General features: G+C 45.9%; 1 protein-coding gene across 4 annotated transcripts; it reads left to right on the forward strand.

The window, feature by feature from the left end:
• The first annotated feature begins 216 nt into the window (after nt 1–216).
• On the forward strand, nt 217–52,136 carry PASK (PAS domain containing serine/threonine kinase). 4 transcript variants are annotated; one of them, XM_074964228.1, is made up of 19 exons: nt 217–258; nt 816–884; nt 3,502–3,701; nt 5,906–6,138; nt 7,737–7,907; nt 10,023–10,163; nt 10,739–10,873; nt 11,192–11,485; nt 12,018–12,189; nt 15,747–15,918; nt 19,578–20,875; nt 21,720–21,901; nt 24,587–24,754; nt 25,420–25,545; nt 26,889–27,023; nt 28,235–28,434; nt 34,099–34,232; nt 36,798–36,982; nt 37,912–38,394. In XM_074964228.1, exons 2-19 carry the CDS (start codon nt 850–852, stop codon nt 37,927–37,929), a joined length of 3,999 nt encoding a protein of 1,332 aa, XP_074820329.1. In that variant the 5' UTR covers nt 217–258; nt 816–849; the 3' UTR covers nt 37,930–38,394. The 4 variants fall into 4 exon arrangements, with proteins under 4 accessions (XP_074820329.1, XP_074820331.1, XP_074820330.1 ...); XM_074964229.1 differs by lacking the exons at nt 217–258; nt 816–884; nt 36,798–36,982; nt 37,912–38,394 and adding exons at nt 4,452–4,619; nt 49,007–49,153; nt 49,982–52,136 and having other exon boundaries at nt 3,566–3,701; XM_074964230.1 differs by lacking the exons at nt 217–258; nt 816–884; nt 5,906–6,138; nt 36,798–36,982; nt 37,912–38,394 and adding exons at nt 49,007–49,153; nt 49,982–52,136 and having other exon boundaries at nt 3,565–3,701.
• The last annotated feature ends 19,399 nt before the right edge of the window (nt 52,137–71,535 follow it).

Raw genomic sequence — 71,535 nt, forward strand, 5'->3', positions numbered from 1 at the left:
TTGCAGATGCTTAATTAATTTTGCCTCATGTGACATCCCGTCGGCCCGGTCCAAGGAGACCCTAGCAACCATTTATGCCGGTTTTTGCCATTTAGCGCCAGAGTGGGTACCGCCTCGGCAGCCGATTGGCTCCTCTGGCTGTCAATCTGTACCTCTCCGTTTCTTACCGTCTTGATTGGCCTTGGTGGGGGTGATGCTTTTCCCTCCTTCCCTTCGCGCTAATGTGCGCCACCGATTCCCAGTGACTGGCGCCTCGAGGTGGGGGTAGGGCAGGGAGCGGGCCGCGTTGGGTCCGAGGTGGTTGTGGGCCCCGAGGGACATTGGAGAGCAGGATAGTCCCCATGGTGGTGGGTCTGGGACCTTGTAGGGAGGAGATTGGCTATGGGGGGCAGGGCTGCTTGGGGGGAAGAGGGTGGGTCGGCCGGTGGCGGGGGAGCAGGGTGGGGAGTGAAAGATGTTCTCTGGGATGGGAGGTGTTGGGGGTCGGGGAGTGAAAGATGTTCCCTTGGATTGGGAGTGTTGCGGGGGTCAGGACAGGGTCTCTGCTGGTTTGGCCTCAGGTTTCCTTGCTGTGGGTGTTACTGGGGACAGGTTCCTGTGGCGCCTATTGTAGCCATAGTTTCTGAACTGGGGCGGAGTATGGTTTGCCTCCCGGTATGGCTATGCTGCGAGCTGGCTCGGGTTCGCAGTGCTCGGGTTAAGGGGGCGCTGTTTGTGCTCAGGCTACAGCCCGAGCCGCGGTCCCCTCCCACCTCGCTTTTCCGCGGCACCTCTTCCTGACTCCGTTGACAGTGTGTGTTCTTTTCTTTGCATAGACAAAACTCATGGCCCTGGAAAAGCAGTGAAAGGATGATTTGGGAGGTAATAGAGCAGAAGCTGAGCAGGTGAGATGGGGAGTTTGTTTTGTTGTGTGTGTTAAGGCTTAGTTAACTTCAGTGACTAATATTTTGGAGAAAGCATGCTTTTTGTTACAGCTTCAGCACCCTAACTCGTTCAGTTAAGGTGTGAGGGCTAATAATTTATGTCTGAAACATCAAACCAGTCCTCTAGGGTGGGAAATTGTGTGGGGGTTTTGTTTTTGAAGCAGAAAAAATCCTTCCAGCCTTTGCTTCTTAGTGATGTATAAACACGGGCATTTGGAGGGCAACTATAAAAATGCCACATTAGCAAATAGATAATGCATAATCAATATATTTTTAATAGGACTGTTAAGCGATTAATAAAAAATAATAGAATACCATTTATTTAAATATTTGTGGGTGTTTTCTACATTTTCGAATATATTGATTTCAGTTACAACCCAGAATACAAAGTGTACAGTGCTCACTTTATATTTTTTATTATAAATATTTTCACAGTAAAAAAACAAAAGAAATAGTATTTTTCAATTCACCTAGTACAAGTACTGTAGTGCAATCTCTTTATCATGAAAGTTGAACTTACAAATATAGAATTATGTTCAAAAAATAACTGCAGTCAAAAATAAAACAATGTAAAACTTTAGAGCCTACAGGTCCACTCAGTCCTACTTCAGCCAGTGGCTCAAACAAACAAGTTTGGTTACAATTTGCAGGAGATAACACTGCCTGCTTCTTGTTTACAATGTCACCTGAAAGTGAGAACAGGTATTCACATGACACTGTTCTAGCCAGGTTTCAGAGTAACAGCCGTGTTAGTCTGTATTCGTAAAAAGAAAAAAGAAAAGGAGTACTTGTGGCACCTTAGAGACTAACCAGTTTATTTGAGCATGAGCTTTCGTGAGCTACAGCTCTAGCCAGCGTCACAAGATATTTACGTGCCAGATGCACTAAAGATTCATATGTCCCTTCATGCTTCAGCCACCATTCTAGAGGACATGCGTCCATGCTGATGACGGGTTTTGCTCGATAACGATCCAAAGCAGAGTGGACTGACATATGTTAATTTTCATCATCTGAGTCAGATGCCACCAGTAGTTTGATTTTCTTTTTTTTTTGGTGGTTCAGGTTCTGTAGTGTCCGCATCGGAATGTTGCTCTTTCAAGACTTCTGAAAGCATGCTCCACACCCCATCCCAATCAGATTTTTGGAAGGAACTTCAGATTCTTAAATCTTGGGTTGAGTGCTGTAGCTATTTTTAGAAATCTCACACTTCTTTGCGTTTTGTCAAATCTGCATGGAAGTATTCTTAAAATGAACAACATGTGTTGGGTCATCATCCGAGACTGCTATAACATGAAATATATGGCAGAATGCGGGTAAAACAGAGCAGGAGACATACAGTTCTCTCCCAAGGAGTTCAGTCACAAATTTAACACACTATTTTTTTTAACAAGCATCATCAGCATGGAAGCATGTCCTCTGGAATGGTGGCCGACACATAAAGGGGCATACGAATGTTTAGCATATCTGGCACGTAAATACCTTGAAACGCTGGCTACAAAAGTGCCATGTGAAAGCCTATTCTTACTTTCAGGTGACATAAATAAGAAGCAGGCAGCAGTATTTCCTGTAAATGTAAACAAACTTGTTTGTCTTAGTGATTGGCTGAACAAGAAGTAGGACTGAATGGACTTGTAGGCTCTAAAGTTTTACATTGTTTTGTTTTTGAGTGCAGTTACGTAAGAAAAAAATCTATATTTGTAAGTTACACTTTCACAGTAAAGAGATTGCACTACAGTACTTGTATGAGGTGAGTTGAAAAATACTATTTATTTTGTTTATCATTTTTACCATGCAAATATTTTTGTAAACTTTGTATTCTGTGTTGTAATAGAAATCAATATATTTGAAAATGTAGAAAAATATCCAAAAATATTTAATACATTTCAATTGGTATTCTATTGTTTAACAGTGTGATTACTCGCGATTAATTTTTTTGAGTTAATCGCATGAGTTAACTGCAACTAATCCACAACCCTAACTTTTAACTATTTGTAACTGCCCCATTTAATTCTCTTTTACATATATACATATATATCTTTGTGTGTGTTAAGATCAAGCACACAGATTCCGTGGGGACATGTGTACCTCTTGTGTCTCCAGTTGTTAGTCCGATAGCTTCATCAATCTAACAGTGGTGTGGCTGGATTGTACTCTCTGTGGATAGTTACAAAACCTCTAAGACTTGTCTGAAGCCCTAACACTTTACTGTTTAAAGAAAGTGATATCAGTAGAGGAGAGACCGTTAATGTAGAATGTAGCATTTAATTTGTCTCTTCCATTGTGAATTTGGAAACTACTAAACAGCTAGTTCTATATCATAAAGATTGCTGAGAAATGAATCTTTCAGGGAAAGGTGGGTCTCCTTAAGGAGGACTAATACTGGAACAACAGTAAAAGTATTGTGTGAGCAGCGGAGAGCCCCACCAAAGGCTCATCTCTCCATTGAAAAGCTTGTCCTCATCTCACACCGTCTTTATTTTTCATGGTGCAAACTGGGGAACACTGATGGCTGTCTGTATGTCGTGGAGTGTTCTCTCAATCATTGATCTCCTTGGTCCCTTCTATATTTCCATTATAGACGGACTCCTAACTGGTGTTCCAGCGAGGGTCTGACTATGGCAACCAAGGATTGTGTCCCCTCTGAAGAGAGCACCTCATTAGGATTACCCCTTCCAGGACTGAGTGACTCTGATGAGCTGAGCAAATCCTACCCTTGGACCAACAAGAGTAGAAAAAGTGGGCTTTCCAGACTCTGCCGGAGTAAAGCTTCTTTGTCTGGTGATTATCATGTAGCACTCTGAATTTGTCAGTGTGAACTTATGAATCAAGATATCTGTTCTTTCCAATGCCTTAAGACAGGGTGGCCAACCTGTGGCTCCAGAGCCACATGTGGCTCTTCAGAAGTTAATATGCGGCTCCTTGTATAGGCACCAACTCCGGGGGTGGAGCTACAGGCACAAACTTTCCAATGTGCCAGGGAGTGCTCACTGCTCAACCCCTGGCTCTGCCACAGGCCCTACCCCCACTCCACCCCTTCCCACCCCTTCCCCTGAGCCTGCAGTGCCCTCGCTCTTCCCCTCCTGGCCAGAGCCTCCTGCATGCCATGAAACAGCTGATCGGAAGGTGTGGGGAACGAGGGGGAGGTACTGATCAGTAGGGCTGCTGGTGGGTGCGAGGCGCTGGGAGCGGGGTGAGGGAGCTGATGCGGGGGGGGGCCCTGCTGACATATTACTGTGGCTCTTTGGCAATGTACATTGGTAAATTCTGGCTCCTTCTCAGGCTGGCCACCCCTGCCTTAAGACTTTTCCCATAAATTAGAAATGACACAGTTAAAGAAAATGTGTTCAGGAAGTTGTACCAAAGGAGTGAGGAGGAGGAGGTGATTGAATCTAGAACAGAGATAGGGATGGGGGACGAATTTGACTACTTCTGAACCCAGAGCATATCCAGGGGTTGGATGAAGGTCTTACTACATGGTGACTATTACCAGCATAATGGTTTACATACCCTTATGTTGCCTTGTTTTAGACCAGAGGTTCTCAAACTGTGGTCCGAGCTCCATTCAGGTGGACTGTGGATAATTCCCTCTAAGGTGCATGCCTGGGCAGCTGCACACAAGAGAGAATGGCCACCCATCTAATTAGTGGAGGCTCCACTGATTAGGTCCCTGGACCCTGGAGAAGATGCACATGTAAGGTGAGGTGGTGGCCTTGGGGGGAATAGCGGGTAGTTGAGAGGGGGCAGTGGGGTAAGAAGAGGGGGTGGGGGGAATTTGGGACATGCAGAGCTGCAGTGGCCAGGGAAAGAAGTGACTTTCCCCAGCTCCAGGGCTGCGGCTGCTGGAGAGACCCCCACTTCTTCCCAGCCCCAGCTTGGGGGCTGCTGTGGTGGAGGGGGAGAGGGAGAGACCCTCTCCTTGCCAGCCCCAGCTGCCGCGGCAGGAGAGAGAGGGAGAGACCCCCATCCTTCCCAGCCCAGCTCGGTTGCTGCCACAGCGCGGGAGACCCCCGCTCCTTTCCAGCCCCAGCTTGGGGGCTTCCGCAACGGGGGGGCGGGAAGAGGGCACATCCATCGATTTAGAAAGGTAATACTATTGATATTAAAACGAGTTGTGTGCTTTTATTTGTAGAACAAAAAAATTTTTTGTTTTTTTTTTGTATATAACGCTTTTATCCAAAGTCCTTTACAGTAGTTAGCTAACGATACAAACAACATTTGGAAAGATCATTAAGTGGTCCACCGAGACCCTCAACAATTTTCAAGTGGTGCATGGGAAAAAAAAGTTTGAGAACCACTGTTTTAGACACTTTCCTCAGTACTGCCTACCCCTGCTTGTTCTTTTGGGAGTGAAATGACTTTATAGGTGACACTATGATATTTCCTGAAGTACCTCCCTTTCGATGTAGGACTTCTGAGAATTTCAGCAGAGTCACTTGGCAAGATGTGCCCTACAGATTTTTGTTAGTAGTCAAAAGTATAGGTGGGTGAACAGCGCTTCCTCACCAGTTCCAGTGCTGCTGTAGTTACAAGCAGGTAATTAGCTAGTTTCTCACTAAGCAAATATTTAATGGAACACTGTCTATGTAAAAATTATTAATAACAGCTTAGATTATTAAAACGGATAGAATTTTTAAAATCATCATTTGGTCTTTTCTCAGGTTGGCCAAAAGAAAATAAGACTAGTGAAACAGTGCATGAGAACCAGTAACATTGCATTTTTCCAGCCTTTGAGTCATAAGTACTGGAATACTTAAATCTGATCAAAACAACTGTTCGTATTAACATTAAAAATATTGAAAACATTTGTATTTAATATTAGGCTTTGAAAATCTTTTAGTCTAAAAATTTAAAGTTTTTTTTATATGTAAACTACTTGGCAGTTGCTTCAGTTGGTGATCTTTCCCTGAAAATTGTCTCCCCGCTAAATGTTCTTTTATATCAGACTTCTTTAACTACAGAGATGTTCATCTTTTTTCCTTTAGAGGATGAATGGACTTCCTATTGCTTATCTTCACTGGCTGCTCATAACATTTGTTCTGGCAATTTTGGTAACCCTTGGGCTCATTTGGAACTTGCCTCCTTATACTGTTCAGTCGGTAGCACCTCTTGTTCCTTCTTGAATGTCATGAGTGTAGAGGAATCCCTCCCGTCGCTCCCAGCTGCTGTGCGCAACCCAAATAAAGCCGTCTTCACTGTGGATGTCAGGACAACAGAGGTACAGGGAGTCCTCGACTTTACGACGTTCGCCTTACGACAAAAGGCACTTACGACGTTTCTGAATTGACACCCTGATTTGACATACGACAGTTGGTTTCAACGTTGTGACGCTCGGTCCCACAATGGAGTGGACTGCTGTTCCGAGTTATGAAGTTTTGACTTACGACGCAATTTTCAGGAACCAATTGTGTCTTAAGTCCAAGAACCGCCTGTACCAGCCTTTTACCATGGCTGTAGCAGGACCACCCACTAAAAATGAGCTTTGTATAGTTCTGTTATAAACCACATAGCTTTATGTAGATTCAGACTTGTGTAATTTTTACTTGTATATGTAATGGAACTCGAAGTCATTCACAAGTCTTAAAAGTATGTGAGATTTATGTATCCCAAGTATAGTTTATAATTGGCAAAATGCACACAAGACAAGATCAGACAGAACACTGATCTATTGAGCCCTTTTCAAGCAGAGAAGGGGAAAATAAAACTTTAGGACAAAGGTTAATACAAATTGAAATATACTTGGAGTTCTCTGCACTTAACGCTGTATTCATATAAGCTTATGGCCAGTGTATCTAGATGTCTGAAAGTTTAGGCTTTCCTCATGCAGGCATAGGTCCTACACTGAGTGTGTAAAATGCTCTTTGTGGTGCAAAATCGCTTTAAGAACTCTAGACATTGTGTGGTTAATATACCTTTTGAAGGTCTGGAGCAGGTCACTTTATTTAAAACAAAAAAGACTCGTCAGCTGGAACCAGCAGTTGCAGCTGCAGTAAGCTGGAAATTGAACTGAAGACTGAACTGTGGCTTGATGTAGCTGTAACGAAGGACCCTTTCACTGTGCTAACTGGATTATTTTACTGTAATCAATTTAAAGGAATTGTAGTTAAGTTAAAAGCAACGGTTGGCTAATTGGATTTGGGGTACTAGTCTGCAGGTTGCTGATCAGTTGTTTTTGCTGTTAGATATATCTAAAACTATAGTCCTATTTAGGATTTACTTGTAAATATAACATAATTTTATTCCACTAGATAGTTTTGTTTTCACAAGCCAAATGGCTGGACGGTGCTGAGTAGTATACAAGAAAGGGGAAAAGATAAAAGGAAAGCAGTGTCTCTGTTTCATTTACCAGATAAGTCACTATGGCTTTGTCTAAACTACATAAAAAGTTGGGCAGTGTAAACGGTCTTTGTCGACACTTTTGCCAACAAAATACTTTCACCCCCCTACAAGCGTTGTCAGCAGGAGCGCTCTCCTGCTGACAACGAGCCATTTACGCTGCCACTTGCTGCGGCAAAACTTTTGTCTTTTTTTGAGGGGGGGAGGGTTGTTTTTTTTAAGCACCTGTGAACGACAAAATTTTGTTGTTCAATTGGCAGTGTAGACAAAGCCCAAAGCAGCGGATTGTCATAAAATTGAAACAGACATAGGAATACGACTAAGTATGAAGTGAAATACATAGCAGGTTTCAGAATAAATGTAGGACCTATCATTTCCAACTTCCATTGAGAGAAGATGTGATGTAACGAAATATTAGACCAGTCATCTAGTAGGAGAACTAGAAATAAAATTCTTACTGCATTCTTTTTCCTCTCCTAGATTCTTGTTGCCAATGACACAGCCTGCAAGCTCCTTGGGTACAGTAGTCACGAGCTGATTGGCCAGAAGCTGTCTCAGTTGATATCAAAATCTTCTCAGGGTGTAGTGGAGATTCTAGGAGAGGAACATGTGGAAGCTGATGGATATGCAGCTGTGGTTTCTGGAACAGTGGTGTGTGAGATGTTCAAGCAAATAATCCCTTACAGAAATACACTTGTGTGATTATTTCAACTTAACTCTTCAGTGTTGTCCAGTACATGTCCCTGGGTAACTTTTTGTCACTGTTTGACAGTGGAGGCATTTCTTTTTTTAAAAGAAGCTTATAAACATGTTTTGCCTTTTTTAATTCTGGCTTATGAAGTCCATTTGGGAGGCACTCGTAAGAGTCATCCTTGTGTCAACTTGTATAGTCAGGATGACTGTTTCTCTGTCTAACGTCCACTATGAATTAATTTGAGCAAAAATGTTAATGGCTCAACTTGGAGCAGTTTAATATTAATGCAAGATTCCCAAGGACTGTCTCAATGTAATTTAAAAAAAAAAATTTAACTCTTAAATTGCATTCCATGAATTATAATAGTTATCAAAGCAGTCAAATGCGATGAAATATCTGAGGATATATATGGCAAAACACTTAACTGAAAATGAAAAAATGATATCTTGCCTTCAAGGGAATATAAGCCATAAAGTATGTGGAACTGTCTGAGAGAAATGTCTCAAAAAAAGCCTTTTTTTTGCTCCTGTTGTCCAGTTATTGCATGTGCAAATATTCTGGAGGGCAAATGAGCTCATAGCCTCTCAGCAGGTCTTCTCTTTTAAAAGAGATTTACAGCACCTCAGAACTACAGCTTTCTCAGTCCTAAAACAAGTTTGGGGAGAAAAGTGAAGGTTTGGTTGGCTGAGGCCCCAGAATAGAAATTAGCGTGTCTGACAGTTGTTCAACTCAAAATTTATGCTATTAAATGTATTTCAGAGACTTCTTATGGTGTAGTAAATGCATAAACCCTTTCTATCGCAATGCTAGTAAGGCCTGATAAGAACAGGGCAGGGGAAAAAGTGAGTAAACCTCATGTGAAAGAATCCTCTTATTTGAGAGGAATCTATTCCAACAAGAAATAAAACTGGCATTTTTGCAGTTGAAATTAATAAAGCTACCATTGAAGTTAAGTCTGCTGGTTTATTTCCACAGTGCTAACTCTTCTTGCAAGGATCCAGCTGCTGTTTTGGTTATTGTAATTTACTGAGATTCCCATAAGGAATGCATCTTTGAGTGTATGGTGTTAGAATAAAGAAAAGGAGTACTTGTGGCACCTTAGAGACTAACACATTCATTTGAGCATAAGCTTTCGTGAGCTACAGCTCACTTCATCGGATGCATTCAGTGGAAAACACTTTTTCCACTGAATGCATCCGATGAAGTGAGCTGTAGCTCACGAAAGCTTATGCTCAAATAAATTTGTTAGTCTCTAAGGTGCCACAAGTACTGCTTTTCTTTTTGCGAATACAGACTAACATGGCTGCTACTCTGAAACCTGGTATGGTGTTAGAGTATCACTTTTTAAAAGGCATACAAAAGTTGGGGAAACACCTTGATCATTTTTCTGAGGTTGAAGAGAATAACAGTGTGTGTGTGATCGGTGAACTATTTGCAAACCTTCAGCCCTTTATATTCTAACAGAGCAAAAGCACTGGATCTTATTGGGGACTCCATGTTGATTGTGCATGTCAGGTGTGAGGTTTAAAAACAAAGCTGTTATGCAAGCACAGAGAAGTTTTAATGTTACATGCTCTTTCAATGGCCGAGTAACTCAAACAACTTTATTTGTAACAGCATTTCAGCAAAGCCGCAATATTGGAGATACAAATGTATAAATATGCAGCTTGCATATTGATATTATGCATTCATTGAATGCAGGGCTTTGGAGCAGAGCCCAGAGCTAGAGCTCTGAGCAGCTCTGGAGCAGTGGAGCTGCAGGTTTTTGCCTGGAGCTGGAGCGAAGCAATCCTATAGTCCAGAACTGTTTGTCATACCCCTTATAATACAAATGGAGGTTCCTATTTAATTGAATGTTTTGGAGAATGCAAGAGGAGTTGGCACCATTAAGGAAGACTTTTTCACTTCGCCCTGTTCGAAAAATTAATAGAAAGATCCCTTATCTTGCATTTCTAACAGCAGGAGAGACACATCTCAGATTGAAATCTTATTCAGCTCTCATTGCCCTGAAGCTGTTGGTAGGTAAAGAGACATATCAGTACACTGTATTTAATGCTGATTTCTGTTAACAGGTGGATGTTATAGGACCTAGAAATGAGAAGATCCCTGTCTCAGTCTGGATGAGGAGAATGAGAAGCAAGGACAACCAGTGCTGTGTGGTTGTGCTGGAACCAGTGGAAAGACTCTCTGCCTCTGTTTCCTTCAGAAGTGATGTGAGTGTTCTGTTCTATTAGTCACAAAATGTGAGAGCAATTTGACAAAAGAGCTTTTGTGCAAGTGAGGGGATCTTAAAAGCTTTAACAGACAATTTAGTACTCATGAATATGAAAGATGTAGATAGCACTGGCTGGAGCCAAGTGTAGTGTGGGCAGACTCTGCAAGTTTCTCCCACACAGCCGTGCCAGTTGATCTCAGTCTTGACTTGCATTTTTTAACATGATTAGCTCTGGTCTCTCAGTATAGATAGAATACTGCAGGTGAATTAACAGACATGGTTGTAAATCTTTGTGTACAAACACTTTTTGTTGGGGGAAATCTCAGATACTGTTTTTCCACTTGCCTCACATGGATTTTAGCTACATGTGGTTTCCGTGCATAAAAATAGTGTCGGAGTGGCACTGTATTATACTGCATCTGCTTACTGAATCAGTGTTTGTTATTGGTATTGACTCTCTTCATGGGCACTTCCAGCCATATTGTTTGGTATTAGCATAAACTGCTCTTTAGGAATGGTGTGGCCTGTGGTTAAAACATTACAATTATGAGGGTCATGTGAACTCTTTTTAAGGGAGAGATTACATCGTGTGACCTTCTTTTTGCTCATCTCCATGGTTACACATCATTGGAAGAAGTAGTTGGTCACTACATAACAGATCTGATTCCTTCGCTGCAGATCCCTCCTCCTGGCAAGAAAATTCCAAAGGTACTGTGTGGTCTATCAACTAAGCTGTTCCTTGCTCTTCTCACTTGTGATATAAATACTGCACAGTCTTCATATTTCATATATGTTGGCTTTCTCTAGTTGGGTAACAAATAGAGCCTCTGGTGGCAGATTTAGCACCTAAGTCTCCTGATAATGGCTATGGAGTTGTTGGTTGCTGTTCAGGTGTTTCCTAGCTAAGTAATGAGCTAGGGCTTTCACTGCAGGAGCTCTCCTAGTGAAATAACACATTCTCCCCTCCGCCCCCTGGAAAGCTTTCCTGTGCATAACTTGATGTGTAAACAGTGTTTCTCTTTTTAGAATCTCAAGATCCAGAGATCTATAGGTCGAGCCAGGGAGGGCACAACATTTCCTCTCAGTTTAAAGCTGAGGGCTAGTCTTCCTGATGAGGACCAAGTCTCAGTGATTAAGGATGGACTCCTTCAGGAGTTCAAGACAGGATCTTCCACAGACTGTTCTTACTCTGCCACTGTCTGGGTTTTCACCGCCCTCAGTGGGCTTATCACACTCCAACGAGATGGGAGCATCTATGGCATCAACAACAGTTTTGCTTTAATGCTGTTTGGCTATGAGAAAAAGGAGCTGCTGGGAAAGGTGAGGCCTGAATTTTCTCCCCTCCTCCCCCCAAAAATGATTGGTGTGTCTTAATGATCTCAAGTCTGCCAGCAAAAGAATCTATTCCACTTGCTCAGTTAGAACTGCTGTAGTCAACAAATAAGTGTGGGGTGGTCGTTGGTGCATAAGTTAACTTCTGAACAAAGGATTGCCAAAGGATTAGAACAAATTTTAAGCATGCGGAAGCAGACTCTGTAATCTCTCTTCTTCCATCACTGTTGTGGATCATGTATTGGGGGTAGCCTTGTTAGTCTGTCTCCACAAAAACAACAAGGAGTCCGGTGGCACCTTAGAGACTAATAAAATAAGGACAAAATAAAGACCAAATAAATCTTAGCCTTTAAGGTGCCACCGGACTCGTTGTTGTTGTTGTTGTTGTTGTTGGAAGTCAGACAAACATGAACCACAAGGATCAGATTGGATTGCTTTCTCCACCAGCAGAGGTTATTGGCATCTGTCACCAACCAGTGAGGAGTCAGTCTGATTCATACTGTTGTATTCTGTATTTTAGAACATCACCTTCCTGATTCCTGGTTTCTGTAACCACACGGATAGAACTGATGAATCCTCCTTGCCATTTCCCCCTCTTGATGACTGCATGGAGACAGAAAATGGACGAACCTCTGGAGATATTAAAAGAGCCCAGCAGGGAGACTGTTGTATAGCAGATAGTAGTAGAGAAGGTAAAATGACCTGAAAGGGGAGAAGCATGTCACTGAAAATGGTTGTGTGTGCTACGAAATGACTGGATTTCTGTATAGTTGAAAGCGCATGTTTGAAATAATCAGTTACATTGCATTGATGGAAATTTTATTTTACATTTCTAATGGCAAGAAACCAAAGAACATGCCAGTTCAGAAATAATTATACCAAGAATAAATAATACTTTGCCTGTATAGCATCCTTTTTTCTCAATGATCTCAAAGCACTTCAAAATGTCTGAAATGTAACTGGCTTGACAGAGGTGTCGGTATGTAGAAGTCTACTGTATTAGCATTTTAAAGGAGAACCTTAATATTGGTTAGCCAATATTTGGAGCTTTGCTGGTTTGTTTCTGTTAACAGGAGAAAGTGCTGATGAGTCAGGTATATTATTTGGTGCAATCCTGTCCATTTACAAAGAATGGACACGCATTCCTGTTCCCCTGAACACAGTAGGAACAAAGAGGAGACAGTGTCTTTCTTTGCTCACAGTTTCCAAGCGTACCTTTCCAGCCAGGGCCCTGTCTACAAGAAGCACTTTCTCATTTGGCTTCCTTGCTATCACTGCTTCTCTGGCTTTCTCATGGCTTTTCTTGCTGCCACACACAGCTGCATTCCAAACAGTGCTCCAGCCCCTGCATTTGAAATCTGTTCCCAGGGATACTCTTCTCCCCTGAGTTAGTTCATGTTCAGGCCTTCTGTGTGGCCTGTGCTTTGGATGGTGGCTTCTATTGTTTCAGCTATCTTACTCCATAAATGAGTTCAATTGCTTCTTCCATTCAGTCAGAATAAAGGGCAGCCTGCATGCCCTTCAGCAGTCTGATTGTCTGTGTATCAAATACACCCTTATTGTCGGCTAGCAACGTCCTTCAATGTAAGTCAACTACAAAAGAACAGTAAAAGTATTTTAAATATGACAGAAGAATTCTCAATCAAGTAGAGTTTCCATGTTCGAGAATGCATCTGTGAGCTGAATACCTGGGGTGGGGGAAGCAAGAAATTTATCAAGTTACTGTAAGGTATGTTCAGTCTGTTTGTTGTCCTAGTTAAAATTCTAGTTTAACAAAAGAGCTCTTGTTGGTGTTAGTTTTACTGCTTAATGGAGCTGTTAAAATAATAGACCTGGTGTTACAGTGTCTTGCTAAATTCCTTGCTTTTTCATGCATTGAAATCAGAGCTGTATTTCCAAAGTCATAGTCTACGTCAGTGGTCCCCAACCTTTCTGTGGAAATAGCATATTTCTATTCCCAGAAGACTGTGGCGGGCGCCAGACACCCGGCCGCCGAGAAATGGCAACGCTTCTTGGTGGCATTTCGGCGGGCGGTTCTCCAGCGGCCGCGCTCAGCAGCGGCATTTCGACAGTGCGGTGTCCTGTGGATGCCCACAACTGCCCCGGCTGGTGCCATTGCATCTACATCGTCCAAAATGAGCTCCTTCTGAGAAATAGCTATGAAATGGCAGCTACCACTGTGATCAGTCTCAGCTGGAAACAGTGGCGAGTATTTCTAAAAATTCTCCTGGAAATTCACTTTTATCTAACAAATGTGCAATTACTGTAATCTGAGGTATTCTTGCTAATCACACCTTAAGAATTTGCTATAAGAAAAACAGTATGTGGCTTTATTTTGCATGCTTCTTTTTGAAGAAGAAAAGGAGAGGGGAATGATTTTTGGTTACTGTGTTCAGCAAACTTCTAGCTGTTACTGATACACACAACCATTCTGTAAGATTCCTTATACTTAAAAGTATCTCAGGCTGCTTACTCTGATCACATTTCAGCAGTATGTCTTCCCACCCACTCTGTTTTGTCTCTCTTCTTTTCCTTTCATTCTCTTCTTTTCCCTTTTCCTTTGTAGCAGCTGCTCTCTGGCTCCAAATATATGTGTATGGATGAGGATTAGTGGCATACTGTGTCCTTGCTCCTCCCCCCTCCCTCCTGCCCATGGCAATCAGCTGGCTTGCGACATTCAGGAGGCAGGGGAGGGAGGGGGAGCCTGCCTGCTGTGTCCTCGCTCCTCCCCCCTCCCTCCTGAATGCCAAAAGCCAGCTGATTGCCGAGGGCAGGAGGCAGGGGAGGAAGGGGGGAGGTGCGAAGACGCGGTGTGCGGAGGAAAGGGTGGGGGGGAAGAAGAGGCGGGTTAAGGGTGGGGGTTTGGGGGAATGGGTGGAGTGGGTGGGCCGAGGTTTGAGCCCCCCACCCCTGGTGCTTGCAGAGTAGGGGAAGCTGCCGCTGCTGCTGTGCAACGTGCTTCTCCTAGCCTACAGCCTCTTCAGCCTCCTTGCCTGCCTCATTGTCTCCAGTGCCAGTGGATTGTACCTGTGTGGGGTAAGGCGGGGACACCTCCCAACTATAATGCTATACTGTATGGCAAAAAAATTTTTCCCTGGAACCTAAACCAACCCCCCCCCCCCCCCCGCATTTACGTTCATTCTTATGGGGAAATTGGATTAGTTTAACATCGTTTCACATAGTCGCATTTTTCAGGAACATAACTACAACATTAAGTGAGGAGTTACTGTTATACGCCCTTTGGTAATCCACTAAGGGCTAAATTAGCTACAGGAGTAACTCCAATGGAATTATGCCAGCAGAGAATTTTGGTCCTAAATAATAAAATTAGAGATCTGAGATGCATGAACTATGTTGGTCATTTGCACAAGGCAAATGGTAGCTGTTTGAGGACTTAGGGTTATTGGCTTCACAGTTCCCTCTAGCTCTCAGCTTTGTCCTCTGGTTCCTTTTTGGCTGTGGTGACAGGAACCAAAAGGAATTGGTGGACAGTGCTTTCAGTCTCTACCAAATAGATTCTGGGAGGAGCTTTTCTTGTTTTTAGTCTAGATTTAGTCACTTTGTATTTTCATTTTGTAGCTGTATACAGCCTAGTTTAGCTGTATGTAGTTTTGGCAATGTCTGTTTACTTTTCTTTACCTCGCATCCTCACTTGCATTCTGATTCCCTTTGGATATTTTTGCACTGTAACAGACCACTGTTTCTGTTCTTTGAGTCTTTCCTTAAACCTTTTGAGCTTTGTTCTTCTTTCTATCCTAGATGTGTAATTTGGGTGAATTAAGGTTACCATAGCAAACTGAACTTTTGTGTTTTTTTTTCTTGATTTTTGGAGCGGTTTGAAATAACTTTAATGTTAAATAATGTAAATTTTCTTGTATTGCATTTGTCATAGGTTTTTCCTGGGGATCTGAGCATGGGCTCAGATTCACTGTCCCAGGTTTGAACAGAATGGAAAATCCAAAAGTAGTGCTCAGGTTCTTCACCTACCCAGTGGTTTCAGGGCTGCTGCTTTCTTCTGTTTTTCTCCACCTATGTGTTTGATGCTTTAGCACTCGACCATGCTTCTCTGGGAAGTTAGGTTGTGACGACCTCCTCCCCCACACCTTTGTCACCTGGGTCAGTTCTACCCTTTAAACTATTAGGTACTAGATACAGAGCAGGGCCATTCCCAGGCTTCTTGAGCTATGAAAGCTGACATATTTGCAATCAAGACTAAATCTGAAGAATTGTCTCATCGTGTTTGGTACAGGTGCCAACCTCTTGCTTCCTGGAGATGCAGTCCTCCTGCTACACGAGAAGCAGAAACTATCAAGGAGCCAGGCAGAAGAGATTTTCACTAGTGCAGAGACCTGGCTGGACAGTGGGAGCAGTTTGCCATCTACTTTCTCGTCACCTGCAGTGACATCCACACATTTCAGTGGGTAGGTTTTATATGTGCACTGTCAAAGCTTCTATAAATCAAGCCAGTTAGCAACAACTGCAAGAAATAGTGTTTCTTTATTTGTAAAACTGAACTGGGAGGGGTCAGGAGAGCGTTAGCCTCCTGTACTTGTTTTTTTGCAGCTGAGGGCTATCTGCAAGGCAGGTAAAGCATCTTGTCCATCTCTGCTGCTTCTTTAGTCCTACCCATACTCAGCCAGTTAGATTACCCACTACCACCACTCTGACCTGTAAGGGTCACTTTCTCCCCAGCCAGAAATGATATCTAGCTTCTGTCTGTGCTAGGTCAGGAACAGATTTAAAGAAGTGTTTAAATACAATTCCAGCTAAACCAATTTCTAACATTGCTTGGCCCCATTCATGCTATCCAGCAAAAGTGTTCTGGGAACTAGTCTAGCTGGAACTATGTTTTAAACAGTGTTCCTTCCTTCTGAGAGTCACTGTATGCTATGTAAAAGTCTTGGTTCATTTAGTACTTCATCTTCCCACAGAACTTTGCACTCTATTAGCAGGGAAGCCCAACTGTCTCCTCTGGATCTCTTTAGGCCATAGAATCCTAGAATATCAGGGGTGGAAGGGACCTCGGCATGTCATCTAGTCCAACCCCCTGCTCAAAGCAGGACCAATCCCCAATTAAATTATCCCAGCCAGGGCTTTGTCAAGCTGGACCTTAAAACCCTCTAAGGATAGAGATTCCACCACCTCCCTAGGTAACCCATTCCAGTGCTTCACCACCCTCCTAGTGAAAAAGTTTTTCCTAATATTCAACCTAGACCTCCCCCACTGCAACTTGAGACCATTACTCCTTGTTCTGTTGTCTGCTACCACTGAGAACAGTCTAGATCCATCCTCTTTGGAACCCCCTTTCAGGTAGTTGAAAGCAGCTATCAAATCCCCCTCCCCCCCCCTTCTCTTCTGCAGACTAAATATTCCCAGTTCCCTCAATCTCCCCTCATAAGTCACGTGTTCCAGACCCCTAATCATTTTTGTTGCCCTCTGCTGGACTCTTTCCAATTTTTCCACATCCTTCTTGAAGTGTGGGGCCCAAAACTGGACACAGTACTCCAGATGAGGCCTCATCAATGCCGAGTAGAGGGGAATGATCACGTCCCTCGATCTGCTGGCAATGCTCCTATTTATACAGCCCAAAATGCAGTTAGCTTTCTTGGCAACAAGGGCACACTGTTGACTCATATCGAGCTTCTTGTTCACCGTAACCCCTAGGTCCTTTTCTGCAGAACTGCTGTCTAGCCGCTCAGTCCCTAGTCTGTAGCGGTGCATGGGATTCTTCCGTCCTAAGTGCAGGACTCTGTACTTGTCCTTGCTGAACATCATCAGATTTCTTTTGGCCCAGTCCTGTAATTTGTTTAGGTCCCTCTGTATCCATGGTTTCTGTAAAGGGAAATCATGTCTTATTAATCTATTAGAGTTCTTTGAAGGGGTCAACAAACGTGGACAAGGGGGATCCAGTGGACATAGTGTACTTAAATTTCCAGAAAGCCTTTGACAAGGTCCCTCACCAAAGGCTCTTAACGTAAATTAAGTTCTCCTGGGATAAGAGGGAAGATCCTTTCATGAGCTGAGAACTGCTTAAAAGTCAGGGAACAAAGGGTAGGAATAAAGGTAAATTTTCAGAATGGAGAGGGGTCAGGCCTAGAACCAATCCTATTCAATTTATTCGTAAATGATCTGGAGAAAGGGGTAAACAGTGAGGTGGTAAAGTTTGCAGATGATACTAAACTGCTCAAGATAGTGAAGACCAAAGCAGACTGTGAAGAACTTCAAAAAGATCTCACAAAACTAAGTGATTGGACAACAAAATGACAAATGAAATTTAATGTGGATAAATGTAAAGTAATGCACATTGGGGGGAAAAAATAACCCCAAATATGCATACAATATGAAGGGGGCTAATTTAGCTACAACTAATCGGGAGAAAGATCTTGGGAGTCATCGTGGATAGTTCTCTGAAGACATCCACGCAGTGTGCAGCGGCAGTCAAAAAAGCAAATGGGATGTTAGTCTCCCTCTTATTCTCTGTCCCTTTTTAAATGATTCCTATCTTATTGCCCTTATATAAATCCATGGTACGCCCACATCTTGAATACTGCGTACAGATGTGGTCCCCTCATCTCAAAGATATACTGGCATTAGAAAAGGTTCAGAAAAGGGCAACTAAAATGATTAGGGGTTTGGAACAGGTCCCATATGAGGAGAGATTAAAGAGGTTAGGACTTCTCAGCTTGGAAAAGAGGAGACTACGTGGGGTATGATAGAGGTATATAAAATCATGAGGTGGTGTGGAGAAGGTGAATAAGGAAAAGTTATTTACTTGTTCCCATAATATAAGAACTAGGGGCCACCAAATGAAATTAATGGGCAGCAAGTTTAAAACAAAGGAAGTTCTTCACTCAGTGCACAGTCAACCTGTGGAACTCCTTGCCTGAGGAGGTTGTGAAGGCTAGGACTATAACAGGGTTTAAAAGAGAACTGGATACATTCATGGAGGTTAAGTCCATTAACAGCTATTAGCCAGGATGGGTAAGGAAAGGTGTCCCTAGCCTCTGTTTGTCAGAGGGTGGAGATGGATGGCAGGAGAGAGATCACTTGATCATTACCTGTTAGGTTCACTCCCTCCTGGGCACCTGGCATTGGCCACTGTTGGTAGACAGGATGCTGGGCTGGATGGACCTTTTGGTCTGACCCAGTATGGCCATTCTTATGTTCTATCCCTATCCTCCAGCGTATTTCCCACTCCTTCCAGTTTAGTGTCATCTGCAAACTTGCTGAGGGTGCAATCCACGCCATCTTCCAGTTCATTAATGAAGATATTGAACAAAACCTGCCCTAGGACTGACCCTTGAGGCACTCCACTTGATACCAGCTGCGAATTAGACATGGAGCCATTGATCACTACCTGTTGAGCCCAGTGATCTAACCAGCTTTCTATCCACCTTATCGTCCATTCATCCAGCCCATACTTCTTTAACTTGCTGGCAAGAATACTGTGGGTCAGTCTTCTCTCTCTTCTTTTCACTACAAGAATGATAATTCTACATTAAACAGAACTGTATTTGTCATCCACTGTTTAAGTACAGACTCTAAAACCTTTTATATCTGCACTCTCCTTCATTTAGTGTTTAACTTGAGTTAGAATTGTTACTGCCTTTGTAAATTTACAGTAATCTAAAGGTCATTTGTGTTATCATAGATAAAACTGTATATAAAAATATCTGGGAACCCAATACAGATCTTTCATTAACTTATATTCTGCCATGTGCTGTAGCTTGTTTCCATTTAATTGTGGCAAATTCACTCCTGTTGTAGATCCTATTTCGTAGACCATCTATTGGATGAAGTGAGCTGTAGCTCACGAAAGCTTATGCTCAAATAAATTTTTTAGTCTCTAAGGTGCCACAAGTACTCCTTTTCTTATTGGTACAATGTTTAGCAGCCTGTGCCATATGCTAACTTTAGCCATTCCTTTGCATTAAGACTTTGGATTTGCCATGAACTGGGAAGTCTGCACCAAGAGTTTCCTACTGAATCTTGTAAAAAAAAAAGTGCAAGTTGTGTATCAATGAATTCTCTCTCATTCTTTTCTGGCCCTGACATGAATGACACATTTGAATCCCTATAGTGTGGACTGCATTGCTACTGGTGGCCTGCCTGCCACAGATGAACAGCCATTGCCTGAGAATCAGCATGATGGAGTCTTCACTGTGTTGGAAACTGCAGAAACTAATAACTCACCCCAGAGCCTCTCTGCAGCAGACTCTCCCAAACCATCTGATTCAAAACTATCAGTTTTCTGTCAGGATACAGAAGACCCAGTGAGAGACAGTGATGGTCCAGTACCATCTGAGACTCGGCAGGTGAACGCTGATGTGACCGGTAGCTTATCTCACCTGCTGCAGGAAGAACATCAAGTCCTTGTGAATTTAGATAGGCAACTGAGCTCTAGGTTACCATATGAAACCATGAAGTGTCAATCTTCCACTGAACCTCAGGGAAAGGCTACTTCACTAATGGACCCTCAGATGCCTGTTCCCTGCCAATTAGAAACTGAGACCAGCGATTTGAATAGATTTTTGTGTGACGCTACTTGTCTCTCATTTGGGACACCAACACTAGATGAACCGTGGCTTGGGGCAACATCTTACCGCAGACAAGATATGCAAGCCAATGTGATTACAGAGCAGTTCGCAAATACAAAGTCGATGAGTGGGACAAGAAACTCCAGCTTTGAGCAGATGACAATAGAAAACTCCAAACTGACTGACTGTTCATCTTTCCTTCCTGTTGGAAGGAGTAATATTCAAGATGTTTGTTCAGGAAGTTTACTAGCTTGTGATGCCTCTGCTTTGGGGGCTGCCATTAATTTCAAAGCAATCCAAGTACCGGGCACTAAGGTAAATTGCATTTGCGAAGGCCTTGAGGAACTGGACCTGAACGTTGGCACAGAGCTGACTTCAGCCAGTTGTTCAGATGCTACTTCAGATCTTCTAAGGACACACTTGCCTGATGTGGTGGATTGTGACTTAGATATGGGCAGCCTCCTGGCCCAGAAGACTAACTCCTCTACAATTGAACAGGAAGAGCTCCTGTTGAATAGCACTTCCCCAAAGAGTGGCCAGGAGTGGTTGAATTCCAGCAGGCATTTGGAAAATATTCAAGAGGATTCCTCCAGAACATCTTCAGTTCCTAAGAGTGCTGCAGAGAACATGGGGGATCATCTGAACGGAAGCCCTCTGAACAATTATGTGAATCCCCAAGAAGACTTTCTGGTGTTCAAGCAACAGAACTTGAAAATGCAAGTAACATCCACCCCTGTAAAACCAGAAGCTACATTATCTCCATCAGTTCCTTTGCTTATCTCCAAGATCCTGGAAGGCAGCTACGCTGGGAACTGCTATCACAGAGATGGTTCACGACTAAGTAAGTTTAAACCAATGACCATTTCTGACCCTCTGAAGCTCTTGATTAGACACTCTTTCTTTCCTTTCTGAAAGAATGCAAATGATTCTGGGATAGAGGAGGGAGGAGGCTTTGGAATTGCAGGAGGAAAAAGGTTAATCTGTGGGCCAGTCTGTTTCCATTGTCCAAATGGAGTGAAATGCAAAGTAAGAGAAATGATGAAGAGTGAATTTCTCTAAAATTCATTGATTTAGTAATCTCAGGTGGTGGTCAAAACACAATTAAGGAATCTTGGGGTGGTTTTTTTTTTTTTTTTTTTTTGCCAGATATTTTATGTGACAATACCCTTTAATCGGAAAGGTGCTAGCATTTAATATAGTACCTGAGTTGAGTTGAGTTTTGTGTGTTCGAAGACCTTTCATCCACTCCTACAGTTTGATTCAACAGCTTCTGATGTACAGCTCCTGTTTATGTGTCACCTAAAGTCTGCATCCATAGCTTCACCCTTTGACAGGCATTTTCTTTAACCTGCCACTTCTAAGGGTGCAGTCACTGCTCTTCTGTGGGTGGTTATTCGAAGAGTCTCTAGAACACCTTCTAATGGTCAAACCCTTAGTTAGGCTTCACTTAATTCTTACTTGGACAAACTCCCACTGGAGTCAATGGGAGTTCTCTGAGTAGGGGCCTCAGGATTTGGCCCTAAAATAGAGCATATCAAGCCATCATTTCAAATCTTCTAAATTTAGGAGTGCCAGGTATAAAGCTGGCCTCAATGCTTTCTCTGCATTGGTAACTTTTTTCTTTACCTATGTTCACTGTTTAAATGGGTCTGAATATCTTTCTGCTGGGATATGTGTTTCTGAAGGTATACTTTTTGAAGTGAAGCGTGTAGAATTGCAAGACCCTGCAGCTCTCTTCTGTGTCTGGGTGGTGAGAGACCTCCTTCGGAGCCAGAAAGAAGCAGCAGCAAGGACTCAGCTTCTGCTCTCCAGTCTAGCCAGTTCTTCCCAGTCTATAGAGGATCTCTCCGCACTCAGCCTGGGAGAAGTGAGTATCTCTGCCATCATGTAATGCAGGGGTTGCCAAACTCTTTTACAGTTAAAGTGTGGCCTGCAGAGTCCCCCTTCCCGCTTCCCCCTCATTTTCCACTTACCGGACTGGGAGGAGAGTTCAAGGCTCCCGCCCTCCAGTGGGATGGTGAGGATAGGGGCTTCTGCCAGACATGACTGGTGCCTGCTGAGTGTGAGGGGAAGCACAATTTAGAGGTTCAGCTCCCCCAACATCTTGAGTCACAACGCCCAGGCACATCTACCCTTGCCCTCAGCGGCCCCTCCCTGCTCTCCCAGGTATTTGCTCCTTGTGGAGTGACAAAGCAGGTACCTCCCACAGGGCTGAAGCTCCAAGACACCCCCCCACACACACATAAGGCTGAAGCCCCAAGCCCTGGCAGACGCACCCCAGCTCTCGAAATTCTGAAGTTTGTCATATGTGGCTCAGAGGGCCAGTAAGTTTGGCCACCCTGACTTAGTGTTTGAAAATGCTTCAGTTCTTGTTGCACCCTTCTCTGGGTGAAGCTGAAGTGAGCATTTTTTTGATGTAATGTGTATCGCAGGAAGTATTTAACTGTCATGAGAGGGAGAAGACAAAGTAGTTTTAACTACTCGTTCATATTTTGGATTTTTTCTTGGTGCACCTTAATGCTTTAAAGGATCTCTCTTGTTGAGATTTGGTAACTTATTGCATTAAGCTAAATTAAGATAAGGATAACATAAAATGGTCTAAGTGCATCCAATATAAATTCCCTAAAACCATTTTAAGTGTAACTAGACCAATTTTTAAATCAATTTAATCTCACTGGCTTCTATTTCCTAATATACACAAGGCCTAGAACAGTGCTACCCCAAAAGCTAGGATTTGCATGACACACAGAACCTCTGTCATCTCATCTAGTTGTGGCTTAAGGTTGATTTAGTGTTTTGCTGGGTTCCATTGTATGAAATTTTCATTTTTAAAAGGAAATATTAGGTTGAACAAATATTAATGGACTGACTTACATTGACAAAAGGAAATTAAATGGCAGGTTTCATCTGCCACTCCAGTATTGCATTTGGCATGGTATCACAGTACTTAAGCACAGAGTAATGTCTGTGAGAAGAACAGTGGCAATCTTAAACTAAAAAAACCCCTAAAAATTCCGTTGAGGACCTGTTGTTAATAAATCTGATGATATGCTCCTCCCAGTGCAGTTCCTATAAGGGAAAATAATGTCTAATCAGTTAAAATAGATGATGATGACCTTACGGATGTTGTTTACCTGCATTTTCCAAAGGCTCATGGTAAGGTTATTTTAAGAGTTAAAGAACACACACACCAAGGTAAGGGTTAAATTTAAAAACTGATTGAATGATGATAAACAAAATGTTTTAATGAATAACTGCTCCTCAGAGCAGAGAGAAATACTACAGTGTATTTGCAGAAGTAATTATTACTTGGAAGAGAAAGGGGACGAGTTACTTAATTTTTACAATGATACTTTCTTTTTTTTGTTTCTTGCAATCTTCCTTCAAGACAGTGGAGAGTTAGGCAGAAAAATGTCTCATGAAATTTCAATTTTGAAAATAGTTTAAACTGCTGATATCTGTCCTTGTCACTATTTGGCATGGATAAGTCAATATAAAGCAGCATTTCACACTTCAAAAAAATAGAGTATTTGTTGGTTCTTTTTAGAAATACAACAATTCCTTCATGTGGAGTACTCTATCCACTTCCAGTTGCCTCCTCTTAAGAAAGAGGAAACCTGCTGGTCACTTATAAACACCCTCCCCTGACATAGTTCAGAGTACTGGGGGACTTATATTCTAATCTCCCTGCCTTTGGGGCAGGGGGAGCGCGTGGTAAAGGAGAAAATAGAATGAACTTGATGGAGCTATTCAGAATTCTGAAGTGTATCCCAAAACTCATCAGTATCTATTTGCTGTCTCCAAGGAGAACAAGGTGACAGTCTATGAAACTTAAGGGCATTAAAGGGCATTAAACTTAGAACCAGTGAAAGAATGGTGTCTTTAGCCTCTGTTTGACAGAAGCAGGGAATGGGCGACAGGGTATGGATCACTTGATGATTACCTGTTCTATTCTATCCTTCTGGGGCACCTGGCATTGGCCACTGTCGGAAGACAGGATACTGTGCTAGACAGACTTTTGGTCTGACCCAGTATGGCCGTTTGTATGAATATTCTTGATATGGTATTTATATCTGTGGAATTCACTGCTGAGTTTTAGGTCAGTGAGACAAACTGTTGTGACTGAGTTTAAAAACTTGTGTGACTCTGATCCTAATGGTCAAGTTAAAACATGAAAAATAATCTAAAATTTTGCTCAGAATGTAACATGATCATGTATGCTTGATGGTAGTTGAAGAAGACAACTTTCTCCATACACAGCAGTTTACAAAATTATCTAGGTACGTTTTCTTCTGTTTCTTCTCTTTCCACTGAAGTGTGTGGTATTGGTGACTGCTGGAATTAGGCTGCTGAACTAGACGAACCAGCACTCTAGTTCGTTGCGGTAATTCCGAGGACAGACAGCTTTTGGCATTGGAGTTAAAATAACACATTTTCACAACTACAGTGAAAAAGCATCTTCCTCTAAATATCTTATTTCTTTATATCTCTTTATTTTATAAACCTCACTGGCTCATTTCAGTTTTTTGGTGTCTCTTCCTTCTTACTGCAGGTGATCAGGACAATGCCATTGTTTGAAAATTCCCAAAGAGCTGAAGATCTGGAAAGATTGCGGGCATATGATGGAGAATATGCAAAGAAATATGACACTCTCAATCTCATTGGCAAAGGAGCTTTTGGCTTTGTCCGGACTGCCAGATGCAAGAAAGATAATAAGGAGGTTAAGGAGGAAAAATTTATTTAATTTACTCTTCTAGTTATTTTTTTCTTTTATAATATGACCATTTATTGCAGGAGCAAAGGTTATTCTGTAATGAAATGTCCACCTCAGGCTATCAAAAACACAAAATTAAATCTGAACTTCTTAGCTCTTTTAAAAAGACAAACAAAAACCTAGAAATGTTGACACTGATGTAATACATTCTTTGAAAAGGATATTAATCTCTGTGGCCAGCCTCATTTTGTGACTGGTAACCATTCTGTGTCTAATTCAGCCCACTGAAAGTCTGAGAGCAGTGGTATTGCAGATCTTAACAATGCTGTAGAATTAAGTTATCAGTAAGCAGATAGGACAAACTGCAAATGATGGCTCAGCTCCTTCAAAGATTTAAGAATATGCCTAGAGTAGATTTACTGAAGTCTTGGGGCCCTAGATTTGATCCGTGGGAGAAGTTTTACAGAGTTCAGTGAACCAGCTGAAAGCAAAATAGGGAGTGTATGTTAATAGCAACAGGTGCAGTTGTGCTGCCAATCTAGTGTAGCTCTGGCTTTTATAACTATCAGCAGCTTTCTGGGCTACTGGCAATGGCCTTTTAGTGAGCTTGTAGAGAAAATCATCTTTCTTTTAATCATCCTGGGCCCTCTTGCATTCTATTATTTGTGTAGGTTGTAGTAAAGTTCATTTGGAAGGAGAAGGTGCTGGAAGACTGCTGGGTAGAGGATCCTGAGCTGGGGAAAGTTACTCAGGAGATCGCAATCCTGCTGAAGCTGCAGCACCCCAGTATTATTAAGGTATAGTCTAATTCAAAGCACACAGCTTTTAAGGTACAGTCATAATTTGAATTATTCTTCACTTCCGCCCATCTTTCATCAGGCTGTTGTCTAGTAGCTAATAACTCTTACTGACATTTTCTTAATGCAAAGTACATAATACAATAAATGCTCTAAAGTTGCTTGTTTAATATATAGTATTGTCCCTAAAATATACGCATCGATTTATCTGATCAAAGTAGTTCTTCAAAATGATCAATGCAAGATAACTAACAGTTGATTCTTTTTAAATACTATTTCAACGCCCAACAAGGAAAAGCCAGTATTTGGGGAATAAAGGCTTCCACATATGGACCTCTGTGTCCTTCCTGATTTTTTTTTTTTTTGGTAATGATCATAGTGTTTACATTTTTGTATATAATTAACTTAGCTTTACTAAATTGATTCTAGGATTATTGCAAATTTACCAAACCCACTCTCTCATCAGAATAAACCCTTTGAAGTCTGTTAAGACTTATTAGATATGACTCACTTCAAAAATCTTGCATTCTAACTATTCAGGTCAGAAGACCTTGGCAAGATTTGGCATGGCTTGCAGTCTTTACTCGGAGGCAATGATATAGATGTGAGCCAGATTGCTGCAGCAGTCTTTGGAGAATTAGGGGCATTGTAACATTGCCTTACTGAATTCTGTGGTGTCTATGTTCAGACCATACAGGGGTTCTCTGATCCTGTCAGTGTTCAGAATTCCTTCCAGGACATGCTGGCTTGGTGACATGAAAGAGACCATTTTCAATTAAGAGTAGATTTTTAATTAGTCTGAGATATCTGTCACGATCATCAAAGCCTTCATCTGGTTGTCCCTGCAGTTAAAGAGAACAGTAGCTAATACCATTAAACAGAAGGTCTTGATTTATCTTGTAAAGGATTCAGGACTGAATTCCTGAGTCCTTTACCTGCTGTTTAGGTTAGCTAATTCTCCACAAGACATGAGAACCTTATTTTGTTGAAATTTACCCTTCTCAGGAGGTTCAAGCTGATCATCACAAGACTGAGGAAGCCTTCCTCTGAACTTCTTGTATACTTCGGACTTCAGTGTTCAGAGGAGACTTTATTTCTGGTGGCAGTGATTTGGTGACATAAGAGCTTTAGACCAGAAACTGATGCTCCCTTTTTAAATTCTTGCCCCGCTTACCCTGGATGATTGTACGAGTTGGGCAATTTAATGCTGACAAGTTGTATGTTTAGAGAGATTTAATTCCCTAAAGATGATAATATGCTTTTATCACTGCCCTTCTTGGAGGTTAATGTCTGTAGAATGCTGTAAGGATCAAAAGCATTATAGAAGTGTCTGTTATTTATAGGTGCTGGATGTATTTGAAAACGAATGTTTTTTCCAATTCGTGATGGAGAAGCATGGATCGGGTCTAGATCTTTTCACATTCATTGACAATCAGCCTGACTTGGATGAGCCTTTGGCAAGCTATATATTCAGACAGGTGGGAGCTACTTTTGAAGTAAAGCGTGTTTCTGAGAATGTGCCAGTTTGACAGTTATGATGGGGGAAACTTGGCTAATACAAAAATCCCGTTTCACTGGAAAGTTGAGATAAGATTAGTCAATTAATCTATATGCACTGCTCTGTTTCTATGATAGTGTGTGGTATTTAGAGAGTACCACTTGAACATTTTGGAAGGCTGATTTCTAGTGGTCTGAAATGTCACTCATAGTAACCTTTAAAAGACTGCTGCCACAAGTGGGGTAACATTAAGTGAGGTTTCCCCAAGTCTCATTAATGAATCTCTGGTATTTTTATGTACTTTTCATTTACTGCTGGCACACAAAGGTTTGTGTCAACTGAAACTCCCCTTTACTTTCCTGCTCTGCCTGCTTGATTGGACTGAGGTGTCACAAAATTAACACTTTATCAGAATTGTTTGTTTGCAAATTGTGATGCGATACTTAATTATGGCATCACAGAATGATTGTGCAGAACGAAGTGACTGAGAGTTTTCTGTCCTTGAAACATTGCAGAGCTGAAGCTGCACCGTTGTCTCTCTTGAGTGTAGACAGGAGGGGTTCTCCCGTCAGCGTAGTTTACCACCTCTCGGGGAGGTGGATTGCAAGGAAGAATTCTTCTGTTGACTTAGTGCTGTCTGCGTGGGGAATTAGGCTGGCTTAACTGTGTTGCTCAGGGATGTGGATTTTTCACACCCCTGAGCTACGTAGTTACACTGACTGAATTTTCTAATGTAGACCAGGCCTCAGTATTTGAGTGAGTTATCTTATTTATATAAAAGTTCACTCCCAAATACTCAGACCTCATAAGCCTGCAATGATGGGGAAGGAAATGTGGGAAGACTAAATTATTCTTTGGTCAAAGTTTGGATTTAAAAAAAAAATTAACTTGCTGGATTGTGACTAATCACTGGTGCTCCTAACCCCAAGGGATGAACAAACATGGCTAAAAGGCACCCTAACCTGTACACATTTGGAGAAGGTGAAACCTTAGTTTGCTTCCAAATATATTTCCCAGAGAGCATTACTTCAATATGATGACAGCCATCCCCGGTTGGATGCAGCTCCGCATCTTGTATAGATGAGATGTAAACAAACCCCCAATTTATGCCTATCAGAGTTCTGTTGTGTTCTGGATAAGTGTCCCTCATGTAAACTTCTTTGTATTGTGACCTCAATCTTTGTGCTTCAGCTAGTGTCAGCAGTGGGATATCTCCACTGCAGAAATATCCTCCATAGAGACATCAAGGATGAGAACATCATCATTGCTGAAGATTTCACAATCAAACTGGTGGATTTTGGCTCAGTTGCTTACTTGGAACCTGGCAAGCTGTTCTACACCTTCTGTGGGACAATTGAGTACTGCTCACCGGAAGTGCTCTCGGGCAATCCGTACGTACTGGGCCTGAGTGAAAACTGCTCTTGTATTCCTTGTTAGCAATGCACTTGTAAGGCCAGGGCAGTAGAATGGCTGACAGAATGATGCTTAAACTATTGTCATTAGCATCTATGCTAGACCCATTGAAATGAATTGGGTATTTCATACCTCAAAGCTCTTCTTTCAGGTACTCTGCTGCATAGGTTGCATTTGGCTCACATCTTTTGAAAATTTTCTTCACTGCTGTTGCAGAGACTTCATTTCTCTCTTTCAAATGAAAGCTATATGTGGGCCCCTGCCCATTAGTCCTTCTTGCCCCTTCAATGGTGTGCACCCTCACGTTGGGAAATACTGCTGTAAGTTTTGTCAGTTGTCCAAATGCAATCTAAGCATCTCAAAATGTCTTGATCATTTTCCATATGTCCTTTATCAAGATCATAAACGAATTCTCTGCACTCAACACAAGCATGAATGTTCCCAGCCAAAGAGGGACTAACTGTCTGGTGTGATCTAGAATGCAAGTGCCACTTCAAGCTGAACTAGTGGTGCTTATGCGGGGCTTTATTAAAAATAGCATGCTGGGTAAGCTTCTGACTGCCATGCTGTACAACCAAGTTAACAAACAGGTTTAAGATTTTTATCCCTAGGCTGGTAGGGTCTAGGTGAAACATATCACAACTTAATCTGTTCTGTGTTTCTCACTATCTACATCTAAATCTTAATAGATGGGTCTTGGTGACCCACCACCCCTCCCATTCAAGTCTTTTTATGAACACACATCTCTTTTTGGCAATTGTTTACATGGAGAAACAGGGTATCAGGGAAGTATTTGTGTTGTAGCTGTCCTTTAACTTGCCCTATTTTGAAGAATGAAATCTTGTCATATCCCACTCCCATCAGTTCTGTCTCCCTTCTCTACTTGCTTTCTGGCATGTACTTCTCTGCTGCTTGATCAGTTTGTTGTCCTTTCCTTGATCATGCTGTCCTATAGTCTGGGCTTCCTCTCCCATGATGTGTATCTCCATGCTGATTGGTTCATTGCTCCCCTGGACGTATGGTCCAGGCATCAGGTTGTCTCATTCCCCATCTCCTCTGAACATTCCTTTCCAAGTGGAGGTTGGCAGGTTATGGATTCAGCCCCTGAAGAAGAATTACAGTTCCTTCTCCTGGGAGCAAGGACTACTATTAGGGACATGTAGGTTAGCTCTTCCTCCTTGTTTCTAGCTGTTCCCCTGGGTCCCCTCTCCAGGCTCTTCTTTCTAATGGGAAAAACTCAACATATATAGCAGCAGCTGTAAAAAAGGAGGAGAGCCAGCCCTTTTCTCCAGGGCAGCAGCAAGCCCTTTGTGCAGTCCACAGTCTAGGAACAGCTGCTTTGAGTAGACTGATGACTAAGCTGTGTTACCAGTGAATTAACAAAAGTCACTTTGTGACTTTCCCCTGGTGTTATCTGGACTGGTGATCTGCTAGGTCACTCAAATCCTTGACTCTGGGAGCTCTGCTGTGAGAACCCCCACTCCCGGGTTGGTCCCACACAGCCTCTAGCATGTAAGCTGCTCCCAGCTATGTGAGTGAGCACTTTTGGCCAGCCGCTGCTTGGCTTGTGCAACCGAATGACTCCAGTCAATATCTCCGGTCCCAGACACAATCCTAGGAACCTCCATCTTGTAGTGTCCAATTATACCCACTGGACACTGCAAGTTTATATGAGTTCGTCAGTTTAACAAAGAAATTGATACAAACCAAGCTAGTTATCCCAAGGGGAGTCTGTGACACACTTCAAACCAAACACGCTGCTTCAGGTAGAATAAACAAACAAATTTATTAACTACAAAAGATAGATTTTAAGTGATTATAAGTCAAAGCACAAAAAGTCAGATTTGGTCAAATGAAATAAAAGCATTCTAAGCTGATCTTAACACTTTCAGTGCCCTTACAAACTTAGATGCTTCTCACCATAGGCTGGCTGCCCTTCAGCCAGACTCTCCCCTTTGATCAGCCCTTCAGTCGCTTGGTGGTGGTGTCTGTAGATGGAGGTGGAAGAGAGGAGGAGCATGGCAAACGTCTCTCTCTCTCTTTTATCATGTTCTTTTTTCCCCTCTTGGCTTTCTGCTGCCCCCATTCAAAGAGTCAGGTGAGCATTACCTCATTGTAGTCCCAAACTGACCAAGGGAGGGGGGGTGACTCACTCGAGAGTCCAACAGATGCTATGTTGCTGCCTAGGCCAGTGTCCTTTGTTCCTGTGAGGCTGGGCTGGGTTTGTCCCATACATGCCCTGATGAGGTGTGAACTGCCCCTCTGCTCCTGGAGAGTTTTGCCTCGGCTTGTTTTAAGCCATGAGGACACATTTTCAGCCCCATAACTTTATACATGAAATTACAACGTGTAACATTACTATAACAACAATGCTCAGGGCATCATAAGCCTTCCAGAGATACCCGACATGACAAACTTTGCACTGGATACTACACAATCATATTATAAGGATGAACATGGGAGTGCAGGGTGTTCCCTCGAGGTACAGAGTGTCTCACACACTTCTAGCCTTGTGTGAAGCAAGTTACCTTCCTTCCCAGATGGGATGTCAAGTGGTGGGACTCTCTCTTGGGAGAGGGTGTTTCAGAGTGATGTGTGGGGTGTCCACTGAGCTGTCTAACCTGTAGTTTGAAACTCTGGTTGGCAAGCCCTGGTCTACACTACAAACTTATGTAGGTATAGTGACGTCACTCGGGTGTGGAATGACCAATGCAGCTATACTGGCCGAACTTTTGGTGTTAGACAGCGCTATATTGACGGGAGGACTTATCCTATTGACATTGCTACTGCCTCATAAGGAGGTGGCGTACCTATGCTGACGAGAGAAGCTCTCCCACCAGCATAGGTAATGTCTTCACTGGGTAGTGGCACTGGTGCACCTGCAGTGCTGTAAGTATAGTCAAGCCCTAATTTTGGCCTGGGTTCAGTAGTTAGTCTTGTCTTCATAGAATACTAGGGTTGGAAGAGACCTCAGCAGGTCATCTAGTCCAATCCCCTGCTCAAAGCAGGACCAACACCAACTAAATCATCCCAGCCAAGGCTTTGTCAAGCCGGGCCTTAAAAACCTCTAAGGATGGCGATTCCACCACCTCCCTAGATAACCCATTCCAGTGCTTCATCACCCTCCTAGTTAAATAGTTTTTCCTAATATCCAACCTAGACCTCCCCCACTGCAACTTGAGACCATTGCTTCTTGTTCTGTCATCTGCCATCACTGAGAACAGCCGAGCTCCATCCTCTTTAGAACCCCCCTTCAGGTAGTTGAAGGCTGCTATCAAATCCCCCCTCACTCTTCTCTTCTGCAGACTAAATAACCCCAGTTCCCTCAGCCTCTCCTCGTAAGTCATGTGCCATAGCCTCCTAATCATTTTCGTTTTCCTCCACTGGACTCTCCAATTTGTCCACATCCCTTCTGTAGTGGGGGTGGGCCAAAACTGGACGCAGTATTCCAGGTGTGGCCTCACCAGTGCTGAATAGAGGGGAATCATCACTTCCCTCGATCTGCTGGTAGTGCTACTAATATAGCCCAATATGCTGTTGGCCTTCTTGGCAACAAGGGCACACTGCTGACTCATATCCAGCTTCTCGTTCACTGTAATCCCCAGGTCCTTTTCTTCAGAACTGCAGCTTAGTCCATCAGTCCCCAGCCTGTAGCAGTGCATGGGATTCTTCCTTCCTAAGTGCAGGACTCTGCACTTGTCCTTGTTGAACCTCATCAGATTTCTTTTGGCCCAATCCTCCAATTTGTGTAGGTCACTCTGGACACTATCCCTACCCTCCAGCATATCTACCTCTCTCCCCAGTTTAGTGTCATCTATAAAATTGCTGAGGGTGCAATTAATCCCATCATCCAGATCATTGAACAAAACCGGCCCCAGGACTGACCCCTGGGGCACTCCGCTTGATACCAGCTGCCAACTAGATATCGAGCTCTTGATCACTACCCATTGAGCTCTACAATCTAGCAGCTTTCTATCCACCTTATAGTTCATTCATCCAATCCATACTTTTTTAACTTGCTGGCAAGAATACTGTGGGCGATCGTATCAAAAGTTTTGCTAAACTCAAGATATATCACATCCACCGCTTTCCCCATATCTCCAGAGCCAGTTATCTCATCATAGAAGGCAATCAGGTTGGTCAGGCATGACTTGCCCTTGGTGAATTCATGTTGACTGTTTCTAATCACCTTCCTCTCCTCCAAGTGCTTCAGAATGAATTCCTTGAGGACCTGCTCCATGATTTTGCTGGGGACTGAAGTGAGGCTGACTGGTCTGTAATTCCCTGGGTTCTCTTTCTTCCCATTTTTAAATATGGGCACTAGTCTTCTGGTCACCAGTGCGACATTGACCCTAAAACAGTTTAATAGATTCATAGATATTAAGGTCAGAAGGGACCATTATGATCATCTAGTCTGACCTACTGCACAACGCAGGCCACAGAATCTCACCCACCCACTCCTGCGATAAACCTGTCACCTATGTCTGAGCTATTGAAGTCCTCAAATCATGGCTTAAAGACTTCAAGGAGCAGAGAATCATCCAACAAGTGACCCGTGCCCCATGCTATAGAGGAAGGCAAAAAACCTCCAGGGCCTCTTCCAATCTGCCCTGGAGGAAAATTCCTTCCTGAACCCCAAATATGGCGATCAGCTGAACCCTGAGCATATGGGCAAGATTCACCAGCCAGATACCCAGGAAAGAATTCTCTGTAGTAACTCAGATCCCACCCCATCTAACATCCCATCACAGGCCATTGCGCCTATTTACCATGAATATTTAAAGATCAGTTAATTGCCAAAATCATGTTATCCCATTATACCGTCTCCTCCATAAACTTATCGAGTTTAATCTTGAAGCCAGGTAGGTCTTTTGCCCCCACTGCTTCCCTTGGAAGGCTATTCCAAAACTTCACTCCTCTGATGAGATATATGTTGTAGCTATACTAGCCTTCTTTGTTCAGGAAGGCTAGGTTCTGATTTCGCCTAGAGACTAGGTATAACAAGGTGGGTGTTCCTTTAGTGGCTGTTAATTCATGTTGCATAATTTGTTTGCAGTTTGGCATAATTTATTAGTTTCTGTTTAGGAGAGACCCAAGACTAAAATTATTGGAAGTGTTGTATTTGAGTTAAAATACAGAGCTGCATGAAGGAAGCTTGTGTGGTGGCTCCCAGTGATAAGTGCTCTCACTTTTGCTAGCCCTGACTTGCGAAACTGAATACCAAGTGTTGAGGGAATGAGGGTGGGAGAGGGCCAGGGATCATGTGCATGAAGGTAGTGTATATTTTTCTGCTTAAGCATTTATATAGTTGTGTAGAACTCCTAAAATATTTGCATATTATCTTTCCTGCCTTTAAAATGAAATTCAGAACCACAAATTAGGGGGCGGGATAGCTCAGTGATTTGAGCATTGGCCTGCTAAACCCAGGTTGTGAGTTCAATCCTTGAGGGGGCCATTTAGGGATTTGGGGCAAAAATTGGGGATTGGTCCTGCTTTGAGCAGGGGGTTGGACTAGATGACCTCGTGAGGTCCCTTCCAACCCTGATATTCTATGATATACGCACGTTAAAAATGTGTGTTCTTTCATATATCTTAGTGTATTTGTACTTTGAGTTTATGCAGGCTTCTGTATTTTTGTGTAGGTACCAGGGACCAGAGCTGGAGATGTGGTCACTTGGCATCACCCTTTATACCCTAGTATTTGGAGAGAATCCCTTCTGTGAATTAGAGGAGACCATGGAGGCTGTACTAAATCCTCCTTTCACGGTGTCAGAAGGTGCGTTTTCATTTATTCATGCCATTCATTATCAATGGAACTGACCATAGTGGAAGAGATTGCTCTAGAACAGTAGTTTTCAAACTGTGGGTTGTGACCCAGTACTGGGTCACGGAATATAAGGGTCGTGGCGGCTCTGGTCAGCACTGCTGACCAGGCCGTTAAAAGTCCTGTCAGCAGTGCTGCCCGGCTAAGGCAGGCTCGTTCCTACTGGTTGCGACACCATGCTGCACCTCGGAAGCAGCCAGCTGCAGGTCTGGCTCCTAGGTGTGGGGGCCATGGGGCTCTGTGCCCTGCTGCTGCCCTGAGAACCAGCTCCACGCTCCCATTGGCCAGAAGAAAAAGTTTGAAAACCATTGCCCTAGAAAGAACCTTTGTGTAGCTGGAAGCGCACAGTGTATATAAATTTCTCCAGGTTTTGCTCTCTTCTTGGGAGTCTGTCTTACACATGCTCTCAGTTTATTAAACATCCAGTTCTCATCTGAAAAAGGGCTATGACATGTAAATCTATATATTCACCTGCTTTAGGGAAAGTACTCTAGTTCTTTACGCACATGGAAGTATCTGTGTACTACCTGCACTGGCAGTATTTCAAATTCCAGGTCTTCACTGTGGTGAGTTTACTCCTTCATTCATTATCCCAAACCACAGAGGAGTTAAAAACTGAGTGAACTGGAACAAATAATGTAAGAGGAAAGTTCAGGCTACTAGGTAAGTTTAAAGTCCAGTGATTACCAGTGGTCCTCAGGAGGCTTGAATGCAAACTCAGGCTTTGCTTTACTTAGAATCATAGAATACCAGGGTTGGAAGGGACCTCAGGAGGTCATCTAGTCCAACCCCCTGCTCAAAGCAGGATAAATCCTGAACTAAATCATCCCAGCCAGGGCTTTGTCACACCTGACCTTAAAAATCTCTAAGGAAGAAGATTCCACCACCTCCCTAGGTAACCCATTCCAGTGCTTCACCACCCTCCTAGTGAAATAGTTTTTCCTAATATCCAACCTAAACCTCCCACACGGCAACTTGAGACCATTACTCCTTGTTCTGTCATCTGGTACCACTGAACAGTCTAGATCCATCCTCTTTGGAACCCCCTTTCAGGTAGTTGAAAGCAGCTATCAAATCCCCCCTCATTCTTCTCTTTTGCAGACTAAACAATCCCAGTTCCCTCAACCTCTCCTCATAAGTCATGTGCTCCAGCCCCCTAATAATTTTTGTTGCCCTTTGCTGGACTCTCTTCAGTTTTTCCACATCCTTCTTGTAGTGTGGGGCCCAAAACTGGACACAGTACTCCAGATGAGGCCTCACCAATGCCGAATAGAGGGGAACGATCACGTCCCTCAATCTGCTGGCAGTGCTCCTACTTATACAGCCCAAAATGTCATTAGCCTTCTTGGCAACAAGGGCACACTGTTGACGCATATCGAGCTTCTTGCCCACCGTAACCCCTAGGTCCTTTTCTACAGAACTGCTGCCTAGCCACTCGGTCTCTAGTCTGTAGCAATGCGTGGGATTCTTCCTTCCTAAGTGCAGGACTCTGCACTTGTCCTTGTTGAACCTCATCAGATTTCTTTCGGCCCAATCGTCTAATTTGTCTAGGTCCCTCTGTTATGTTACTGACATAAGCTATGTTTGTATAGATCGTTGTGGCAACCACTGCTATATATTTGCAGCAAATATTGTACAAAGGTTGTCGTGTAAGGTGTCTATGGAAAGGTTATAATTTGCTGGGTATGATTATCCTATCTGTATGGGTGTATCATTTTCATAGTTAAAGTTATGAATATTGGCTATGTACTTGTATATCAATGAATTTTGATTCTGAAGTAGCCTTGGCCCTGGTCTACACTACGAGTTTAGGTCGAATTTAGCAGCGTTAGATCGATTTTTAAACCTGCACCTGTCCACATAACGAAGCCATTTACTTCGACTGAAAGGGCTCTAAAAATCATTTTCTGTACTCCTCCCTCGACGAGGGGATTAGCGCTGAAATTGACCTTCCCGGGTCGAATTTGGGGTGGTGTGGTCGCAATTTGACGGTATTGGCCTCTGGGAGCTATCCCAGAGTGCTCCGTTGTGACCGCTCTGGACAGAGCTCTCAACTCAGATGCACTGGCCAGGTAGACAGGAAAAGGCCCGCAAACCTTTGAATCTCATTTCCTGTTTGGCCAGCGTGGCAAGCTGCAGGTGAGTGCAGATCTCATCAGCAGAGGTGACCATGATGGAGTCCCAGAGTTGCAAAAGAGCTCTGTCATGGACCGAACGGGAGGTACGGGATCTGATCACTGTATGGGGAGAGGAATCTGTGCTATCAGAACTCCGTTCCAAAAGATGAAATGCCAAAATATTTGAAAAAATCTCAAAGGACATGAAGGACAGAGGCTATAACAGGGACCCGCAGCAGTGCCACATGAAACTTGAGCTCAGGCAAGCCTACCAAAAAACCAGGCAGGCAAACGGCTGTTCTGGGTCAGAGCCCCAGACATGCCACTTCTATGATGAGCTGCATGCCATTCTAGGGGGTGCAGCCACCACTACCCCAACCCTGTGCTTTGACTCTGTCAGTGGATTATCACGCAACAGGGATGTGCATTTTGCGGATGAGGAAGATGATAGCGCATGGCAAGCAATCAGAGAAACCATTTTCCCCGAGAGCCAGGAACTGTTTCTCACCCTGGACCCAGAGCCAGTACCCCTCGAACCCACCCAAGGTGGACTCCCGGACACACCAGGTGGAGAAGGGACCTCTGGTGAGTGTACCTTTGTGAATATAATACATACTTTAAAAGCAAGCATGTTTAATGATTAATTTGCGGCCAGTACAGCTACTGGAAAAGTCTGTTAACGTGTCTGGGGATGGAGTGGAAATCCTCCAGGGACATCTCAGTGAAGCTGTCCTGGATGTACTCCCAAAGCCTTTGCAAAAGGTTTCTGGGGAGGGCAGCCTTATTGCGTCCTCCATGGTAGGACACTTTACCACACCAGGCCAGTAGCTCGTAGTCTGGGGGCATTGCATAACAAAGCATGGCAGCATATGGTCCCGATGTTTGCTGGCATTCAAGCAACAGCCGTTCTTTATCTCTCTGTGTTATCGCTCTCCTGAGGATATCATTCATGGTCACCTGGTTGAAATAGGGTAATTTTATTAAGAGGACTTTCAGAGGTGGTCGTTCCTGCTGGACTGTTTGCCTGTGGCTGAACAGAAATCTTCCCTGCTGTTAGCCACGCAGTGCGGGGAGGGGTGAAGCGATCATCCCAGAGAATTGGGTGTGGTGGGGGGGAGGCGGGGGGTTTAGTTGGGTTGTGCTGCATGTTAACCCGAAAACTGCAGCCCCTCCTTCTAAATTGCCAACCCATTTTAAATGGCCAACCCAACGTCTGTTTGATATGGGAAATGCGGGCGCTGCTGTTTTGAAATCATTCCCAAATGTTATGAAGGTTAAAGAAGCCAAAAGACTGTGGCTTACCATGGCTACCTGCAAGCTGAATTCTGTTGCCTGCCAGCCCTGCGTGTGTGATCTCTCCCGGCAGACCCTCAATATAAGAGGCAAAATGTGACCTTGTACCGAATGCATGTGTGCTATGTAATGTTAACAGCAAGGTTCACCCTGGAAGAGTCTACCCATTGTTATCTAAAATGTCTTTTTAACTACTACTCTCCCTTTTTTTCCTCCTGCAGCTGCAAATTGTTCTCTGAGCTCATGCAGTCCTCCCACACTGAAAGAGCCCAGCAGAATGCGAGGAGGCAGACAGTGGTAGAGTCCAGGACGGCACAATATGAATGCGAGGACATGTGGCGGGTTGAAGATGATAGATGGCGTCAGCTTGCTGACAGAAGGCAGGAGTCAATGCTGAGGCTACTGGTGGATCAAAGTGATATGCTCTGGCGTATGGGTGAGGTGCAGGAAAGGCAGCATGAGCACAGACTGCTGCTACATCCCCTGTATAACCAACCACCCTCCTCCCCAAGTTCCATAGCCTCCTCACCCGGGCGCCCAAGAACGTGGTGGGGGGGCCTCCAGGCACCCAACCACTCCACCCCAGAGGACTGCCCATGCAACAGAAAGCTGGCATTCAATCAGTTTTAAAGTGCAGTGTGGCCTTGTCCTTCCATCCTCCCCCACCCCTCCTGGACTACCTTGGCAGTTATCCCCCTATTTGTGTGATGAATTAATAAAGAATGCATGAATTTGAAGCAACAATGACTTTATTGCCTCTGCAAGCGGTGATCGAAGGCAGGAGGGGAGGGTGGCTAGCTTACAGGGAAGTACAGTGAACCAAGGGGCAGAGGTTTTCATCAAGGAGAAACAAACAGAACTTTCACACCGTAGCTTGGCCAGTCATGAAACTGGTTTTAAAAGCTTCTCTGATGCGCACTGCGCCCTCCTGTACTCTTCTAACCACCCTGGTGCCTGGCTGTGCGTAATCAGCGGCCAGGCGATTTGCCTCAACCTCTCACCCCACCATAAACGTCTCCCCCTTACTCTCACAGAGATTGTGGAGCGCACAGCAAGCAGTAATAACAATGGGAATATTGGTTTCGATGAGATCTGAACAAGTCAGTAAACTGGGCCAGCGCGCTTTTAAACATCCAAAGGCACATTCTACCACCCCATTCTGCACTTGCTCAGCCTATAGTTGAATAGCTCCCGACTGCTGTCCAGGGTGCCTGTGTATGGCTTCATGAGCCAAGCCATTAAGGGGTAGGCTGGGTCCCCAAGGATAACTATAGGCATTTCAACATCTCCAACAGTTATTTTATGGTCTGGGAAGAAAGTCCCTTGCTGCAGCTGTTGAAACAGACCAGAGTTCCTGAAGATGCGAGCATCCTGTACCTTTCCCAGCCATCCCACGTTGATGTTGGTGAAACGTTCCTTGTGATCCACCAGTGCTTGCAGCACCATTGAAAAGTACCCCTTTAGGTTTATGTACTCGCTGCCTTGGTGCTCCAGTGCCAAGATAGGGATATGGGTTCCGTCTATGGCCCCACCACAGTTAGGGAATCCCATTGCAGCAAAGCCATCCACTATGACCTGCATGTTTCCCAGAGTCACTACCCTTGGTAACAGCAGCTCAGTGATTGCGTTGGCTACTTGGATCACAGCAGCCCCCACAGTAGATTTGCCCACTCCAAATTGATTCCCGACTGACTGGTAGCTGTCTGGCATTGCAAGCTTCCAGAGGGCTATCACCAGTCACGTGTGAACTGTGAGGGCTGCTCTCATCTTGGTATTCTTGTGCTTCAGGGCAGGGGAAAGCAAGTCACAAAGTTCCATGAAAGTGCCCTTACGCATGCAAAAGTTTCACAGCCATTGGGAATCGTCCCAGACCCGCAACACTAAGCGGTCCCACCAGTCTGTGCTTGTTTCCCAGGCCCAGAATTGGCGTTCCACAGCATGAACCTGCCCCATTACCACCAAGGTGTCCACATTGCTGGGGCTCGTACTTTGAGAGAAGTCTGTGTCCATGTCCTTATTACTCTCCTCACCGCTCTGCTGTTGCCTACTCGCCTGCTTTTGCAGGTTCTGGTTCTTCATATACTGCTGGATAATGCGCGTGGTGTTTAGAATGGTCATAACTGCCGTGGTGATCTGAGCAGGCTCCATGCTTGCCGTGGTATGGCGAGAGCAGAGTGGCAGTGGAAGCGGTGGGTGGATGATGATGCTGACAGCAATATGGCGCCCGCACAGAAAAAGGCATGAAACGATTGTCGGCCATTGCTTTCACGGAGGGTGGAGCACAGGGTAGGCTGGCAGCAGAAAGTACAGTACGACTGCTAGCTGTCATCGTCTCCTGGGTGCTCACAGTGCTGCTGGCTGGGAGAGCAGCCTGATGCAGAATGGCCCCCTCAAGGATTGAATTTACAACCCTGGTTTTAGCAGGCTAGTGTTCAAACCACAGAGCTATCCCTCTGCTGATATTCCAGGCAAGACTGAATCTCCATTAGACAAAACTTAAAGAAGAGAATGACCTGAGTCACTCCCATTTATGTCCAGGCACCCCTGACAGATCTCACCAAGGTCTGCCAGGAGCACCCATGTCCACCCAGGCGCCCCGACCGACCTCACCGAGGCCAGCCAAGAGCACCCAGGAGACGACAAGGACAGATACCAGTCGTAATGCACCATCTGCTGCCACAAGGCAATGAGCTGCTGCTGTGTAGCAACGCAGTCCTGCGTCTGCCAGCACCCAGGAGACGTACGGTGATGGTGAGCTGAGTGGGCTCCATGCTCGCCGTGGTATGGCGTCTGCACGGGTAACCCAGGAAAAAAGTCGCAAAATGATAAACTGCCGTTGCTTTCATGGAGGGAAGGGGGGGCCTGACGACATGTACCCAGAACCACCCGCGACAATGTTTTTTGCCCCATCAGGCATTGGGATCTCAACCCAGAATTCCAATGGGCGGTGGAGACTGCGGGAACTGTGGGATAGCTACCCACAGTGCAACGCTCCGGAAGTCAACGCTAGCCTCGTTACTGTGGACGCATTCCGCTGACTTAATGGTCTTAAGTGGGGACACACAATGGACTGTATAAAATCAATTTCTAAAAAATCAACTTCTATAAATTCGACCTAATTTTGTAGTGTAGACATAGCCTTGGTAAAGCATTTGGTCAGCGTCTTGAGAAAGGAATGTGCAAGTAAGTGCCTAATCAAGAAACACTTAACTGACAAAAAGAAAAGGAGTACTTGTGGCACCTTAGAGACTAACAAATTTATTTGAGCATAAGCTTTCGTGAGCTACAGCCCACTTCATCGGATGCATTCAGTGGAACTTAACTGACAATGGATCTTGGAAGACTCCAATCCACATAAGAAGTCTTCCTGGGGACGTACAAGGTAGCATGTAAGCAATGGCTGCCACCTGTAAAGAACTGAGTCATGCATGGACATGTGACTTGCCCATATAACTCCAAACTCCATTTTGCTGTAATTTTCCACAGTAATAACAAAGAGGTGTTCTTACACCTGGAAATGACTATAAAAGGCTGATGCCTCATCTCCATCTTGTCTTGAATCCTGCTTCATATCTCTGAAGGGTCTTTGCTACAAACTGAAGCTCTAAACAAAGGACTGAATGACCCATCCCAGCTGTGGATGTACACCAGAGACTTGATTTGAATCTGCGGCTTATTTCATCACTGCTACAAGCCTGAACCAAGAACTTTGCCATTACTGTGTGTAATTGATTCCATTTAACCAATTTTAGCTCTCATCTATATCTTTTTCCTATTATGAATAAACCTTTAGATTCTAAAGCAGTGGTCTCCAAACTTTTTGGATTGCACACCCCTAGGGCCAGCTCTAGGGAAGCAAAAAAAAAAAAAAAGAGGAGCTGCCGCTGGCGTGCCGCCGAAGACGGAGCGGGGAGAGCCGAGCTGCCGCCGGTGTGCCGCCGAGGAATCAAAGGTCCAGGAGCGCTGCTGCCGCCATGCCAGCGGCACTCCTTCGGTGGCACTCCTTCTGCCCAGCACCCCCAGGGATTGTCTTGTGCACCCCACTTTGGAGACCACTGTTCTAAAGGATTGGCAACAACGTGATTTGTGGGTAAGATCTGATTTGTATATTGACGTGGGTTTGGGGCTTGGTCCTTTGGGATCGAGAGAACTTTTTCTTTTACTGGGATATTGGTTTTCATAGCCATTTGTCCCCATAATGAGTGGCACTGGTGGTGATACTGGGAAACTGGAGTGTCTAAGGAAATTGCTTGTGTGACTTGTGGTTATCCAGTGGGGTAAAACCAAAGTCCTCTCTGTCTGGCTGGTTTTGTTTGCCTTGGTGTGCATAGAAACCCTAGCCTTGGGCTGTAACTGCCCTGCTTTAAGCAATTTGTCCTGAATTGGCACTCTCAGTTGGGTCCCATCAGAACCAGCATCGTTACACCCTCTGTATCCTATCCCTACCCTCCAGCGTGTATCTATCCCTCCTCCCAGTTTAGTGTCATCTGCAAACTTGCTGAGGGTGCAATCCACACCATCCTCCAGATCATTTATGAAGATATTGAACAAAACTGGCCCCAGGACTGACCCTTGGGGCACTCCACTTGATACCGGCTGCCAACTAGACATGGAGCCATCGATCACTACCCGTTAAGCCTGACGATCTAGCCAGCTTTCTATCCACCTTATAATCCATTCATCCAGCCCATACTTCTTTAACTTGCTGGCAAGAACACTGTGGGAGACCATATCAAAACCTTTCCTAAAGTCAAGGAATAACACATCCACTGCTTTCCCCTCATCCACAGAGCCAGTTATCTCATCATGGAAGGCAATTAAGTTAGTCAGGCATGACTTGCCCTTGGTGAATCCGTGCTGACTGTTTCTGATCACTTTCCTCTCCTCTGAGTGCTTCAGAATTGATTCCTTTAGTACTGAGGTGAGGCTGACTGGCCTGTAGTTCACAGGATCATCCTTCTTTCCCTTTTTAAAGATGGGCACTACATTAGCTTTTTTCCAGTCATCTGGGACTTCCCCCAATCGCCATGAGTTTTCAAAGATAATGGCCAATGGTTCTGCAATCACATCTGCCAACTCCTTTAGCACCCTCGGATGCAGTGCATCCGACCCCATGGAGTTGTGCTCGTCCAGCTTTTCTAAATAGTCCCGAACCACTTCTTTCTCCACAGAGGGCTGGTCACCTCCTCCCCACACTGCGCTGCCCAGTGCAGTAGTCTGGGAGCTGACCTTGTTCGTGAAGACAGAGGCAAAAAAAGCATTGAGAACATTAGCTTCTTCCACGTCCTCTGTAACTAGGTTGCCTCCCTCATTCAGTAAGGGGCCTACACTTTCCTTGACTTTCTTCTTGTTGCTAACATACCTGTAGAAACCCTTCTTGTTACTCTTAACATCTCTTGCTAGCTGCAACTCCAGGTGTGATTTGGCCTTCCTGATTTCACTCCTGCAAGCCCGAGCAATATTTTTATACTCATCCCTGGTCATTTGTCCAATCTTCCACTTCTTGTCAGCTTCTTTTTTGTGTTTAAGATCAGCAAGAATTTCACTGTTAAGCCAAGCTGGACGCCTGCCATATTTACTATTCTTTCTACACATCGGGTTGGTTTGTCCCTGTAACCTCAATAAGGATTCTTTAAAATAAAGCCGGCTCTCCTGGACTCCTTTCCCCCTCATGTTGTTGTCCCAGGGGATACTGCCCATCAGTTCCCTGAGGGAGTCAAAGTCTGCTTTTCTGAAGTCCAGGGTCTGTATTCTGCTGCTCTTCTTTCTTCCTTGTGTCAGGATCCTGAACTCGACCATCTCATGGTCACTGCCTCCCAGGTTTCCATCCACTTTTGCTTCCACTACTAATTCTTCCCTTCTTGTGAGCAGCAGGTCAAGAAGAGCTGTGCCCCTTGTTGGTTCCTCCAGCACTTGCACCAGGAAATTGTCCCCTACACTTCCTGGATTGTCTGTGTACTGCTGTATTGCTCTCCCAGCAGATATTGGGGTGTTTGAAGTCCCCCATGAGAACCAGGGCCTGTGATCTAGTAACTTTTGTTAGTTGCCTGAAGAAAGCCTCATCCCCCCCTGGTCTGGTGGTCTATAGCAGGCTCCCACCACGACATCACCCTTGTTGCTCACACTTCTAAACTTAATCCAGAGACTCTCAGGTTTTTCTGCAGTTTCATACTGGAGCACTGAGCAGTAATACTGCTCTCTTACGTAAATGCAACTCCCCCACCTTTTCTGCCCTGCCGGTCCTTCCTGAACAGTTTATATCCATCCATGATGGTACTCCAGTCCTGTGAGTTATCCCACCAAGTCTCTGTTTTTCCAATCACATCATAATTCCTTGATTTAACCATTGCCAACCAGTATTGTTGTCTTAAGAGATCTTGCTGGTAACTTCCTTGCCTCAGTGGGGCCCTTAGGAATGTGGAGGGTGTTTGCCTGCATTTGTAGCTTCAGAATTTGTTTCATGATCTGCACTAAAAGAAAGATATTGTTCATCTTGCTTCCTGGTGGAGGTGTTGAAGAGAACAAGCATGTGGTGGGTTGATGCATCTTTCATCAGCAACCTCTCTGTAGGTGATCTTAGGAGTCTTGTAGTCCCATAAAGAGCCTCTATAGCTTTGCAGTTAGGAATTTCCTGGTGTTTTCCCTAAGCCACTGGTATATGCCCTGAAAAGAAAAACAAACACAAGACCTCGTTTAAGAATGTCTACAAAAGGACTGGTCTTGGAGTGGGTGGGTACCCACGAGGGGCACCAAAGTTGTAAAAGGAATGGTGTCCAAAAAAAGTCTTCCATGCATTGTCTGTCTGTCTGTCTGTCTGTCTGTCTGTCTGTTTCTTTCTATCTCTTCTCCCCCCCCCCCCCCCGGCCGTGTCTTACCTCTTTTCAGTTCGCTATTTACACAATGTGGAAGGCTTAAATCATTCTCCAAGCCAAGCAAACACAGCCCTAAGTGAATGAAAAAAGACAGAAAAATCCTGACAGTAAAGCAGAAGGGCTGGAGGGATCTGGGGTTACAATTTTACCTACTTATGGGTATTGAACCTAATTTACTAAGGGTATGTCTACACTGACAGAGTTACAGCGCCGCTCAGAGAGCACTGAAGGGAAACCGCTATTGTGTGTTCACACTGTTAACTGCCTGTGCAATAGCGTGTTCACAGTTGCGGTATTTGGAATGGTGCACTCTGGGCAGCTATCCCATAGAGCATCTCTTCCTCTTCTGCCGCTAAGAGTTGTGGGAAGGCAGATGGGATCGTGGGTCCTGTCCCAATGCCCTGTGTGATGCATTGCTTCGCATCCCAGCAATCCCTGTGCTTCCCTCCGCATTTGGCACCATCTTAAACGGTTTGTGTACTGTGCGCTCTGCCTCTTTGGTCTGCAGGAATGGATCCCACACTGTTGACCGGTATGCTGCTCGCTCTGACTAACACGTCATGAGTGGCAGTGGAGTTATTCCTTAAACTACAAAGTCAAGAGGAGTGCAACGTTGATCTCGCCACGCATAGTAGCTGTGACACGAAATTGCTTGTGGCATTCACGGAGGTACTGACCACAGTGGAATGCTGCTTTTGGGCTCGGGAAACAAGCACTGAGTGGTGGGATCACATCGTCGTGCACATCTGGGATGACTAGCCGTGGCTACAGAACTTTCAGATGAGGAAAGCCACATTCATGGGACTGTGTGATGAGCTCGCCCCAGCCCTGTGGCACAAGGACACGCGAAAGAGAGCTGCCTTGCAGTTGGAGAAGTATGTGGCGATTGCACTGTGGAAGCTGGCTACTCCAGACTCCTACTGACGGAGTGGGAAAGTCTAGCCATTGGACTCGTGTTGATGGAAGTGTGCAGGGCCATTAATCGCATCCCGCTCTGAAAGACCATGATTCTGGGCAACGTGCGTGACATTCCAGATGGCTTTGCACAAATGGGCTTCCCTAACTGCGGAGGGGCGATAGATGGCACACACATTCCAATTCTGGCACCAGACCACCTAGCCACCGAGTACATTAATCGGAAGGGGTATTTCTCAGTGGTTCTCCTGGTGCTTGTGGATCACCATGGGTGTTTCACAGACATTAACGGAAGCTGGGCTGGAGAGATGCATGATGCACACATCTTTCAGTGCACTGGCCTGTTCAGGAAGCTGCATTCAGGGACTTTCTTCCTGGACCAGAAGATCACCATAGGAGAAGTTGAAATGCCCATTGTGATCCTGGGAGACGCCCCGCTTACCTCTTAATGCCGTGGCTTATGAAGCCATACGTGGGGCACTTTGACAGCTGTAAGGAGCAGTTCAACAACAGGCTGAGCAAGTGCAGAATGACTGTTGAGTGTGCTTTTGGCTGTTTAAAGGCCCGCTGGCGCTGTCTATATGGGAAGCTGGACCTGGCTGATGACAACATTTCTATGCTTATAGCCACGTGCTGTACTCTCCATAATATTTGCGAAGGGAAGGATGAAAGCTTCACTCAAGGCTGTACTGCTGAGGCTCAGTGCCTGGAGGCTGAATTTGAACAGCCAGAAATCAGGGCTATTAGAGGGGCGCAGCACAGGGCCATAAGGATCAGGGATGCCTTGAGGCAGCAATTTGAAGCTGAAAGCCACTAATATTTGTTGCTATGCTTGGGAGTGCAGTGCTTGTAATGCTAGGAGGTGATTGTGATTGATGCAGACGATGCAATATGAAGGCTTAAGATAGTTGTCTGTTGCTTTGCAGGGCTCTGTTTCCTTTCAATTAATAGAATAAAGATTGCTTTCAAACTAACGCAATTCTTTCATTAAAAAACAACAACCAGAGGAGAGAGTCAAACAAAAAAAAACCCATCAGCACTGAGGGGTATCGGGGAAGGGAAGGTCACAGGAGGAGGTGGGGTCCCGGGACGGTTAAAGATTTGTGTATGTCCAGGGATCATAACCAACTTTATCCTTTTGGAGTACAGTGCAGCGGGTACTGTACTTTAGCAGGGCCAAACTGCAGAGGGATGAGTGCTGAGTGCAGTGGGTACTAGGAGTCCGTAGTGCTGGACTGTGATGAGGGAGGAATGGAATGCCGCGGGTACAGACTGGAGCCAGGAAGTTGATCAGAGTTGGAGACATCTGGGGGACTCATGAGAGAGAGTTTTGTGACAGCAGCTGCAGGGGAGGGCAGGCGCGGAGCTGCTGGGTTTCCAGTACTAGTATCACAGTACAGTACATGCCTGAAGCATGTCTGCTTGGCGCTCCATAATCTTTAAGAGCTGCTCCGTGGCTTCATTCTGATCTGCCGCGTTCTCCTTTCGGTCTCTCTTCTTGCTGTTCCGCAACTCCTTCAATTCCTGTTTTTTGTCCGCGGAGTGCATCATAACATCATGCAGAAAGTCCTCTTTAGTTTTTTGTGGCCTCTTTCTAATTCTGCTCAGCTGTTCAGCCAGCGATAAAGAGGGAGGCTGGGCTCCCAAGGTCATCTCTGTGAAGCCAAAACGCAACATTTTACAGAAGCAGTATTGTTTGCAACACACAGAACACTGATACAGTGATTTAAAACACAGCCACTATTCACATACTTGTCACTAATTGGCTGACCCCAGGCAAGCACACATGAGCCAAAAAAAACCCCAAAATGGTGAGTAGCCTCAGGGGCAGGGTAAATTAGTGTTCCCGGACCCTACTGTATACTGGGCACATGGCTCTTCAGGAGAGTCAGCACTGTAGAGGGAGCCTGATAATCATTCCTGTCCCCACATTTTCCACAGGCTGTGTTCATTATGGGAGATATCTTGCTGCTGAGGCTGAGCAGGGAATCAAGGGAGGGTCTTCTCCAATCCTTATTGAGGTTGCAGGAAGAAACCATCCTGATGTGTAGAAAGAATAGTAAATATGGCAGGCGACCAGCTGTGCTTAGACAAATTAGAGGATTGGGCCAAAAGAAATCTGAGGTTCAGCAAGAACAAGTACAGAGTCCTGCACTTAAGACGGAAGAATCCCATGCACTGCTACAGACTTCAGCGGTTTCCAAAATCAAATCCACTTACTATGGGCCTCCTTTCCTGTTCGCGCTTCTCCAAGATCTGACAGCTGTGACTGGCTAGCCTCCCCTGGGGTAGAAAAGAGCTCCCAGAGGCATGCATCGCTGTCCTCCGAGTCATTCTCTGCCTCTGGTCCCCCTCCACATCCTCATCCAAGATTTCCTCCTACTGGCTCGGTCGACTGGTATGCGAGCCACCAAAGTATCCACAGTGGCCTTTGCAGTGGAGGTGGGGTCACTGCCGAGTATCACGTCCAGTTCTTTGTAGAACCGGCAGCTCGTGGGTGCAGCAGCAGAGCGGTGGTTTGCCTCCTGCACCTTGTGGTAAGCATTCCGCAACTCCTTCACTTTGACCCTGCACTGCAGTATGTCTCAGTCATGGCCCCTTTCTGTCATGCAACGTGAAATCTGTCCTTAGGTATCATAATTGCTACGGCTGGAGCACAGCTGGGACTGCACAGCCTCCTCTCCTGAAATGCTGATGCAGTCCAGCAGCTCGGCATTGCTCCAAGCAGGGGATTGCCTGGTGCGTGGAGCAGGCATGGCCATCTGGAAAGATGCGCTGAGACCACTTCATGCATCACTGAGCAAACAGGAAGGGGACTTTCAAAATTCCAAAGGAATTTACAGGGTGGGGATGATGGTTGGTCACCTGAGGGCAGGGCAGTAGAGTTCAAACCGATGACCAGAGAGGCAAGAACTGGCATTGTGGGACACCTCCCAGAGGCCAATCGCAGCGCTGTAATCGACCAGGGGGGTCTACACTGGCATTGTGGTGCTGTACCCCATCGCAGAAAGCTATGTGCCTCTCGTCGGGGTGGGTTTTTTTACAGCACTGCAACTGCACAGTTTCTGCATGCTAAGTGGCTTGGCAGTGTGTACACCTTGGGAGTTACAAGACAGAAAGCTGCTTTACTGTGCAGAAACTTGCCAGGTTTTCCATTGTATGTTTTCCTTAGTGTGCCTTGTGACCTCGTACAGCAGTGTCAGAGTAACTAGGGTTGTGTTTACACTGCACTTTTGTTGTTAAAACTTTTATCAGTCAGGGGCGTGAGGAAAAACACCCTCCTGACCAGAAAAGTTTTAACGACAAAAAGTGCGGGTGTGGACAGCACTTTGTTGGCGGGAGAGCTCTCCTGCTGACAACGAACGGCTACACTGCATGCCTTATAGCGGTAAGGCTTTAGCGGCACAGCTGTGCCACTCTAAGTTGCGCAGTGTAGACATCACCTAGGACAAAGACAAAGCCACACCTATTATTGTCTCTAACTTTATGTGTATGTGTGTATATATATATATATTTTTTTTTTGCTCAGCTCTGATGGTTCTGGTGTCTGGGCTCCTGCAAGCTGCTCCAGAGCAGCGCACAACCCTGGAAAACCTAATAGAGGATCCTTGGGTGCTGCAGCCTGTGAACTTGGCTAATTATACGTGGGAAGAGGTGTATGTCTCGGCCAGGCCAGGTAAGACATCGTTCTGAAAATGACTCCTTTCCCCACCTCCCCCCAAAGTATCTTTTGAATACGATTTTCAAGAGGAGGTGGAAATGTGAATAGGAGTTGTGTGGAGGTTACTCTTGTGATTGTCTCAAATATGGCTGCTGTTGATAGATGGACTTCTGCTAAACACTTGCCAGTGAAATCCTAAATGGTGCAGACTAGGTACAGTCATCGTGTTAGTGGAATCTTGGCTGGCATAGAGAAGATAGTGTAGTGGGGAAGCTCATATAACTAGAATCATAGCTGGTATTAGCACAGCACTAATAACTAGGCCATGTCAGTTGGCAGTGCTTTAAGATAGACCTTAGTTCTTACAGAGATTTGGCTCCTACCTGCTTCCTGACTGCAGATTAAGGCTTAGTTTCTGGAATCTGTGCATTTGTGTTTGAGATACATGTTCATAGGTGCCGATTCCATGGGTGCTCCAGGATTGGAGCATCCAAGGAAAAAAAAAATAGTGGGTGTTCAGCACCCACCAGCCACAGGTGTTTGGCGGCTGGTGGTGAGGCTTGCTGGGAGGGCAGTGAGCGGGCAGGGGCCTCGTGGAGGGGACAGAGGAGGGGGTGAAAAGAGGCGGAGTGGGGTGGGGCTTTGGGTGAGGGGAGGAGTGGGGGCAGGAAGAGGCGGAGCCTTGGGGAAGGGTGGAGTAGGGGTGTGTATTTAGGGCCGAGCGGGGTAGAGCACCCCCAGGGAAAAGAAAAACTCATCACCTATGTACATGCTGGCTGATAAACAGTGTTTATGGCTCATCCCTAAATTCCTGTTCCACCCTTTGTTTTTCTTCCTCCTCAGAAAGCAATAATTTCAGAAATCACTGTATTGAGCACAGCCGCAGAGCCAGCCAACCAGCTCTTTGGTTGCAGAGTGAGCAGAGACTGAGCCATGATGCCTGTGACAGTGAGCTCATAGATCCCCAACTGGAAGGAACAGCCACTGCTTTGGAACAAGATCTGTTGGCCTGTCTTCGGTGTTAGGACTGACATGCAGAGGACGCATATTGCAGATTTCCCCACCTGCTGGAGAACAGCTCCCTAGTCATCATCTGGACAGCAATTACTGTCCTCCCAAGAACTAAAAGAAGCTTCACATTAAGCACTTCTGTTTTAACAGACAGATCAACCTTAGGTACTAGAAGACAGGAGTTGCTCACCGTTGAGAGAAATCTCTCCACTGGTACACCATTGCTTCATGTGCTTACTGTAACAGAGGCCTGTGATGTGAAGGGGTTTGATAGTGACATGAAAGAGCCAATCTTTGACTTCAGGCTGATCCATTCTAGACTCTTAAATGCAGAAGCTTTTCACTTTCTCCCAGATGAGCTTTTCTGGATATCCCTATCACTGACTGGATCCAAATGTGCCTTTCTTTTCTTACTGTCCTTGAGCCATCAGCACTTCATCTGGACAGGTCCTGTGAGCCTGAGACGTCTATCGTGTTAATGAAACAGAATCCAGCAGTACACTTACCCATCTGACTTTAGGATTTGTCTTCCTAGTATAAAATTGAGTCCTATTCAGGAGACCACCACACACTCAGATACAGTTTCCGGTCTGGCCCAAACCTCTGCTTATCTGAAACTGCAACACTCCCACCAGTAGCTGTTTGGAAGTAAAATTAGCTCAGGCCAGGAGACTGCAGGGCATGCGCTCTTCCCAAGAGTTGGGACTCTGGTTGAAATCCTATTCTTGTGAACGAGGCTTGGCACAGTGGTTGCGGATGAGCCCTCCTGCAGCAATTGTTAGAATGTGGTTTGAGGCAAGCATTCTCTTGCAAATGGAAAGACTACTTTTGCTACTATCTGTTGCTTAGCTCATTCACGTCTAGAATCTGGAGTCCTAATGTTTGCTGATTGAAGCTGAGGATGGAAAGTACCCCAGCTGATCATCATCCTCTGTCGCTGTAATGGCAGTGGGAAGCTGAGTCAGCCCCTTTTTCAAGGGGCTTGGATTTTGACAGAATCCATATTGAAAGAAACACAGTGGAAAACCCCAGTGTGGTCAGTTGGTTTTGACTTTGTTTCTCTGTTTAATAGCACTTGGTTCAGGAATATGGGCGTGTGGTGGTGCTTTTCTCTCGACAGACTGAGATGTCAAGCTTAGAAATTGACTTACTTGGTTTGTAGTTCTCTTGTAAATCTTGGTTTAAGGATTTCAGAAATGCAGCTTGGTTTGTCGAGTGATCCGTGCTGCATCACAAAATCAAATCAAACCTGAATGCTTGTTTATTGCTCTGTAAACAAGGTAGTGGGTGCACACGCTGAAAAGAGACTGCATGAATGGCTTTGTCTAGGGCAAATGGCACGGGGACCTCAATAATATAGCTCCATCAGTCGAGTCTTTTACTGAACTAGACTTTTTTCTTAATTCTCTCTTAATTTTTTGTCTAGGTCTAGGTCACACTTCCTCAGAGTGACCCCCCAGATTTTGGCTGTGCTGCAAAATCTCACTTATACCTTCTCCCCTCCATCCTCCCAGGAGCTGTCATTCTGTAGATAAAAGAGCGAGAGAGAGTATTTAAAGGACCTGATTTTAGTGCACTGTGTGTGGAATTGGATACAAAAGCCCAGGGCAGTAACAGGATTTATACATCTAAATACGTATTTGTTGATGCTGAATTGCAGTACATAATTCCAGTGTTATGGGACTGGCTTGCTCACTGAATTCTGTATAGCTGCCCTCACTAATAGATGTTTCATGTATGATGCTGCAGGTTTGAACAATTCTGGACAGATGCGCACACAAGATGTGCACACAAATGAAAGGGTACAAGAGAGAAACCTCACTTGAACCTTGTTCTCCTGTAGCAAAATCACTCTGTTTACACTGACTGCAGCTGCATCTAAAAGGTTTCTTCAGGAAAATCCTATAGCCAATGTGTGTCTCTTAATTCTACTGCATGGATTACATTTTAAAATGTAAAGTGAAGGATTTTTAACACCCTGTTTAGTTTTTTGCAATATATTTTTATTTGCTATGTTTTTATCCAAATTGTGCTGTTTCACTGTTTCCTAAAAGTGAACAGAATAAACATTTTAGTTCTTAAAGTATCTCTTTGGTTGTGTCTTTCACTTGTGTTGCTGTGTGAACTGTTGACTTACAATGAAAGGCTTGTTTCCTTTAAAAATAAATAAATAAAGATAGACAGATAGAGATAGATCTTTATATATATATATATATATATATATATAAGATCTATCAGAGAGATAGATTATAGATTAAGCCTGGTCTTCTCTTTCCTCTTTTTGCCAGAGGACTCCACTGGCTCCTCACTTGGAAGCTTTTAGCCCTTAATTTGTAGGGACCCGAGATGTTAAATTTAAGGTTTGGGATTTTTTTCTTCCTTCTAACAGAGAGCCTGGTTTTAACCAAAATACAAACGTTGAAACATGCAGAATAAAAATTACTTCCCCTCTCAATTCAACCATAATTCCACTTGGTATCTGTGATGTCATAAACTTAATAGTTCTCTAGTCATTTATAGACTCTGCCAGGAAAAACTGGGTAGGGTAGATCTGAATTTCTAGATTTATAATCTTTTTTTTCCAAGACTACCTAAAAGGTTAAAGAAACAAAAAGCTCTCAGTTCCAGTTGTCATCTTTGTCATGTGTGACTTTGTTCTGAGCACTCTGAACTGCTCAGAAGTCCACAAATAAGAGGGTTAAACTTTTAGCCTGAGCATGACACTGAGGTTGGACTGCCTTTGGTTCAAAAACCCTCATTAGGGAACATTCAACTTGGCCATTCAAACGAGGCTATGTGTAATGTGGCTACTATGTTTATAGATATTGGTCGCATATTAATATTGCTGCATTGATTTCTGATGACCCTCATAAAAGATGTTATACTCTGGCTCAGATATACCCTCAGTACTGGCCAGGCCAGACTCATGAAGAATTTCTGGCCATGTTTACTTATTGTTTCTTGTAGTTTCCTTTGCAGGTCAAATTTAACAAAGAGCTGAAAAAACCCTGCAAAGCTCCACTTGGTGTTCAATTGCTGCTTGAAAGAGGAAAGTCCAAAAGTTATGGAAAAAGAGTAAGTTGTGCATGAATGAGGAGGGTGCGGTGTAATGTATGTGTAGCCATGTACTATGCAAAGTCAGCTATGAGGATAGTAGAAAAGCAGCTGTGTTGGAGCTGAAAAATGGAAGAGTTAGAGCTAAGACCATCTATGGCCATACCACTTTGAATGTCCCTGATCTTGTCTGGTCTCAGAAGTCAAGCACGATTGTGCCTGGTTAGTATTTGGATGGGAGATTGCCTAGGAATACTGGATGGGTAGGCTTTTGCCCTCACTTCCATAAACTGCATGCACAGCCACCTCTCAATCCTATTTTTCCAGCTCCCAAGCTGTTTGGATGTTTTCCCTGTCTCCTCTGATTTCTAATCGAAAGCATCTGCCAACCTGCATACAGAGCTGGCAATCACACCTGCTTCCAGATGGCAGTGCCTTGTCGAAGAGAACACGACAATTCCTCTCTTCTGATTCCCCATAGATCAGGGCTGCCCAGGAAAGGACTTCATGTTGAACCACTTTCTGCTCCATCTCCCCCAACTGTGGTCCTGAAGTTCCCTCATTCTCTCCTCTGGGATGGTGATAGGGTTTGGGGAATGAAGGTGGGGGTCTGCAGTGTGAATGGTGTGTAGGGAGCAGTGTGGGTGAAGGATGTGTTAATGCTGCTCACTTCATTCCCTCCATAATTAATTGTGTGGTGAACTATGCACATGAGGGGGCTGCTGCAGTGTGTGTATGTGTGTAAATTAGGGTGGGGAGCTGCAAATAGAACTAGTTGTATGTGAGAGGGAAAACACTGCAGCAGTATACAAACAAGTGTGTCTGTGAATTGTAGGAGTGGGAGGGGGGTCTCCACTGTGTGAGCAGGGAGGGGTCTATCATGTTACCTCCTTGGGGCAAAGTCTCCTTGTCTGCAGTGCCCCACACAACACAACTTTGCTCCTCTTTTCAGGATTTTGGGCACTACCCCAATGGAAATAATCAGTGTGTGGGGATGAACTAGGTGTGGTGGGGCTGAGGAGGTGCGGCATCTGTGAGAGAACTGTGGGGGATGGGGATCTGCACTGTTGGTGGGGGGAGTTGTGTGTCTAAATTATGCGAGTGGGGGGTCTGCAGTATGAGAACTGTGGGGAGGGAAGGAGTTTGGGTGTGAATTCTGCATGGTGGGAGTCTGCAGTGTGTGTCAGTGTATGTTAATTATAGGTCAATGGAATGAGCTGCATTGTATGTGTGAAGTGCGGGTGAGGGTGTGCAGTGTGAGTGTGAAATTTGAGGAGTGGGGAGATTCAGGTGGTTCTAATTTGGGGGGCAATGTGTGTGTGATGGAAGGCACAAAATCAATACAAATAAGTGAGAATTTTGGGAGGTAGGTAGTGTTTGAGGAATGCATTTATGGAGCAAATGAATTGCACATATTATTGTGCATATGAATTGTCAAGGTGGGGCTCTACTCTGTGTTGGGGATGATGGGTCTGCAGTGTGTGTCTGCGTATTGTCCATGTGACGGATGTGTTAATTATGGAGAGAGCAGTGTTGATTATGTGTGTATCCTGTATTAAATATAGAAGGTGTGCGCTGGTTTTCCCCTCTCCCCTCCCACCCGCTCAGTGTAGCCATGTGTTAGAGCGCTTATGCCTTCACTCTCCCACTTCCCTGGTCCTTCTCGCATGAACAGAGAGCAACAATACCCGAAGTCCGAAGGTGCAAACAATTCGATGTTTATTGGGGTGAACTTCCAGCAAGCTTAAATACAAGTTCCTTTTTCCTTATTTTCGAATCCCAACTTACTTCCTGTTTGCCCCTAATTTATATAGTAATATTCTTAGCTATACCTTAACCAATCATTCTACTGAAATTTAACTAACCAATCCTAACATATTGTAACATGATTAGCTAACCAATTATATCCCACCACAATAATTAGATTACACCCAGCAAAATTAATTATACAGCAGACAGAAACAATCACAGAACCAGACAGAGATTATACAGACAAACAATAGCAAAGTGGGAACTATAATGACAAGCCAATACAGAAGTGAGGATTTCACATCCCAGCTATTGATAAGTGAGTTCTTCCCAGACAGGATGCTATCAAACTAAGTTTCCTTTTACATTTTCTAGGCTCTTCCCTTTCTCTGGAGGTGATAAGAATACAATCCTGTCCTGATGTGCTATTGGGCTGTCAGGCACTCTTATTTCAATGTGACTAGTTTGGAAAGTGAGGATGTGACTGTTCGCTTCCTAGCTTATGGCTGCCTCTGCTGCTTAGCCAAAGGCCTTAGCCTAAGGACAGGGCCTCAAACTGTCACAGTAAGAGAAGGCCCTTACACCAGCAGACAGTGATTTTGATTCTTTCTTTTATACCTCTAGAACTAGCCAAGTGATAAGAATACCCCTAAATTCTTATAGTACAGGCCTTTACAGACAGGCCTGAATATCTCTATCCTAACACCATGTTGTGTTGAAGAGTCTGTCTTGCTCAGTGTTTGTTGCTTTAGTTGGTTCTGGCAGGGAACTGGAGTGAAGAGCTCAATGAATAAGATAAGGAGTTGGTGCTGCTGCAGTTGTGAAGGGTGTTGTGCATGGTAAGCGAGGTAAGGAATGTGGAGAGGTTGTGGGTAAGGAGAGGATGTGTGAGTTGTGTTCGTGTGGAGTGAGATCCTGTGCTGTGTGAGCAGCAGCTGGGGGTGGTGATGAGGCTGAAAAAGGGGCCTAGTTGGAGATGTGAATGCCCCTGTTCTTGGAAGCTAAGCAGAGTCAGGCCCTGATTAGTACCTGGATGGGAGACTTACCTGCTGGGAATACTAGGTGCTGTAAGCTTTTTGCTTTTCCTTGTTGCGACCACCTGCCCAGGCTCTCCAACCTCTTTTCTAACTGAGTTATGTTATGTATTAAGTGTCTTGCTCTAGTACTAGGAGCCCTATCCGTAGACCAACTTTCTTCCCCATCTTCTCCAATTCAGGGACAGCACTCGGTGCCTGCCACGCTGCACAGAGAGCTGGAGCTCACACCTGCTCCAGGATTGCACCTACTGCAGGAAAACAGAAGACTTTACTGAATAAAGAGTCTCCTGCTCCCTGTCAGCTCATAGAATCATAGAATATCAGGGTTAAAAGGGACCTTAGGAGGTCATCTAATCCAACCCCTGCTCAAAGTAGGACCAATTCCCCAACTAAATCATCCCAGCCAGGGCTTTGTCAAGCCTGACCTTGAAAACCTCTAAGGAAGGAGATTCCACCACCTCCCTAGGTAACCCATTCCAGTGCTTCACCACCCTCCTAGTGAAAAAGATTTTCCTAACATCCAATCTAAACCTCCCCCCACTGCAACTTGAGACCATTACTCCTTGTACTATCATCTGGTACCACTGAGAACAGTCCAGATCCATCCTCTTTGGATCCCCCCTTCAGGTAGTTGAAAGCAGCTATCAAATCCCCCCTCATTCTTCTCTTCTGCAGACTAAACAATCCCAGTTCCTTCAGCCTCTCCTCATAAGTCATGTGCTCCAGCCCCCTAATTATTTTTGTTGCCCTCCGCTGGACTCTTTCCAGTTTTTCCACATTCTTCTTGTAGTGTGGGGCCCAAAACTGGACAGAGTACTCCAGATGAGGCCTCATCAATGTCGAATAGAGGGAAACTATAACGTCCCTCGATCTGCTGGCAATGCCCCTACTTATACAGCCCAAAATGTCATTAGCTGGCAGCGGGAGTGCAGTGACCCGGCCTCAGCCACGCTGCTTGGGTGGGGCTGGGGCAGGGGCAGGGAAGAGGCGGGGCAGAGCAGGAGGCAGGGCCTGAGGAAGAGCCAGAGCAGGGGCTGGAGCAGCATGCAGCTGTGCAGGGCACCAGGAAATGTCGTGTTCCAAATTTCCTGGTGCCCTACGCTGCTGTGTGCTTTGCGTATGGGTAAGGACAGCCCTGCCCCCTGCTTCTCACCCCGACAGCCCCTCGGAACTCCTGCCTCATCCAACCCCCCCTGTTCCCTGACAGCCCCCCTCGGGCCCCTGCCCCATCCAACCACCCCTTCTTCCTGTCCCCTGACAACCTCCAGAACCCCCACCCCTGACTGTCCCCTGCCACCCCATCCAACCCCTCCTCTCATTCCTGACTGCCCCCCCAGGATCCCTGCCCCATGCAACCACCCCTTCTCCCTGACTGCTCCTGAACCCCTGCCCCCATTGAACTGCCCTATTCCCTGCCCTCTGACCACCCCCCTTCTCCGCTCTCTGCCCCCTTACCACGCTTCCTGGAGCACTAGTGGCTGACAGCGTGGCTACACCAGGACAAGCAGCCACGCCGCGCAGCACAGAGCACTGGGTCAGGCCAGGCTCTGCAGCTGCCCCGCCCCAGGAGTTTGCGCCCCCTGCCGCCCAGAGCATTGCGCTGGCAGTACAGCGAGGTGAGGCTGCAGGGGGCTGGGAGGACAGCAGAGGAGGCTGGAGCTCGGGGGCTGGGCAGAATGGTCCCACGGGTCGTAGTTTGCCCACCTGTGCTCTGTATCCTATCCCTACCCTCCTGCGTATCTACCATTCCTCCCAGTTTAGTGTCATCTGCAAACTTGCTGAGGGTGCAATCCACAGCATCCTCCAGATCATTAATGAAGATATTGAACAAAACTGACCCCAGGACTGACCCTTGGGGCACTCCTCTTGATACCGGCTGCCAACTAGATATGGAGCCATTGATCACTACCCGTTGAGCCCGACAATCTAGCCAGCTTTCTATCCACCTTATCATCCATTCATCCAGCCCTTACTTCTTTAACTTGCTGGCAAGAATACTGTGGGAGACAGTAACAAAAGCTTTGCTAAAGTCAAGGAATAACACATCCACTGCTTTCCCCTCATCCACAGAGCCAGTTATCTCGTCATGGAAGGCAATTAGGTTAGTCAAGCATGACTTGCCCTTGGTGAATCCATGCTGACTGTTCCTGATCATGTTCCTCTCCTCTAAGTGCTTCAGAATTGATTCCTTGAGGACCTGCTCCATGATTTTTCCAGGGACTGAGGTGAGGCTGACTGGCCTGTAGTTCCCCAGATCCTCCTTCTCTTTTTTAAAGATGGGCACTACATTAGCCTTTTTCAGTCTTCCGGAACCTCCCCCTGTCGCCATGAGTTTTGAAAGATAATGGTCAATGGCTCTGCAATCACATCCGCCAACTCCTTTAGCACCCTCGGATGCAGTGCATCTGGTCCCATGTCTTATGCTAGTCCAGCTTTTCTAAATAGTCCCGAACCACTTCTTTCTTCACAGAGGGCTGGTCACCTCCTCCTCTCCATGCTATGCTGCCCTGTGCAGCCGTCTGGGAGCTGATCTTGTTCGTGAAGACAGAGGCAAAAAAAGCATTGAGTATATTTGCTTTTTCTACATCCTCTGTCACTAGGTTGCCACCCCCATTCAGTAAGGGGCCCACACTTTCCTTGGCTTTCTTCTTGTTGCTAACATACCTGAAGAAACCCTTCTTGTTACTCTTGACATCCCTTGCTAGCTGCAACTCCAGGTGTGATTTGGCCTTCCTGATTTCACTCCTGCATGTCTGAGCAATATTTTTATCCTCTTCCCTGGTCATTTGTCCAATCTTCCTCTTCTTGTAAGCTTCTTTTTTGTGTTTAAGATCAGCAAGGATTTCCCTGTTAAGCCAAGCTGGTCGCCTGCCATATTTACTATTCTTTCTACACATCGGGATGATTTGTCCCTGTAACCTCAATAAGGATTCTTTAAAATATAGCCAGCTCTTCTGGACTCCTTTCACCTTCATGTTATTCTCCCAGGGGATCCTGCCCATCAGTTCCCTGAGGGAGTCAGTCTGCTTTTCTGAAGTCCAGGGTCCGTATTCTGCTACTCTCCTTTCTTCCTTGTGTCAGGATCCTGAACTCGACCACCTCATGGTCACTGCCTCCCAGGTTCCCATCCACTTTCGCTTCCCCTACTAATTCTGCCGTTCGCATTGAGCCTCTCGGGGAAAAGGGATGATTTGTGGGGAATGTGCTTTGTATGGATGGGTGTTTCTCTACCTACCCTCACCAAGTCCTAAATTTGCTGGGGGAAGGTGGGTTCTGTTCCCCTGCCTTTGTCAAGACTGAAGCTGTTGGGTCTGATTGTCCTCCTGTACAGCCTGGTTTGACAAAGTATATCTTTGCGTGCCTGCAACGCCTCCTGGCTGGCAGCAGGGTGAATGAGGTAAGATCAGCCCCAGCAGGCCTGTTGGGGAGCAAGCAGCAGAGCTACTGAGTGGGCAGCAGGCCTTATGGAGATACAGTGCTCTGGGTAGCACTGTGCCCTGCAGTGTATGTGCTGTGTGAGCAGTAGGGAAGAGACAGTAACCAGACTGGAAAGGGGAAAAGTTAGAGCTGAGGCTGTCTATTGCTCTTCCACCCTGAAATGTACCTGATCTCAACAGCCTTGGGCCTGATATGTGCTTGGTTGGGAGACTCTCTAGGAATACTGGCTTATGCCCATGCTTCCGAAACATGCCTGCCCAGCCACCTCTCAAACTCACTTCTCTACCTCCCAAGTTCTTTGGCTTTTTTTCTCCCCTCTGCTGTTCAATTTTTAATCAAAAGTACCCAACACTCTGCACACAGAGCTAGATATCGCACCCACTATGGTGCTGCTGAAGGAAAGCCCTTGTTGAGGAGAACATGACCATTCCCTCCTTCAGATTCCCCTCTAGAGCAGGGCGGCCCTGAAAAGTGTTTCATATTGACCTTCTTTCTTCTCCATCTCCCTCCACCCAAAGCCCTGCCATTCCCTCTTTGTCTTCTCTGGGGGGTATATGTGTGTGTGAGAGGTTTAGGGGGTCTGCAGCATCTGTTAATTATGTGTGTGAGGGAATTGTTAATTATGGAGGAATGGGCAGCATGGATCCACTCTGCCTACTCACTAATCAAGCAGCTCACCTGTATTCTCAGAGTTTAGTACCTTCGCTCATAAAAGAAGTTCTGGACACCCTAAAGGAGTCTTCCCCCAAGGCTTGTTAATCTGACCTGTGTCCTTCCTGGCTTATGAAAGAGAGCCATGAACAACTAACACTAACCCAGGAACCTATCCTTGCAACAAAGCCCGTTGCCAACTCTGTCCACATATCTATTCAAGGGACACCTTCATAAAACCTAATCACATCAGCCACACCATCAAGGGCTCGTTCACCTGCACATCTACCAATGTGATATATGCCATCATGTGCCAGCAATGCCCCTCTGCCATGTACCTTGGCCAGACCAGGCAGTCTCTACACAAAAGAATAAATGGACACAAATCAGACGTCAAGAATTATAACATTCAAAAACCAGTTGGAGAACACTTCAACCTCCCTGGACACTCAATTAGAGACCTAAAAGTTGCAATTCTTCAACAAAAAAACTTCAAAAACAGACTCCAAGAAACTGCAGAATTGGAATTAATTTGCAAATTGGACACCATTAAATTAGGCTTGAATAAAAACTGGGAGTGGATGAGTCATTACACAAACTAAAAACTATTTCCCCATGCTAATTTTTCCACTACTGTTACTCACACCTTCTTGTCAACTGTTTGAAATGGGCCATCCTGATTATCACTACAAAAGTTTTTTTTCCCTGCTAATAGCCCACCTTAATTGATTAGTCTTGTTAGAGTTGGTATGGCAACACCCATTTTTTCATTGTGTGTGTGTGTGTGTGTGTATATATATGTGTATATATATATATAATAATCTTCCTACTGTATTTTCCACTGCATGCATCTGATGAAGTGGGTTTTAGCTCACAAAAGCTTCTGCCCAAATATATTTGTTAGTCTCTAAGGTGCCACAAGTACTCCTCATTCTTTTAACTGGTCAACCGTTGACTGAAATAGCCAACATCTCGCTGAGAGAAGGAATTTTCCCTTCCTCTTTCAAACCTGCCATAGGCTGACTGATGCAGCAGAAACCCACCCTGCAAACTTCAGTTATAGCCAACAGTTGCTCAGTGCCAAACCTCCCGGTCCTGAGCAAGCTCACAGAGAAGCTAGCAGAAGGCCAGCTATAAACTCACCTAACTGAGCTCTCAGCTGCTGCAATCTGGATTCAGGCCAGGACATAGAACCGAAATTGCGTTATTGGTACTTCTGGATGACCTTTCAGTGGCTAGAGAATAGATATCAATTCTCATCCTCCTGGACCTCTCTGCAGCATTCAGTCCTGTTGACCATGAAATTCTGTTGTCTTGCCTACAAGGCGAGGTGGCAGGGGGTCCAGAGTAACGCACTAAAATTGTGAGAGTTCTTTCTGAAGGGACACACCCAATGAGTAGTGATGGGTGTGATGGGTTGGACCTCCCCCTTCTAGGATGCCACCTGTTGTGCTGTGGTTTAACTGAGCCTCTCCTGCTCAATCAGCCTGGGTTCCCTCTTAGTGCTTTGCTGTAATAGGCTCTCCGGCCTCTTGCAGCGCGCGCACACACACACACACAGGTAGGGCCACACCCCACTGCAGACACAGTCTGAAGACAGCTCTGTGTGAGAGGGCTCCCCCAGCGCTCACGTGCCCACTCCCTTTAACCCAAAGATTTTATGAAATTTGCCCCCTCCCGCAATGTGCAGGGAGATATGCACAACTTTTCCCCCCTGACCCCAGTTGGAAATTAAATAAACTGGGTTATATTATAATCAAGAAACAAGTTTAACAACTACAAAAGGTGAATTTTAAGTGAATATAAGAGAGAACAGACTGACCAAAACAGATTACTGACCAAATAAAGCAAAATATACAAGCTAGGCTCAATATACTTCAGAAACATGTTACATTTAGGGTAAGAAATTACATTTTGTAACTTTAGGCAGGTTACAAAGTTTCTGTGGTTTAGAGTTCCAGTTGTATTTCTTTTCAGACTGGACTCCTGTCTCAGTCTGGACTCCCAATCCTGCCTTCCCTTCAGCTGGCTTTAGCAGTCTTTCTTCTTGGGCAGACAGGCCAGGGCGAGGAGGAGCCAAGTTTGCCTTCCTCTCCACCCTTAAATAGGATTTACATAAGGTGGGAATCCTTTGTTTCCCAAACTTGCCCCCCCCTTCCCTTCCAGGGGAAAGTTACAAGAAGTCCCAGGTAATGTTTTAGACTACCTGACCTAGTAGTGTCACAGTTAGGTCCCCGGATGCCTCCCAGGAGGGAGAGAAATTAGTATCTTCATAGTTTTGTTGTTCCTTCCTAATGGCTCATCAAATTTGATGGCCTGTCATCTGGTGGGTGTCTTCCCAATACACACCCAGTTATAATAGTTACATAGTCCATATCTCTAACTTTAGATGCAGAAATGATACATGCATACAAATTGCATAATCACATTCAGTAAATCATAACCTTCCAAATGATACCTTACAAGTCCCATCTTGCATTAAGTATATCTCAGTTATGTCATATTCATATCATAAGCATATTTTCATAAAGAATATGGAGTGAAACGTCACACCTTCCCCCAGAGATTACTGCCAGAGGATTGGTCACTGACCAATGTGGAGGCAGTATGCCTAAAATCCCTTTTTGGCATTGATTGTACAACCTCCCACTGTTCATAGAATCATAGAATATCAGGGTTGGAAGGGACCTCAGGAGGTCATCTAGTCCAATCCCTTGCTCAAAGCAGGACCAATCCCCAATTTTTGCCCCAGATCCCTAAATGGCCCCCTCAAGGATTGAACTCACAACCCTGGGTTTAACAGGCCAATGCTCAAACCACAGAGCTATCTCTCTCCCCAAAACACTGTAATGTCATTCATAGGTTCTTTTGCAAAGTTCTGGATTTCTGTTCCCAGGTTGCCAGAAACCATTGTGGTGTGTAGTATTGTGTACATAATGCAGCTGTTAATACATTTTAAAGTGTAGGTGCCTTGGCATTTAGCCACCAATACCATGAGGCAGTGTGCCTCAGTTTTCCCTTCCACACAGAAGTCTAGATTGGTTATGCTTTCTCAGCTGTGCCCAGCTCTAAGCCTGTTTACAGGTACTGTCTGAGAAGCAGTATTGTTATAGGACTTTGTTACCACTCCAAGTCCGTACCAAAGATTCTTCTTCAAGTGCTTGCTCATATCGATTCCAATTTAGCTGTGTGCATGCTGCGTGCATGGCTGTCGGAGAATTTTTACCCTAGCAACACCCGGTGGGTCGGCTGTGGAGCCCCCCAGAGTGGTACCTTAATGGCACTCGATATAAACCCTTGCCAACCCAGCGCCCCCTCAGTTTCTTCTTACCACTCGTGACGGTCATTGGAACTGTGGAGTTCGGCTTTGGTGGTCTCCACTCTCCCTAGCACTTGCAGTTTCTAGTTTATAATAGTTCATAGTTGATAGTAGTTCATAGTTTTCGTTGTAGTTAGTTAGTATTAGTGGGTTGGGGGGTTTCCCTTCCTTCCTGATTTTCTATTGGGCTCATGCCCAGAGCTCCGGGATTCAAGCCTTGTGGTTCCTGCTCTAAGCCCATGCCAATGGGCGAGCCCCATGACTCTTGCCTAAAGTGTCTGGGGGAGTCTCATCAAGCAGACAAGTGCAGGATCTGCGGGGGTTTTCGTCCCCGGACCAAGAAGGAGCGGGACTTTCGTCTCAAACAGCTCCTTATGGAGGTGGCTCTTAGCCCTCAACCTCCTGCGGCATGCCAAGATCCGGCACCGAGCGCCTTGGTGTGCAGCGCCCTGGTGGCAACGGTAGGAGCGGCACCGCGGTTGGACTCAGACTGAGACCCGCGGCACCAACGCTCCCTGGCACCGCAGCCGACATCAATGGCCCAGCACCGCTCCCACTTTCCTGCCCAGAAGCGGCACTGGAACCTGGAAAAGGCTGGCCCACCTCCACAGAAGCCACCCCTTTGGAACTGCCTCTGGAGGCGCGTCCCGCACGGAGCATGTAGGGGCACAGTCTATGGCCTTGGCACCGTTGACTCCGGCCCCAGGAGGAGAGCCATTGAATCCGGTGCCCTTGGACTCCCAGTATGCAGCGTGGTCGAGGTCCAGTTGCCGTCCACTCCGAATACCTTTGTGGCTGCGAGGGACTTTATTGCCATGACGGCAAATCTGCATCCCCTCAGCCCCATGCCAAGGCACCGGTACCTGCATGCACAGCACCATCCCGAGGCAAGCCGGCCCTGATCTACCCGTAGGCACTGTTTGGTTGAGCCATGGCACTGGTCTCATTCTCTGCACCGTTCCTGCTCCTGATGCTGCTCGCACTCCCGACGCCGCTTGCACTCCCAGCATCATTTGCAGTCCCAGCGCCGGTCGTACTCACGGCTCCATTCTGACTCCCGGCACCGGTCTTGCTCGCAGCACTGTTCTGCCCACCAGTCACCATCAAGGAGCAGATCCCAGACCTGACGCTGCTCTCGACGCTGCTCATCGTCTAGATCCAGGTCCAGATCCAGGCACCGTTGGAGGTCCTGGTACCGTTCCAGGTCCTGGCACCGCTCCCCAGCGTCGCGGCACTGTTCACCATCGCCCCGTCGGCGTGACCCAGTGCAGATTCGCTTGGCACCACCATGGCCTTCCCGTTCCATCTCCCATTCTTCGGGATTGGAGGCAAGGTCGCATGTCTCAGACTGCCACCGCGTGGACTATAGCCACCTGGGGTCAGGGGCTGGGCATTGGGAGGCGCAGGAGCAGGGTCCTGCTCAAGGGCCCACCTAATGGTCATTAACCCTGGGTATACCACCAGGCCCAGGGTGCTCCGTCTGGGGCTTCTCGCTCAGCCCCGTCCGAGCCACGAGTGTCAGAAGCCGCTACCACTCGGCCTGCCCCGGGAGGCATGGAGACCGTGGTGGCTCCTCTTCCTGCTACAGGACCTCCTCCAGCACCAGTTCCTGCTCTGGGAGCTTAGGTCACTGGCCCAGGACAGCTGGGCCCAGTTCTCCAAGAGGCCTTAGATGACCCTCTTCCCCCCGGTGGCCCCCTCCTCCCCTGACGAGGTGGTGGCAGGCACTACAGTCTTGGGCCCCCCTCCCGTAGACCTCCGTGCCCACCAGGACCTTCTGCGCAGGGTGGCCCGCAATATGAACTTGCAAGCAGAGGAGGTGGTAGAGGTGGAGGACCCGGTGGTGGATATTCTGTCAGTGGAAGCTCCGTCAAGGGTAGCCCTACCCCTTATTTGGACTATCCAATCCACCACCAGAACAATCTGGCAAATACCTGCATCCATCCCACTGACTGCTAATGGGAGCAGAACCCTTCAAAGGGGTAGGATTATTTGTTCACCCACCCACAGCCTTGTTCGCTAGTGGTAGCATCGGTGAACGAGAGAGAAGGGCATGGCCAGCAGGCCCCAGCTCCCAAATCAAAGGACGCCAAGCGCCTTGATCTGTTTGGGCGCAAAGTTTATTCCTCGGAGGGTCTTCAGCTCAGGATCGCTAATCAGCAGGCGCTCCTGAGCCACTACAATTTTAACTCCTGGAACTCCATGCTGAAATTTAAGGAGTTAATACCTCCTGAGTCCAGAGAGGAGTTTGGGGGCCTTGGTTGATGAGGGCAAACAGTGGCACGGACCTCATTGCAGGCCTCACTGGGCGCTGCGGATTCTGCCACATGTACTTTGTCCTCAGGGATAGCGATGAGGCGTATCTCCTGTCTGCAAGCCTCCAACCTGCCACCGGAGCTTCAGCAAACACTGCAGGACCTCCCCTTTGATGGAGAGGGCCTGTTTTCACCTAGCCCACTCCATTCACCTAGTGGCTTCCTTTCTACGCAGGGTCCAGAACACGCTGGCGGACCACCTGAGCAGATCCTTCCACTCACGAGTGGTCCCTTCAACCAGATGTCATCCACCCAATCTTCTGAAGGTGGGGGTTTCCCCAGGTCGACCTGTCTTCCTCCAGCAGCAATCGAAAATGTCCAGCTTTCTGCTCCCCCCAGGTCCACTCCTCGGGTTCTCTCACAGACGCCTTCCTGCTCCCCTGGATGAGTCATCTATTTTATGCCTTTCCCCTTTTTCCCCCGGTGCACAGCGTTTTGCTCAAAGTACGCAGGGACAGGGTGCAAGTGAGTCTGGTAGCTCCCTTGTGGCCCAGACAGCATTGGTATACCACGCTCCTCAAACTCTCTGTGGATGCTCTAGTCCCATTACCTCTTCTTCCAGACTTGATTACTCAGGATCACGGTCGCCTCTGCCATCCTGACGTACGATCTCTCCACCTTATGGCATGGATGCTGCGTGGCTGAACCCTGCAGAACTTCGCTGTTCAGAATCTGTGCAACAACTACTGATGGGCAGCAGGAAGCCCTCCACTAGGGCCACAAATACAGCTAAGTGGAAGCGGTTCTCGTGCTGGTGCACTCAGCACAACACGCCCCCTCTCCAGGCATCCGTGCCTCTCATTTTGGAATACCCACTGGGCCTAAAACAGCAGGGCCTGGCGGCATCCTCCGTCAGAGTTCACCTTGCGGCCATCTCGGCTTTTCACCTGGGTGCATATGGCTGCTCTGTCTTCGCCAATCCCATGGTTGGCAGGTTCCTTAAGGGCCTGGACTGTCTCTACCCACAAGTTCGACACGCAGTCCCCACATGGGACCTTAACCTGGTCCTCTCGAGACTCATGGGGCCCCCATGCGATGCACTGGCCACCTGCTCCCTCCTCCACCTCTCCTGGAAAACAGCTTTCCTTGTCGCTATCACGTTTGTGCAGCATGTTTCCGAGCTCAGAGCCCTTTCCTCTGAACCACCCTACACTATCTTTCATAAAGATAAAGTGCGGCTTCAGCCTCATCTGGCCTTTCTTCCGAAGGTTGTATTGGCCTTCCATATCAGCCAGGACATGTTTCTTCCAGTTTTTTATCCAAAACCGCACGCCAGTCACCAGGAACAGCGGCTGCACTCCCTCGATGTCCGTAGGGCCCTCGCCTTCTACATTGAGCATACAAAACTGTTCAGGAAGACGACCCAGCTCTTCGTCGTGGTGGCGGACCGGATGAAAGGCCTCCCAGTTTCATCTCAGCGGATCTCCTTGTGGATCATGTCCTGTATCTGCGCTTGCTATGATCTGGCCGGTGTATTGATCCCACCCCTCACTGTTCACTCCACAAGGGCCCAAGCCTCATCGGCAGCTTTTCTGGCCCAGGTGCCAATCCAGGAGATCTGCAGAGCCGCAACTTGGTCCTCGGTACACACTTTCGCTTGGCACTATGCCATCGGCCAGCATGCCAGAGATGACGGAGCATTTGGTAGAGCAGTCCTACAATCCACATTGATTCACTCCGACCCCACCGCCTAGGTAAGGCTTGGGAGTCACCTAAATTGGAATCGATATGAGCAAGCACTCGAAGAATAAAAAACAGTTACCTTTGTAACTGTTGTTCTTTGAGATGAGTTGCTCATATCCATTCCAACCCAAACCCTCCCCCCTCCCTGCCTTCCCCTCTGTTGGAGTAGCCAGCAAGAAGGAACTGTGGGGGCGCTGGGTCGGCTGGGGTATATATCAAGCACCATGAAGGTGCCAGTCCAGGGGGCTCCACAGCCGACCCACTGGCTATTGCTAGGGTAAAAATTCTCTGACGGCCGTGCACACAGTGCGCGCACACTTAATTGGAATGGATATGAGCAACACATCTCGAAGAACAACCGTTACAAAGGTGAGTAACTGTTTTTTCTTCCAAAAATTATGCATGTTACAATTTTTAAAGGATTTACCACCAGTATCAAATTCTTTGTCTTAACCCATAGTGTGTGTAGTAAGAGACATTAAAATTACCAGCAAAATTCATGACAGAGAGGCACTTCCAAGTATGATCATCATACCGCACCTTTTGTCTAAACAGATCAGTTTGTTTAGCATTCATTGTATTTCTCATCCCCTCAGTAAACGTTCTTACTTTGGGTATGTCTTTGGGGTATTGGCAAGGAAAGGGTGCAAGGAGACCTTGTATGTTACTGGCCCATCCCTGGGGAGTTGCATTTCCTCTCCAGGATTAAGCCCATGTGAAGAATCCACCCCCTCTCCTGAGATTCCTTTGTGTTGTTCACACCCATCACTCAGTGTCTGATGCTTAGCTGTGGGGAGGGGTTTACCTGCCTGGGAAGTGGCTGTCTCTGCCTCTTTATCAGGTGGGTTATTAGCATGTTCACAGACATCAAAATGCTTGGAAGAATCTCCGCACCCCATCTTAAAGAGACAGACTTAGGGTATGTCTACACTACAAAATTAGGTCGAATTTATAGAAGTCGGTGTTTTATAAATTGTTTTTATATAGTTGATTGTGTGTGTCCCCACACAAAATGCTCTAAGTGCATTAAGTGCATTAACTCGTCGGCATGCTTCCACAGTACTGAGGATAGTGTCGACTTCCGGAGTGTTGCACTGTGGGTAGCTATCCCACAGTTCCTGCAGTCTCCGCTGCCCATTGGAATTCTGGGTTGAGATCCCAATGCCTGATGGGGCAAAAAACATTATCGCAGGTGGTTCTGGGTACACGTCGTCCCTCTGTGAAAGCAACGTCAGACAATCATTTTGCACCTTTTTTCCTGAGTTACCTGTACAGACACCATACCACAGCAAGCATGGAGCCCGCTCAGCTCACTGTCACCGTATGTCTCCTGGGTGCTGGCAGATGTGGTACTGCATTGCTACACAGCAGCAGCAACCCATTGCCTTGTGGCAGCAGACGGTGCAATAGGCCTGAAAACCATCCTCATCGTGTCTGAGGTGCTCCTGGCCACCTCGGTAAGGTCGGTCAGGAGCAAGTTATATACAGCACCAGAACCTGGCAAAGCGAAACCAGGCGAGTAGGCGATGTCAGCGCGGTGACGAGAGTGATGAGGACATAGACTTCTCTCAAAGCACGGGCCCTGGCAATGTGGGCATCATAGTGCTAATGGGGAAGGTTCATGTGGTGGAACACCAATTCTGGGCCCAGGAAACAAGCACAGACTGGTGGGACCGCATAGTGTTGCAGGTCTGGGACGATTCCCAGTGGCTCCGAAACTTTTGCATACATAAGGGCACTTTCATGGAACTTTGTGACTTGCTTTCCCCTGCCCTGAAGCGCATGAATACCAAGATGAGAGCAGCCGTCACAGTTCAAAAGCGAGTGGTGATAGCCCTTTGGAAACTTGCAACACCAGACAGCTACTGGTCAGTCGGGAGTCAATTTGGAGTGGGCAAATTTACTGTGGGGGCTGCTGTGATGCAAGTAGCCAACGCAATCAAAGATCTGCTGATATCAAGGGTAGTGACCCTGGGAAATGTGCAGGTCATAGTGGATGGCTTTGCTGTAACAGGATTCCCTAACTGTGGTGGGGCCATAGACGGAACCCATATCCCTATCTTGGGACCGGAGCACCAAGCCGGCAAGTACATAAACCACAAGGGGTACTTTTCAGTGGTGCTGCAAGCACTGGTGGATCACAAGGGATGTTTCACCAACATCAACGTGGGATGGCCGGGAAAGGTACATGATGCTCGCATCTTCAGGAACTCTGGTCTGTTTCAAAAGCTGCAGGAAGGGACTTTATTCCCAGGCCAGAAAATAACCGTTGGGAATGTTGAAATGCCTATAGTTACCCTTGGAGACCCACCCTGCCCCTTATTGCCATGGCTCATGGAGCCATACACAGGCAGTCTGGACAGTAGTCAGGAGCTGTCCAACTACAGGCTGAGCAAGTGCAGAATGGTGATAGAATGTGCATTTGGATGTTTAAAAGCACGCTGGTGCAGTTTACTGACTCGGTTAGACCTCAGCGAAACCAATATTCCCACTGTTATTACTGCTTGCTGTGCACTCCACAATATCTGTGAAAGTAAGGGGGAGACGTTTATGGCGGGGTGGGAGGTTGAGGCATATCGCCTGGCTGCTGGTTACGCACAGCCAGACACCAGGGCGGTTAGAAGAGCACAGGAGGGCGCAGTGCGCATCAGAGAAGCTTTTAAAACCAGTTTCATGACTGGCCAGGCTACGGTGTGAAAGTTCTGTTTGTTTCTCCTTGATGAAACCCCCCCCCCTTGGTTCATTCTACTTCCCTGTAAGCTAACCACCCTCCCCTCCTCCCTTCGATCACTGCTTGCAGAGGCAATAAAATCATTGTTGCTTCACATTCATGCATTCTTTATTAATTCATCACACAAATAGGGGGATAACTGCCAAGGTAGCCCAGGAGGGGTGGTGGGGGAGAGACACATGGGGAGGGGTGGATCAGGAGGGAAGGACAAGGCCACACAGCACTTTAAAAGTTTAAAACTTTAAAACTTATTGAATGCCAGCCTTCTGTTGCTTGGGCAATCCTCTGGGGTGGAGTGGCTGGACGGCCAGAGGCCCCCCCCACCGCGTTCTTGGGCATCTGGGTGAGGAGGCTATGGAACTTGGGGAGGAGGGCAGTTGGTTACACAGGGGCTGTAGCGGTGGTCTGGGCTCCAGCTGCCTTTCCTGCAGCTCAAACATATGCTGGAGCATATTAGTTTGATCCTCCAGCAGCCTCACCATTGAATCCTGCCTCCTCTCATCACGCTGCTGCCACCTTTCAGCTTCAGCCCTCTCTTCAGCCTGCCACTTACTCTCCTCAGCCCGCCACCTCTCCTCCCGGTCATTTTGTGCTTTCCTGCACTCTGACATTGTCTGCCTCCAAACATTTGTCTGTGCTCTGTCAGTGTGGGAGGACAGCATGAGCTCAGAGAACATTTCAGCGTGCTTTTTTTTTCGCCTTCTAATCTTCTTTAGCCTCTGGGAAGGAGAAGATCCTGTGATCCTTGAAACACATGCAGCTGGTGGAGGAAAAAAAAAGGAACAGTGGTATTTAAAAAGTCACATTTTATAGAACAATGGGTACACTCTTTCACGGTAAACCTTGCTGTTAACATTATATACATAGCACGTGTGCTTTCATTCCCAGGTCGCATTTTGCGTCCCACCACCACGTGGCTAGCCCCTCACCCCTCCCTCCCTCCCCGTGGCTAACAGCAGGGAACATTTCTGTTCAGCCACAGGCAAACAGCCCAGTAGGAAGGGACACCTCTGAATGTCCCCTTAAGAAAAGCACCCTATTTCAACCAGGTGACCACGAATGATATCACTCTCCTGAGGATAACACAGAGAGAGAAAGAATGGATATTGTTTGAACGCCAGCAAACATACACTGCAATGCTTTGTTCTACAATGATTCCCGAGTACGTGCTACTGGCCTGGAGTGGTAAAGTGTCCTACCATGGTGGACGGAATAAGGCTGCCCTCCCTAGAAACCTTTTGCAAAGGCTTTGGGAGTACATCCAGGAGAGCCGTGAATGCCAGGGCAAATTAATCATTAAACATGCTTGCTTTTAAACCATGTATACTATTTTAAAAGGTACACTCACCAGAGGTCCCTTCTCCGCTTGGTGGGTCTGGGAGGCAGCCTTGGGTGGGCTCGGGGGGTAC

Source organism: Natator depressus, chromosome 9 (genome assembly GCF_965152275.1).
Source record: "Natator depressus isolate rNatDep1 chromosome 9, rNatDep2.hap1, whole genome shotgun sequence".
NCBI classification, from domain to species: Eukaryota; Metazoa; Chordata; order Testudines; family Cheloniidae; genus Natator; species Natator depressus.

What these genes read in the sequence shown, in the direction of transcription:
- PASK (XM_074964228.1), top strand. Translation starts at nt 850, where the DNA reads ATGATTTGGGAGGTAATAGAGCAGAAGCTGAGCAG. An exon ending in CTGTTTCCTTCAGAAGTGAT is followed by an intron (nt 10,164 to 10,738) that starts GTGAGTGTTCTG and finishes ACTCTTTTTAAG; the next exon opens with GGAGAGATTACATCGTGTGA. An exon ending in TCCTTTCACGGTGTCAGAAG is followed by an intron (nt 34,233 to 36,797) that starts GTGCGTTTTCAT and finishes TGACTCTGTCAG; the next exon opens with TGGATTATCACGCAACAGGG.